Source organism: Echinops telfairi, unplaced genomic scaffold, assembly GCF_000313985.2.
Source record: "Echinops telfairi isolate 266 unplaced genomic scaffold, ASM31398v2 ScPeMD7_15;HRSCAF=58, whole genome shotgun sequence".
NCBI classification, from domain to species: Eukaryota; Metazoa; Chordata; class Mammalia; order Afrosoricida; family Tenrecidae; genus Echinops; species Echinops telfairi.
The window spans coordinates 8,386,419-8,458,507 of NW_022103912.1; the positions used below are offsets into that span (position 1 = coordinate 8,386,419).

The 72,089-nt window shown below is 38.9% G+C and overlaps 1 protein-coding gene and 1 pseudogene across 1 annotated transcript; one reads left to right on the top strand and one right to left on the bottom strand.

Annotated features, from left to right (window-relative positions):
- Positions 1-15,994: 15,994 nt before the first annotated feature.
- Positions 15,995-59,010, bottom strand: ACTR3 (actin related protein 3). Its single transcript, XM_004711894.2, has 11 exons — positions 58,960-59,010; positions 52,437-52,561; positions 45,439-45,549; positions 38,292-38,387; positions 35,625-35,732; positions 31,455-31,598; positions 30,039-30,212; positions 21,599-21,691; positions 20,937-21,062; positions 18,276-18,359; positions 15,995-17,245 (listed from the first exon to the last, which is right to left on the bottom strand). The coding sequence occupies exons 2-11, from the start codon at positions 52,506-52,508 to the stop codon at positions 17,150-17,152; spliced, it is 1,104 nt and encodes a 367-aa protein (XP_004711951.1). The 5' UTR covers positions 52,509-52,561; positions 58,960-59,010; the 3' UTR covers positions 15,995-17,149.
- Positions 55,241-55,561, top strand: LOC101658387 (annotated as a pseudogene).
- Positions 59,011-72,089: the final 13,079 nt, after the last annotated feature.

Genomic DNA, 72,089 nt, shown 5'->3' on the forward strand with positions numbered 1-72,089 from the left:
TACGAGAGAAAAATGAGGCTGTGTCTCCCATAAATATTTAGTCTCAGAAACCCAAAAGGGCCGTTCTTTCCTTTCCTATAAGGTCTCTAAGTTGGAAACGCCCTATAGCAGTTTTGTTTTGAGGGGGCTGTGCTGACTGTCCAGGTTGCAGTATTATCTACATGTACTATGTTTGGTTTCTCTGGGTAGCCTATCTACCTAATGAACCATCTTGCCAGAATCTGCTAGATTTCAGGATGCCTGGTGCTGAGACGTGCTGGGAACTACAATGGTCAATTACAATCACGGGGGGAGGCAGCCTAGGCACAGAGCCTTCGTGCTGAGAATAGTCAGGCAGAAAGGTGTAAAAATCAGATTCTCAACCATTGCAGTTGGCCTCCAGATTACCAGTCCTGGAGTTATTTAGGGGCCCTGATGGCCACTGGTTTAAATTGGTTTTTTCTTTTAGGGGGGAAGCAGGGTGGTTGATTGGTTGGAGCATTTTACTTGTAGGCTGCTTTAATGTGAGATGATGTTATGATTTAATTAGTTCATTTGAACGGGATCTTTGTTACTTGCATCTGAAAGGCTCTTAACACAGCTTGGTTGGTCAAGACTTTCACCTTTACTGAACTTGAATTTTCTTCTGTAAACGAGGTCGTTGTTACTTTCATGGACTTGACCACTGCTCATGGCAACCTGTGTGCAGAACAAAATGCCGCTGGTCCGGCATCCTCCTCACAATGGCTGGCAGGCTCTAATCCACCCTGGCATGGATTTTGCCAGGCTATCCCACAGAGGGTCCCCACACATCCCGTGGCTCCGATTGACCAATCCCAGCGTTCTCCTTCAGTGACCCAATCCCTCGGTTTTGATTGATGACCTGGACAAAGAAAGCATGCTGGGGAACCTTTGGGTAAATAAACACCTTATGAACTCAGGACTGCCATCGTGAGGAAGGGTTCTGAACTAACAGTCTTTCAAAGACTCAAAAGGCTTTCTCTTCCATTTCCGCTTTCCACTCATGTCGTGAACAGGCGAACTGATGAGTCAGGGACGTGATACTGTTGGCACAGGTAGAGCCATGGCATAGATCCCCTCCCGGTAGTTGGCAGGCAAGGATTTTTTCTTTTCTTTTCTACCTATCCTATGAAGGTCATGGCTCCCAAGGATGACACAATTAGCAAATTGAGGTTACTTTTTTTATGCTGTCTATTCAGATCTATTAATTCCTTCAGTGGTCGTCCTGGGGTATTTTTAATGAATGGTTTATTCTACGGTGTGTTGACCCAGGTGGCAGATAAATAAATGTGAGCAGCAAATGTTTGAGAAGCCAATCAGGTTGAGATGAGAAATTGTGCATTTACTTCTGCACATTTTCCGCTGTAAATGGCATTCTGCATTTTCATGGAGTGGCCTCTGATAGCTAATCGCCTCTTCTCGCTCCTGTGCAACTATTTCATTGCTAATGGCACTGCCACCTGGGGGCTCGTTTGCACTAACCACACATTATGACAAACACGTTTACCCATTGACATTTCAGTGACTGCAGACAAATGGAGCTATAAAGACCTTCAATTGCAGGACGCCTCGTTGCATAATGGTAATTTGTGCTTTATTAGGCAGAGGTGGAATTGTAATAAATAGGCATATCACGCATAATCTGTTACGTTTCACACTCAGAGACAGTCTCTGGAAAAATCAAGACAAGAAACTTCTGTGATTCAATGTGGAAAGCATTTATTGAATGTCTACTGTGGGCCCAAACCAAACTCACTGCCACTGAGTTGATGGTGACTCATGGTGACCCTTGGACTTTTCTTCGGGTGCTGTGTGCCCAATACTGGCACTTAAGAAAACAAAAAACCCCAAACCCCACTGCCATTGAGTTGATTCTGACTCACAGCGCCCTGGACAGAATTCCCAAGGCTATATACATCTTTACAGGCAGACGGCCTCCTCTCTCTCCCCAGGAACACCTGGCAGCCTGGAACGACCAGCCTTGCAGGGGGCAGTCCAACCTTCTCTGATGGAGCCCCATGGCTCCACCAGGGGCAACGTGGCCATGGAGAAAAGACGGGGAATTTTAAGCATGGATTCAAGTTTCCAGGAAAAAATATCACTTTGTGGAAGATGAGGCATTTGAGTACAAAACCATTTAACGTGAAAAAAGAGGGTGCTGTGGTGTATGCCAGGTGAATAGGTAAACATACTGACAGGCTGTTTATTCTACTCGTTTATTAGTTACATATATGATGTTAGATATTTACACAGTAGACACATAGTTATTCCTAAACCCCAAACCAAACCCACTGCCATCAAGTCGATTCCAACTCCCAAAAGACGCTCCGTACAGCTTCGGGGACGGAGACGCAGGAGGCACCTGATGGCATATGAGGTGAAGCACTGGGCGACTGCAAGGTAAGCAGCTCAAAACCACCAGGCCTTCCTTGGGAGAAAAAATGAGGCTTTTACCACTATAAAGTGTGGTAGTCTTGGAAACCCACAAAGACAGCTCTACCTGGTCCAGAACAGAGTCAGCATCAACTCAATGGCAGTGAGTTGGGCTTGGTTTCTGTTGCTAAGGTTTTGAGACTGTAGCTTCTATGAGAACACGGACAGCCTCACCTTTCATGTATTAACTGATAGGTTTGAACCACCGACCCTGCAGCCTGACATCTAACCCACAGTACCACCAGGGCTCCTTACACAACTAAACCAACATCCAAACTCATTGCTGACTCAGTGGCCCCCTGTGGGTTTTCTGAGACTGTGACTGTTTACAGGAGTGGAAAGCCCAGTCTTTCTTGCACAGAGCTGCTGGTCGGTGGTGTAGCACTGCCAACCACGCAGCTAGCAGCCCCGTGTAACCAGGGCTCCTCTACGGAACACTACTCTTAGTTGTTGGTTGGTTGGTTCCAAATTCTAAATTGAGTTTTCTGAAGTGCCTTCATATAGCTTACTTAATCTGCTAACCACAATATCAAAATAAGCTAGCAAAAACATTGATACCTTGTAAATTATTCATGCAATTGCCTCTTGAGATATTCCTGAACACCGTTTGTACGTGTGCCCTTCTGTTCTCACCCAATCACCTGAGAGACTGAGTCCTACAGACTGCGTTGACGGAGGCTGTGCAGTAAGGGACTGACTGCACAGTGACAGGGGTAACCGTGTGCTGGGGGGAAGGAGGGCGTTTAGGTGAAGCTGGCATGAATCCGCCCAGTGATGCACTCAGGACAAAGCAGGGCTGAGTGTCAGGGACCGAGCTTCAGGTTTGGGCTGTAATGGGAACCTACAGTCAGCAGTTCAACACCACCAGCCAATCTACTGGAGAATGATGGGCTTTCTACTCCCCTTATAGGGTGACAGTCTCAGAAACCCAGAGGCAGTTTTGCCCAGTCCCATGGAGTCACCAACTAGATGGCAGGGAGCTGCGTTTTCATCTCTGTGAAGGGCGGGGAAGAGTTCTACTTTTTCAGCGGAGCTGGTCTCACCTCTACGACAGGAAGCATGCATTTTGGTCAATCATACTCAAGACTGTCTCGGTGCTGACCTATGAATACATAAATACAGAATAATCTGTAGCCCCATCAAGGTAAAGCACAGCATCTCACCTGTGAGCTGATGCTCAAAACTTGTGTTTTTCACTGAATCTGACTACCCAGAAATTATAGTATTTCAGGTTCATCGAAGAAGGCTCATCAAGACAGGAAAAAAACAACAGAGAAATTCACCGCCATCAAGTCGATTCTGGCTCACACTGACCCTAAGGGACAGAGTAGAACTGCCATTGTGGGATACCAAGACTGTTTAAGTTTTCCTGGGAGTGGGGTCAATTGGTTGGCTAGGCAACTCTGGTCCCTCAGCCAAGAGTTCACTACGTGCTATGCTGGAGTTCGCTACGTGCTATGCTGAAGTCTGGCCACTCTTCCTCGGGAAGGGAAGCTATCCTTTCCACAGACCTTCCACAAGAATCCGTTCAACAAGGTGGCACCTACAAGGAGCATGACTAAGGAAGCAGCTGTGCACAGGACACAAGGTCACCTTGTGTATACACCCTGCTGATGTGCACAGTACGGACATTTCAAAGCAGTGAGCACTCTTTTAGCTCATGCTCTTTGGGGAATGGAGGGAGACAGCCACCGGCCTTCTCTTCTGCCTTAGCCCCTCTAAACACACACGACTTGTTCAAACAGTCTACTGAGTTTTTATTGCCCAAGCAATCTCTGTTCACTGGCCTCAGTTCTACTACGTCATCGATAAACAATAATAACCATTCTGACCCATTTTGAGTGGGAAACTTCTTACCCCTCAGTGGCCTGGAAGTCGGGGGCCTTTGTGTCCCGGAACACTCTGCACTTCATCTCATCAGGAAAGGTTAGCACACTGTAAGGGGCTGTTTGTAAAGTGGGTGTGAGTCAGAGGGCACAGAGTACAAGGCGCAGTTGTTCACAGCACTGCAAGACAGAATCTCTCTATGTAGTTCCTAATTTTCAAATAAGCTCTCAGGGAGGAAAAAAAAAAAAAACTCTCAGGGAATTGGGCACATGAGAATGAGACAAAACTCCCCACCTCACCAAAAGTTCTGCTTTGTAATAAAATACAAGCAAAATTTTATCAGTCAACAATAAGGTAACTATACGAAAAAGATCCTCTTAAACAAACCCATTTCGCCGAGTGCTGTCCATCAGCCGCATCCCGGTCCGCTGACCTGCTGCTTGGTGCCAGCACATACAACACATGGAGTAGTCAGGACAAACACCAGCAAACCCACGGGATATAAAAACCAAACTCAGCCACCAGGACGATTCCGGGTCACAGAGCCCCTTTATCGACCTGGTGGCATGGTGGCTACGCATTAGGCTGCGCACTGAAAGGACAGCGATTCGAAACCGCCAGCTGCCTGCTGGAGAGGCTGAAGCCTTTCTCAGACCCCAGCGAGGGTGCTCGCAGGGCGTTCGGGCAGGTGCGCTCACCTTGAGTCCGGGTCTACACAGCCAGCCCTAGTGGCTGGAGCGCCCTCTGGTGGCAGGACTACAGAGCACAAGCACTGCCACTATTGCCGCCAGGCTAGGCTTTGCCAAGTTGAAGGCAGTCTCCCCTTACTGGGGGAAATCTGTTAGATGCTGTCAAGTCTACTTGAGCCCATATGTAGAATTGCCTCATAGGGTTTTTTCCTAGGCTGCCGTCTTTAAGTAGATTTCCAGAGTAAGTAGTTGATGGCTTTAAATTGCCAACCTTTGGTTAACAGCCGAACACACCTTTTAAACTGGCAGGGTTCCTCAGTATCTCTAAACTGCCAACCCACCATCGACCTGCTATTGAGTCGAATTCCCATTCATAGCAAGCCCATAGGGCAGAGCAGAACTGCTCCATAGGATTTCCACAGGGTGTCCAAGGTTAAATTATGCAAGAGCAGCCAACCACATCTTCCTTCTTCAGAACCGCTAGTGGGTTTGAACCACCAACCTTGCAGTTGGCTGCCATTGTGTCATCAGGCTAAGCTATAGGCCATGCTATAAAATGCTTTTACCCCACTGACAACACAAGACATCGATTGCATTTCACAAACTCGTAGGCAGGTTTACCTCAGTCTGCGCTGCCTTCTCCCAAACTCACGGCAGCCTTGGAGGGAGATGTTCTTGAAGAGTTGGTTTTAGGCTTAGGCCATTTGAGTTCATTTTGTCGATTTTATGAGGACACTCTGGGAAAATGAGTCTAACAGAACATATTCACTGTCAGCGAGTCGATGCTGACTTATAGCGACCATATAGGGGAGGGTAGAACTGCCCGTTGGGTTTCCAAAACTCTTTATAGGAGTAGAAAGCCCTGGCTTTCACACACAGACCAACTGCTGGTTTCGAACCTTGCAGTTAGCAGCCGTGTAACCACTACACCACCCCAGGTCCAAAAAAAAAAAGTTACAATCTCAGAAACTCAACCAATAGAGTTGGCAGTGAGTTTAGTTTTTTGTTTTGTTTTTTAAATTACCATTAGAATGCAAAAAAGGGCATATCTCGGGTAAATGCATTATGGAATCTAAATCTGAAGTCACAATCCTCTCGCACATTAAGGCTCACCTTACAAGTGCCTCTGGATCTGTAAAGTAAGCGCAACCCAGCTAAGAGCAATCCGCGCCTTCACCGAGGAACTCTGTTGGATACATGTTGGATACTCAATGGCAGAAATACGGAGTTCTGATTGACATGCTCCAAGTCTGGAAATGCTTTTTGGAACTTTCTTTTCTGGGTAAAAAACTAATAGTAAATCTTCACTTGAGCTAGAAACATGCACAATTAAGAATGCTATTGTATGTCAAGAAGAAAATACTAAGCAACAACAAGGAATGTAGACACAATAAGGATGAAGCTCAAACTGCACACAAAAAGAGCACATATGAAATGATTCCTTTATATGAAATAAACTTTGGGGAACTAAAATTTGCATGATTGGTTAAAGGCAATTAACATGTTTATAAAATTGGGTCCATGACAGCAGACCTCTTGATCTAGCTTCATCATGGGAAAGAGCAAGAATCAAGATAATCAGCCAAGACAGATTCCTTTAAGGTGAAGCTCAGACCAATTTTCATGATTCAACACCAGCAAGTATCCATCCACTTTATTTACACTGTTAGTAAGCACGGTGGTTAAAACACTCACCTGCTAACCGAAAGGTTGGTAGTTCAAACCCATGAACTGCTGCTTCGGAAAAAGATTTGGTAGTTGATTTCTATACTGATTCATAGCCCTGAAGTCCTGTGCCATAGTTCTCTGTCGTATAGGATTGTGGCTGCAATACTGGCTCGACAGTAGGTTATGGTTTGCAATTAACTTTACACCAGTTCATCTGTATCATGGGAGGTGTGCAGTCTAATGCTGGCTAGCACTTGTAGTACTTGCCAAAGCATAATCTGTAACACTACAAAAACAAATTTTGAAGGATGTACAAGAACTGTGTTGCCCAGTCTCCCTTTCTGAGCTTCCCTAATGCAGAAATGTTAACAATGTTTGGTTCTGATTTTAAAATCCTAATCTATGGGTGGCTTGAGAATTATCTTTTAAAGTGCCAAGAGGGAAGGCCCACGTCTGTTCTGGTCACTCATACACTCACAGCACCTTGAACAAGGTTTAGCTAATAAAAAAATACCACTGTGAATACTTATCACATTCTAAGGAAGATTTTTTTTTTTTTAACTGAAGCCATGGGTATGTTGCTGAAAATGTAATCCTTTAAATAAGAAAGTGCAATGTGTTATTTTTACAACCTAACTTCATTTTTTATAGCAGCAAACCTAAAAGAATTCTATTATTATGGATGAGGATATATCTAGCAATTGATTACAGAACTAAACTGAAAAGTTGTGACCTGCCACTTCTATCTCTTGCTGTCTTGAAATAATTACTATGTCGAATGCCATGATCTTCTCTGTCAAACAGTACTATGTCGAATGCCATGGTCTTCTGTCAAGCAGTACGATGTCGAATGCCATGGTCTTCTATGTCGAATGCCATGGTCTTCTGTCAAAAGCAAGTGGCTGTGCTAGGTGACACTGAATCAGTTCCAAGTAGTGGAAGGGAACACGACCTGGTCTTGCGCCATTCTGGCAATCCTTGCTGTGTTCGGTCCCACCGCTACCGTAACTACCAGTCATTTCCATGTGGCTCTCGCTCTTTACTGATCCCTTTACGTTACCAAGGTGGATGTACTGCCCCAAGGACTGGTCTCCTGACAACATCTCCAAAGCACAAGGCAAGGTCTCACCATCCTCACTTAAGGTGCCTTCTGGCTGGACTTCCAAGATAGACTTGTGTCTCAAGAATACTAAAATGTTGTTAGATGATGTCTCCTATTTGAGACTTTAAGAAGACACTTCCTTCTTCCCAAGGAAAAGTGCTCAGAACCACTCCGTTCATGCTTCTTGTACCCTGAAGAATAACAGTGTAACGGCTTTCCCTTTATAAAGGTGAAGCCAGTAGGGAACGAGTACCGAGTACCGTTTAGACCAGCCAGTCATACTTTGAGACATGCCAGGGCTCAGGTGAATGCAACAAACGAGGGCGAGTCAAACTTATTGGTCGTAGGGTTCCAGTTCATAACGCACTACTTTACTTCAAACATGGTTTAACGTGTCTCTGCAATCAGCCGTCGATGGCTGCAGACCCATTTTCTCAGAACTGTATGTCTAACTCTTCTTAGAGCATCTTCAGAAAAAAACTGCAAACAATACAGTGAATTCCACGGTGGTCTAAACAAGGTGGAGAGGTTAGCTTAGAAAGTTATGATTTTAGAGGGGAGAGGGGAGTGTCCCTAAATTAAGTTTTGATAGATTTTCTTGAAAGACACATGCCGTGGTAGTTATATAATCTGTTGTCAATTTGGATTCTGGGAACTCTGGTATTTCCTCCGTGGAGGTGGAGACACACTCTCACTGCTCACTCCCTGGGAGACACTGCAGCTGACAAGGCACACGGAACCAAGCTAGTTTCCCTGAGCTGGAGGACCCACATGGAGACCCCTGCCAGTGCTGAGATGTTTACAATGCCACTGGATCCACAAGACTTTCCACCCACTGGCCTGTGACCGGCCTGCATTCAGCATCATTGCGTGTGTTCCATGAGTCTGAAGAGGACTTTATAAATTGATATCGGACATATGGGCTAATACCAGACTTATGGACTTGATGTGGACTGGGATGTTTTCTCAATATTTACTTGCTCTTGTATATAAAGCTCTTTCTTATACACATATGAGTGGTGTCTACGAATTTGTTTCTCTAGTCAACCCAGACTAATAACTGGGTTAGTTACTTCCTAATTCACAGAAGACCCACTGTATCACTGGAAAGTCTTCCAGAATCACTGGAATCTGAATCAAAAACCTCGCCAATTTCATTGACAGGCCATGGTTAGAGGGTGAAAGAACTAATGTGCTTGTTGGCCTGGAAGAATCACAAATTCAAATGCTTGCTCTGTGTACTCTTTTTGAAGAAAAAAAAAAGTAAACATTGCCTCGGGAAAGTTCAATCCAATACCAAAGAGTTGCTGGTGGGGGTTAAAGTTCTTGCTACAAGCTCAGCAGAAGCCTGTAAATTATGAGCATCGTCTAGCATAATAATGTCCCAATAGGATAAGAGAGAGACGAGAAAACAGTACCAAGTCATTTAGAAAAAATACACCACATACCATTCAACACAGTCTAAGAAAAAAAATGCTAAAATATCCAAATCTGTTCTGGCTGCAAAATGTGCATTAAACTACACCAAACTGAACATTTCTGCTGCCTATTATGCTTGCATTTCAACCTTAGCTACATCATCTAAGTTTTTCAGCAAATACTTTTTTAAAGACAGCAGCCTGTCCCCAATATGTTTCCAAACGTCATCAACATGATCATCATCAGTAAATTTTATAGTTTGTTTCCTCCATCCTTACATTTTTCCCCATCGAATCTCCATGTACCTACCACAAGTATACTATTTCAAGGTCTTGAGGAAGACCAGTAGCAACTGCTATGTCAAGTGCTGTAAGCCTCACATAAACGTATACAGCACTCCACCTAAGCACTAGAAAACCAGAAAACAAGCCTTCCCAAAAAAACCACTGCCATCCAGTCAACTCCAACTCACAGCAAACTTTAGGGCCCTTGTGGGTTTCCAAGACTGTAAATATTTCAGGGAGTAGAAAGCTTCAATCGAAGAGCTGACTGTATAACCCACTATGTCATCTAACAAGTCTTAGATTTTATAATTGGATTGGTAAAGGTTTAAGAATGGTTTATCAGGCTGAATCAGGCTGAACATGATAATGGGAAAAGAGGAAAGTAAAAGAAAACAAAGGGAAGAACTGGGAGGCAAAGGGCATTTATAGAGGTCTAAATACAGACATGTGCATATGTGAATACGTTTATATATGACAATGGGGAAATAGATTCATGTGCATACATTTATAGGTTTAGTACTAAAGTAGCAGAACACTTTGTTCTATTAAACTGGCATTCCATGATGCTCACCTTCCCGACACAATCACTGAAGACAAAGCGGGTGCATAAGTAAATGTGGTGAAGAAAGCTGATGGTGTCGGGCTATCAAAAGATATAGCGTCTGGAGTCTTAAAGGCTTGAAGAAAAACAAGTGGCCATCTAGCTGTAAAGCAACAAAGCCCACATGGAAGAAGCACACCAGCCTGTGTGATCATGAGGTATCGATAGGATCAGGTATCAGGGATCAAAGAACAAAAAAAATTGTATCATTGTGAATGAGGGGGAGTGTGGAGTGGACACCCAAAGCCCATCTGTAGGCAACTGGAGATCCCTTTACGGAAGAGTCGCGGGGAGGAGACCTGGGTGCAGTGTAGGACCAATAAAACATACAACTTTCCTCTAGTTCTTTAATGCTTCCTGCCCCACTATCATGATCCCAATTCTACCTTACAAGTCCGGCTAGACCAGAGCAGGTAGACTGGTACACATAAGAGCTGGAAACACAGGGAATCCAGGACAGATAAACCCCTCGGAACCAATACTGAGAGTAGTGACACTAGCAGGGCAAGGGAATGGGTGGAGGAGAAGAAACAAACAATGATCTACACATTAATTATCAAGGGCTCATGAAGGAGGGAGGGAGGGGGAAAATGAGTTGATACCAAGGGCTCAAATAAAAAGAAAATGTTTTGAGAATGATGATGGCAACAAATATACAAATGTGCTTGACACAATGGATGGATGTATGGATTGTGATGAGTTGTACGAGCCCCCAGTAAAATGGTTACAAAAAAAAAGAATGGTTATCATGCTCTAATTAAAATAAGGGGTGTATAGCTACAATTACAGTATTAAGTGTCTAATACTTTTCCAAAGAATGTTAACATTCAGCTAGATACTCATCAAAAACTCTTTGAGATGAAACAGGTAATACAAGGTTCAGAAGGGTTAGGAAAGGAGTAGAAATAGGAAAAGCAAAGGAAGGAGTTGCAATCAAAGATATCAAACAAAATGCACATGAATTGTCTAACAGAAAATTGATCTGCTCTGTAAACCTTCATGCAATTCACAAATTTTTTAAAAATGAAAAATTTGTCTCTAACTCTAAATTCATTTTAAAATGGACTTTGCAAAATAAACACCCATCAATAAAAACTAAGACCAAACATGAAGCATACTTCTTCAGTTGACCTTGAAATTTATTAAACATTCCTAGGCCTTTCAAGGACCACTGTAAACCCCCAAGAGAGCATGGCGCTAGAGCTTTCAAGACGGCCAGAGATCTAGTCAAATCCCACTTCAGAAAATTCCTCATCCGGAATTAAGTCTCTGGTGTTCTGGGTAGAATGTCAGTGTTTTATTTTTTTAGGCACAAACTTAATGTGACGTTACCTACATGAATTCAGTATTATTTTGGCAAACTGTTTAAGGGAGCAAAGGCAGTACCACCTGATTCCCACTGTTTGTAGACTTTGAGGAGTCCCCTCCTCACTAATATGCAACTGCAACAGAAATAATCGCAACTGCAAAGGAGCAACAACTTTAGTCTTGTAGTGTGTTTGGGGTTTGAACCCACCACGGAGCTTCTTAGGGGAAAGACTTACCCAGCAATTTAATTCCATAAAGATCACAGCCAAGGAAACTCTCCGCGCAGTTCAGCTCCGAACTGCCAGGGGGAACCCCAATGAAATGGAGGGCACCGAACAAGGCACAGAGGCTGATTCAGAAACCGCTGACTGGGTGTCCACGGGGATTCCACAAAGAATGTAACTACTGCAAACACGGAGAACCAAATCTGTACTCTAGTTTCAAAATGAAAAACAAAAATGAATCAGCCATCAAATTCAATTCCTGAACCACAACTGCTATGTGTCATGCAGCACACAGAAAGACACTGGAATTAGCACATGGAAATAGATTTCATTCTTCAACTGTTACTGGATGTTAAGGAAGACCTTCTGGAGCATGCAAAATGCTAACCTGAAACCATACTACCACTTTTTAACAACTTCCACCATCTATCACTGGAGTTTTCCCTCAGAGCAATACCCATCTTCCCAATGGAAGTTCTAAGACCTCTCATCATTTCTGGAGCAAATATCCACCATTCCTCTTTTCAGCATCTCATTAGCTTCTAGGCTCAGACAGAAAAAGGACTCCTCTTCACATGGCTTGGCACCGTGGCTCAAACAACGGGCTCAAGTATAGCAACAAGTGCAGTGCAGGCCCCGCCAAGCGGGCAGCATTGCTCACTCGCTCTTGTCCAGGGCCCCAGAGTCGGAATGACTTGTCAGCACCAGACCAGTGCTACCAGGGTGCGTGCAGAACACGTGCACCAGGAGGCAGTCAGGAGCTGACTCTAGGATCCCATCTGACAATGTACAGGAATCGGGGGTTAGGTTCCGAACCACCACCAGGGAGTTTTGTGGTAAAGCAAGTTACATGAGTTTTTGTTTCCTTCCCAGTGCACCCAAAAGTTAAGCTTCCACGAACTAGACTGTAGGCTGCGATGCAGTGAGCAGCATTATGAAAAAGTCTGGCAAACTGGGGAAAGTATCGCAGACACCCAGCGTGAGCACGTGCTGTTGAAAACCCAGGCCAGTAGGGTTGCCTGCCATAAGCCTTCAGTTTCTAGAAAGCAAGGCATTCCCCACACAGGTCATGTAAGTCAGCCTTAGTGTTCCCAGGAAGTAAAACGGGAGTTCTGACTCCGGTCCTGAGTTGCAGTGTAACATGAAAAAGGTAGGTCATCTAAAGTGATCTAAAAGGTAAAGAGGCACTCAGGAATAATCACATGACTCAACCAATACTTCAAATTGTTTTTTCAATTGCTACTTTTTCTAAATCATTCCGTTTTGTCTTGTCTTTCTTTGTATTGCTCATGTGACCAAGGGGGCATTAATAAAATCCTTAACGCTGCCAAATTTAATTTCAGCTTCTCTGTGACCTGTGCATCAGTTGAGCTGGGGCATGGCATGAAGGAGAGCAAGACAACCAGAGATTGTGTACTTCTTAAAATCCTGTGAAGACCAAGCCCTCACCATTGTCACCGAGTTAATCTCAACTCCAGGAACCTCCATATGCCACCAAGTGGGCCCGCCCCACAGGGTTTTCTGGGCTGTGCTCGGTATGAAGGCAGAGCGCGCCAGTCCCATCTTCCTCAGAGCTGGCGAGGGAGTTGACCCTGCCAACCTGTGGGTTAGCAGCAATTTGTCACCCACTTGCCCCGCTCAGACTACTTGGTTTGGACAAAGAACTTCCTCTCAGCGTAGCATGTGTTGTGCCAGCTTCACACAGCTCCTTGATGATAACGGTACAAGTCAACTGCACGTTCTACATAAACACCGTCTCGCTGAAATACTCTAAGACACAGGATTCCTTAGTTGAATGGGAGGATGTTTCACTCCGCATTTTGCTTCTATCTCAGTATACATGTCTTCTAGTTAGTATACTTAGTAGCCATTAGCTTGATTTGGGAACCTGGGCACTACAGAAGGCTACAAGAGGTGCCTAGGCCAGATAATTATGAACCAGAAAAGGCCAGGGAATAGCGATGACCAGAGTCCAGAAAATAAGGAGCCTGCTGGCCTTTATTACTGACAGCACAACACGCACAGGATCAGCAGTGCTCCACTCACAGTGGCAGGATTAAGCTCTTAAACTATAAACTATCTCTTCAATGTTACAAATAATCTGGTACTATCCTTAGGCTTACCTGAGAGAAGAAAGTTCTATTTAGATATATTTGCTAAAACCATTCTCTTGAAAATAAGTATAGCATAAAGATCAAGATAGCCTATTATCTCCTATTATCTAAAAGTATTTTTTAGAAATATCTCTAAGAACCATTAAGATCTTCCATAAGTTTCTGTCTGTTGAAGCACTTTGAGAAACAAACCCAAAACTTGTATTTGGGCCCTTGAATAGATAACTACCTACCTAGTCTCTTATCAGAGAGAACGGTAGATCAGAAGGGGTGATTGCTTGTAGGGCATGCCACGTATTAATGCTTAAGAGTTAAGTTGTGAAAGCTTGCTTCTTAAAGAGAAGGCATCAAGTTGGATGACAATCAATTATTTTAACTGTGTCCATTAATCTTCAACAGATCAAACCTTGCCTATTAAGAGAGAGAGGATTAGCCCAGGGGTCCTCAAACTTTTTAAACGGCGCCGGTTCATTGTCCCTCAGACCACTGGAGGGCCGGACTATAGTTTTTAAAAAAAAAAAAACTATGAACAAATTCCTGTGCACACTGCACATATCTTATTTTGAAGTAAAAAAACAAAACAGGCAAAAACACCCAGCAGGCCAGATAAATGTCCTCGGTGGGCCGCATGTGGCCCGCAGGCCGTAGTTTGAGGACCCCCGTTAGATGCATCTTTCCTATTACAAATTAATCAATAGAAATGGTTAGATTAGATACATAACTCATAGAAACGGCACTGTTAATCTAGTGTAACACCTCTACCTTATATATAAACTGAATCCAGGGTCAGAGAAGTAAAATAACTTTTCCAAGATTACATAAATAGACCTCTCATGTTTTAAAAACAACAACCAAACTAAAGTCAAAGTTGAGGGCCTTACCAATGATTAAAACCAGAATGAAAACGTAATCGCTGGTCTCAGCTTGGCGCTTTCCCAATGCACCGCAAATACCTCATCTTGAATGTGTATTTGATTCATCTGGGCCCCCCTATAACCAAATGTATAGTATACATACAACCAAAATTGCTCTAAACTGAAGAAATAGCATAGAAATCGCAGGATCCATGTAAGGAAACAAGAGCGATATTTCTATTACACTGCAACTCCCTTTTCTAAAAGTAGACTCACAGGACATCAGGAGCCACACAAGAAAGGTCAAAACTTATTTCCCCAGATAATAAGCTTAAGCTTTCGCTTTTGACACCCTCGTGCTCATATTCACCGGTTAAGAACATCTTTATATAAACATGTGTGAGACTGTAAACACGCGAGAGTATTCATTTGCTACTCAATCATCCTTGGTGGAAACACATTTTAACAATACAGGTAACACTTGACAGGGCTAGGAGAGGAAAAAAAATCTTCAATGTTATCAATTCAGTTTTGTATCAAAAGCTATTTGAAAAAGCAAAGTGCAGAAGAGTATAAACAGTAAGCCTCCATTTTGACACAAGAAGGAAGCAATATACATTTCTAAATACACAGATTGTTACAAAAACATGTAAGACATTGCTAATAAAAGGAAACAGTCAACAATGATGAGAAAATCCTGGGGTAGTGAAAAAAACCTACGTTTCCCTAGTCTTTGGTACTGTTTGCTTTGCTGACGATGTGCATGGAATTTAAGTATCAGAAGGAGACTCTGATACTACAACTACTGCTATAGGAGAGGCTTCAGTCAGCTCAAACCCAATTCAGAGTCATGCCACTGTTTAGTAAAAACTCAATATCCAGATTCACTCTAAGTGAAACCCAAAGTTTACACCCAGATTTCTATCTTTACAGAAAACAAAAGCATTCCAACTGGTCCTGAAGTATTCTAATCTCGTAACTTTAAGGGATAATGGAGTTCAGGTGTTCACAGATACTGCTATATAAGTTCTAAGACACTAAGAAAATCAAATAGTCAACAATTCTTTTAGAATAAAGATGAAAATGTAAAGGGGCAAAGAAACTAGGTTAATGAAAAGTGAAAAATCAGATTGGAAATGATAACATTCATTCACTGTAAAGAATGTAACCAATGTAAATGAACAATTTGTGTAGAAATTGCTGACTGGGAGCATAAACTGCTATGTAAACATTTACCCAAAATATAATGAAATGTTACAAAACCACAGTAAAACATTATTTTTTAAACCTATAAATCTCTCCCATTGTAGTCTTCTATAAATAAGGGGCAACAATTTCAATCCACAAGAAATTTTCTACTAAACACATTAGAGAGGTCTGAAAGGATCCCACTATTCCAACAAGAAAGAAATCACATCAAATATACAAACACAAAGTAGAATTACATTGTTTAAAAAAAAAAAACATTAGAAAAGGTAATTCAGTTTTAATTTATTTTCACTTTTTCTTCATGATCCAGATATTTTAAAAATGCAAAGAAAATCAACTTTCCATGATATGTCAGGGACTGGCACTAAAAAAAAAAAAACCAAAAAACTCAAACTGCAAATGAGTTATACAAATGAAAATATCAAATGGAGATCCAGTTATCAAAATGAAAGCACTCAACATATTAAAAGTTCACAATTATTTGTATAGAGTACATTAAAAATTCAACTTGCTAACCAACTGTTGTGATTTTAAAGAACTATTGCAGAAGTTTGAAGAAAAGAGACTTATTAGTTAACTTATAAAGAGATTGAAGAGCTTGAAACAAGTATTAAAAAGAAATTTGTGCCTTTATTAGAGCAGTGTTAGGCTTTAAATATACCGATTTTGATCACCAAATTATCGTTTGTTTGTTTGTTTTAATAAGAAATGATACTACAGAACTGCAATACTGGTCCAACAACAGTCTTGTTTTTTCGTGTAAAGGAAGAGAGAGAATCTGAGTAATCAGAAAGCACTAGCAGGCATCAGTTAATCCAAGAGACTAGCTTCTTAGTTCCCAAGCACTTGCCAAGAAAACCACGGGGCGAGGGTGGAGGGAAGTGGAAGCAATTCATAGTAACTGGAATCCCATGAGTATGTGTGCCAAGTCTCATGAGGTTATTATTTTCTTAATTTATCCTTTTCTTGGTCACTTTTATTTCCTCAAATACTACAGTTTTTCTTTGACTTTTTTCCTCAAAGTATAAAAAGTATGAAATATAAACAAGCTCTTGCACTGTACACTTAGAAGTGTACAATTCAAACATTATAGAGCTATCTACATACTGATAAATCCCATCAAATCTTGGATAATTCAATAATATACAAAATATCAGGGCACAGAAAGAACTAAAACCCACTTCTTTTGTGACACATAAATTCAAATATTCAATCTAAAGAAAAACACTTAATCATTTTGGCTTTCCTCTACGTTCGCATGATGATACACTTATTAAAATATTCCTGTATAATTACGTTTGGTCTTATTATTTCAAGTCAGGTTTAAAACCTCAAAACCAGTCCTCCAGACAAAACAGGCAATCAGAAAGATGATCTCTTCCCCACCTCCCTAGCCCCAGTAACGCTGACGTCAGCTTTACGACATGACTCCAAACACTGGATTGTGACGGCAAATGCTGGGCCCGATCTCCTCATAATCCTTTTTGGTGTGGCACACTTGGTAGAACTCGGGCTGAGGGGTAAGAGAGAAGTCAGAAGCCTGCTCCTTTCCAATACGTTTTTAAAATCAATGCTTTTCTTAGGCTAAATCTAAAGTGTTTTTTTAGTAGCCCATACTCATTGAAGGCAGATAAGCTTAAGAAATTCCAGTAACCAAGAGTTAAGTTCAGCTATAAATCCCTATCAGAACTGAAATGATCACATTCTCATGTCCCTCTTACATACGCCCCCAAACCACCTGCTCCTCTGCCCTGGGCCTATGACAGTTTGAGGTATGGAAGGTGATTCTTAAGTCTTAAAAGGCTATTCTGCTGGGGCTTTCTCATAATGTGCATCAGAGCAATAACCTATAGAGGAGTAACCCAAAGTCCAAGAAACCATTCCCAGTCATGGGTAACTTTCCTCTGTACCCAGACGATTCTGTGTCTACTTTATCACCTCATTTCTCTAAAGGCAAAAGTACAAACCCACCTAAGCTATGCAGCACAACTGAAGATGACTACAATTACTAAAGAGTATCCTTTCCACCTTCTGATTTTAGATTGTTTAAAGCTCAAGGTTACACAGTTAGTCAATAAACCGGATAAAAGCTCCTTCCTTTGAATACTGTGTGCATTACCAGAACAAAGTACCAATGATGGTAGAACATCTTTTAAAGAAGCTGTTAAGTTGTTCTGATTTGAGGAGATTTAGAATATTCACACTCTGCAAAAAGTTAACTTTTAGCTTTAATGCCTTTAAATATTTACACAGAAAACAGGGCTTGCTCACGCCTGTACTACAAGGTTAAAATAATTTTCTCTGCAAGTAAACTTAAACACAGTATAAAATGCTCAACTTGAAAAATGTCTAGAAAACTAAAAATAGGATCATCAACTGATTGCTACTTTTTAATTTTTTATGTGTACAATCTTAAAACATTTCTACTCTTAATATTTAGGTGGAATTTAGAAGAAACTTCCTGTTCTAAATTCCCTAAGTACTGAAGGAATTTCTTCTATATTAAAATAAAAAGTCCAACTTTAAAGTTTCATCCCACTTACCGTGGAAGCCAACATTGACCCTCCAAACCAGACTGCATATCGCTGCATGTGATGTGTAATGACTTGTACATCGATAGGCTTTGGCTAAAAAAGGAATACAATGTGAATAGTAAATTCAAATAACTGTGTATTATCATTTCACATTAAATTAACTCCAAAAACCAAACTTCCGGCCACTGAGTAGGTCAGCCTAGAATTGTCCCTATGGGTTTTGGGACTCTTTTTCTCATGGAATAGCAGGTGGTTTCAAACTGCTGACCGTGTTGTTAGAAATACATAAAAATACTTACACTAAATTAAAAGATAAAACTGAGACCTAACCGAGATGGGAGAGGGAAGGAACACTGTGGAGAGGTGAGAACAGAATAGCATGGCCACAGGGGACTAACACCAAGTACACAGAGTGTACATTTTGAATTTTAGAACCATGTTAATAGTTCACTCTAAAATTTAAAAAAATAAACAAAAATGTAAAAGAAGGGAGTGGATGGTACAAAATGGATTACTACAGAAACAGATCATACTAGTTCTTTTTTTAATGAGCACAAGTACAAGTAGGGGACTTGTAAACACAGAATCTTGATCATATTGTCTTCCTACTAAAGATAAAACCTAAGCAAATATTATAATCAAGGTAGTAGTACTATTTCAAAGTAGTATTAATAATTCTGAAACATATACTCTGGAATTGAACAAAACATAAAAAGATACAATGAGTCATGAAACTCAGTTTACTTGCTGTCAGACAAGAGAGTGACATATATGTAAGGAAGACTAAGAATGGAACTTTGCTGGTGTGGAACTAGAGGCATCGGATAATTCGTAATTGTTCACCCATACGGTAGAGAACGATATACAGTTGTGCGCACACACCGTCTATTTTCTAGCTGTGTGCTGAGAAGAGTAATGAGAGTAAAGAGTAACGAGCGGCAGCAATGAGAATACCTACTATCCACAACCTGGTTTCTTAAGAGCATTCTCCACTGAAAGAACAAAGAGGCTCTGAGGAAAAGTAGCTGATTCCAGAGGCTGAGCAGAGAAGATGCAAGAAAACCATGGGATGCAGTGGGGCCAATCACAGCGTGTATCTACCGAGAGCAGTGCACTCAACAGGACACGGCTCTGTGGTATTGCGCCCCAAAGTGCTTAATGCGATCTAATCACGAGGAACCACCAAGCAACCCCAAGTGTGGAACATTTAATAAAATCAATGTCCTGTGGACCTTTCAAAAATGTTAATGACATGAAAGTTTTAAAAAGTACCGATTTCTCTAAACTGAAGTAGCCTAACAAGTGAAACATATAACAAGCCTATCGCTTTTGCTATAAACGGACGAAAATGAAACAGATTGAATTGGGTCTACAGTTATAAAACAGTATTGTACAGAAATTAATTTCATGATAATTATAATGTTTTTTGAAGAAATCACAGGCTAAAATATTTATGGGTAATGGAGCATATTTAAATTTTACTTTCAAATAGCTAATTAAAATTTTTTATGGTTATGTGTGTGCATGTACTTACAAAGTTAGAATGAAAAGGCAAACATTATATTAATATTTTGCCTTGCAACAAAAACATGCACTTTTTGACTAGAATGATTTATTATCTACTTAACATATTTACAAACTATTAAGATAATCAATTTACGTCAATCTAAGTGTTCTAGTAAAAACCTAATTATAGCATGCACTACTTAATTTCCTATCATCAAAAAACAGGTTTACTTGATCACAGTTTAGGTCAGCTGTCATGCAATTCCTTAAAAAAGCAGCAAACGCTTATACTTTTCAAATTGAAACCAAGGTGATTCTTGAGCAACATCTTCTGAATGAATGATTTGCTTTAATATTCCACATTTAGCAAGGGTAAGAGATCACATTTATTTAAAATTTGTCTCATAAATATAGAAAACAGATTATTTGAGAGCTAAAATGAATAATTTTGATTTTTTTGGATAGCAAGCCCCAAGGTCTAAGACATATCGCATATACTCGAGTATAAGCCAACCTGAATATCAGCCGAGGCACCTAATTTTACCACAAAAACTGCATTAGGAATGTGCTGAAAAACTCGGCTTATACACGAGTCCATACACAGTAATGCAAAGGTCACTTGGTGAGCCACTGATCTGACTTCGTAACTTGAGGCTGCGGTATGGGAGCTAGGAGTCCATGAAAGCATGCTTAACCCCGTCACATCAGCATCGCCCCGCTCTGCTTTCTCTTGCTATCGTGATACTTACACTTTTGGAGATTCACAAAGAATATACACCGGAAGCATTGTAAAGAATCTACTATACACAAATTATCGGTGAGAAAGAAATTAAGAAAAACAAACAAAAATTCTGATAGCAATAACTAAGCAGATTTTCCCAAAATGTAGCCAATAGAAGAATCAAAAAAATCACAAATACCATGGACAAGAACCGATTAGAATAAATAAGCAAGATAATTACCATATACACTCAAGTAAAAACCTACCCAAATATCAGCTGAGGGATCTAATTTTACCACAAAAACTGCATTAGGAATGTGCTGAAAAACTCGGCTTATACACGCGTATACACGGTAGTATGAAAAACTGGAAGTCATTTCCCATCCCTACGACAAGGAACAAGGCACTCTTCAACCTCCTCAGCAATAATGAAGAAAACCAACCTTCAATCTACCGCCACTCAATTCTTCACTTAATTTCAGCCTGGCATCTACAGTTCTTTTCAAATCTCTTTGCAAGCGACGTCCAAAGTCCCTGAACATGGTGGAACCTCCAGAGAGGACAATATTCTATAGATTTGTGGAGAAAAACAAAAGTGTGGTTTTCATTTAAAAAGGTATTTTGTTGTTGTTGTTTAATTTAAAATATAACAGTACTCCCCCTCCCTGGGGGATGGACAACAGAAAAGTGGGTGAAGGGCGACATCAGACAGTGTAAGATATGACAAAATAATAATAATATAAATTATCAAGGGGGGGGGCGTGAGGGAAGGGAGGGAAAAATAAGGAGCTGATACCAAGGGCTTAAGTAGAAAGCAAATGTTTTGAGAATGATGATGGCAACAAATGTACAAATGTACTTGACACAATGGATGGGTGGATGGATGGATTGTGACAAGATGTGTACGCATCCCCAATAAAATGATTAAAAATTATATTTATATATATATATATATATATATATATATATATAAAACAGTACTACAATCCTATTATATACTTTTAAGAGAGGTATTTATTTTGTTTTGTTCTTTAACTTCACTGATGGATAGAAGAGATTTTTTAAAAGTCTGACGCTGAATAAAAACTGCATTATAAATACTGACCTTGTAGAGAGGGCGTCTAACATCAATAGGACAATTCTGAATGACTTCATCTACAACTTCTGAGATAGGCTGTGTGAAGTCTGGATTAGCAAACTAAGAGAGAGAGAGACTGAATCAGCATTGACTTACATGTCATGATACAGGCTGACAACTTTTTCAATTCAACACCAAAAGGACTTTTAGAAGCTATCCATTCTAGTCCCGCTTTCTAATTAAATTAGTAAAAATTGAGAAGAGTACAGTAAAATACTGATGACATACACCAGTTTGCATCATCACAGTAACAAGAATGTAAAGGCATGCACGGCGTCTAGGTAAGTGAGAAAAGAGCTCTTGTACACAATGCAGTCACTTTGGAGAGTAATTTGGCAGAATCTCATCAAGTTAAAATTATATACACTATTAACTTCATTTCTTAAAAGAACTTCAAAAGAACTGAGACGTGAACTGAGCTTTGTAAAAAGCGTTTTCACCGCAGCCTTGTTTCTAAAAACAAAAACTAACACTAAGTTTATTAACAGAGAATAAATGTTCACATGTTAGGCCATTTATATATCAGTTAAAGTAGAATATTTGCAAGTAGTTGACATTTGAAAACAAAATTTTAAAAGACAAGAACCACATTTACACCAAATTCGGGGCAGCAGAGATCTCAGAAGATTAAAGGAAAACAATTTTAAAAATGAAACTATTTCTTTCCAAAAACAAAAAACCAATGTGCTAAATGTTAAAACAGTAACATTTATTTGAGGTAGTAGTTATATTTGTGCTATACAGCATTCTCTTCAGATTTTTTTTTTTCCCTTCAAATCAGATTGCCTACCTTTGGCAGATGAGAAATGAAAAGTTGTTTCATTCAAAACAACAAAAAACAAAATATGAATGGAAAAGGAAATTTGAAAATAAGTTATCAAAATTTAAATGAATTATACTATTATATACAACAAAGTGGTTGGAAAGAGGGAACCGATTACAAGGATCTATATGTGACCTCCTCCCTGGGGGACAGACAACAGAAAAGTGGGTGAAGGGAGACGTCGGACAACAAAGAAAATACAAAATAATAAAGGGTTTTGTTCATTGATTTTTATATGCATGTCTGAACTATACTATATGAGCTTCAAAAAGTTCATAGGGAAATTCTATTATCTTTTAATCAATTTTCAACAAAATTTTTGAAGCCCACTCACATATTTTCTAAAAAACGAAAAGAAAAACCCAGAAAATTTGCCATTACTATCTATCACTTTAGTGTTCAATACTGTAGAGTTCAGATGTCCACTTTCATCCAACCAAAGCAATAAACAGAGGAACTGCGACACAGAAGTGTCTAAAATTATGAGGGGGGGGGAATATTTTAAGTATTTTCCTCTCATTTGGGAAGTAACACAATCACAAAACATATAGACCTATGCTATGGAAACATGGTCAACTGACCACACCTGTTTTTTGCACTTCCTAAAAAACTTTACTAAAAACAATGGTAAAGAGAACTTGTTTAAAAAAATGCATAATCCCCAAAGTATAGCGAAAACAGCACAGGAAGCAATGGTAACAGAATGTGTTAGAGGGGAAGCTGGGCAGCAGATGGACGACATTTAAATCGGGAGCAGGAAAAGCCAAGAAACAGCTCTTTCTTATCACAAATTGCCCCCGCCCTGCCCTAAGAGCACACGGTAGCTCTGAAATTGAGGTGGAAGGTGAGCAAGAAGCAAGACTGGTTCAAAGTCTGTCTTTCAAAGGCTGTTAAAGTTCCGGGTTCCCTCTACAATGTCAAACAGCTGCTTCCTTCTCACCACATGAGAAAGAGAAGAAGGTTCCTGGATGTTGAGCTGCAGCAGGAAAGCACTAAAAGGGGTGGGGGGCAGCAAAGGTAATGCTACTGACACACGCCAGGCCTCTCTTTTTGGCGTTCAGCCTTTAGCCTCTCAGTCTTCTGTGGGAAGTGGACTGCCTGAAAAGACCTAATGAACTTCCCCCGAGAAAAAGATCCGTCAACAAGCCCCACCCACTAGATTCAGATTTCCAATTAGGTTCTCAGTGCTCCCTTCATAAAGTGGGAGGAGCCCTGGTGGCACAGTGGGTTGTGCCCTGCTAACCACAAAGCACCCTCCATGGGAGAAAGCTGGGGTTTTCTCCTCTTCTAAGAGTTCAGAAACACACAGGGGGTGTTCTACTCTGTCTCATAGATGAGTTGGAATTGACTCAATGGCCATGAATTTGTTTTCAAAAAGTGGACCTGTAAGAAATGTCAGGTCATTGAGTGTCCACCATGAAAAATATAGGTATAACAAGCAGAGAAAGCACAACTTGTTGAAAAAACTATGCATAGGAAGCAAATTTTAGAAACAAAACAAAAGCATGAAAACCACATCTCGGATATTTCAGTGGTCCCTCAAAAAGTTAAGCACAGAATTCTCACATGATCTTGGACTCCACATCAAGGAATTTTCATAAAAGAAGTAAAAGCAGAGAAAGACACATATCAAAGTTCACTTCAGTAATACAACAGCCAAACCGTGGAAGTAGCTCAAGTGTCTGTCAATAGATGAATGAACAACAACAAAAAAATGCAGTATACAAATACCATGAAATATTATAATTCTACCATAAAAACAAAGTCCTAAATAATGAACAACATGGATGAACATTATGCTAAATGAAATAAGCCAGGGGGCAAATACTACATAATTCCAATTATATGAATTATCAAGAAAAAAAAGCATAAGCATAAAGTACATCAGTTACCAGAAAGATTACTGAAAAGTGAATGAATGGGGAATTTCTGCTTATGAAGGCATTTGTGTAGTGTGATGAAGATTTTTGGAAATAAATGAAAACGGTAATACAACATTTATGGATGTAATTAACACCACTGAATTATATACCTGAAGTCGTTTGGAAGACAAATTTCATTTTATGTATATTTTACCACAAAAACACATATAGACAAAGGGGGCTTCAAGAAATTTCGGGAAAAATGGAATGAAAAGTTAATGGAAATTTTTAAACAAATTTTTGAAGCCGACTCATATACAAAGGTAAGTCAAGAAGTATTAATGGCCCGGTGCCATTTCAAACACGCACAAAAGCATGTTTAAACATGTCTCTGCAATCAACAGGTGGCTGCAGACAAGTATTCTCAGTAATACACTCGTCTTACTCTTGTTAGGACGCCTTCAAAAACAGGGTCCAACCAAAAGAGTAGCTTCAGAAAGGATCTGGATTCAAGACAACTGAGAATGTCATGCTGACTGTATTTTAGAATCCCAAAGGATGATTTCCAAGGGCTTCCTAATGAGGAAGACAATTTTCAAAGATTGGCAAGTGCCAAGGTGAAAATAAAGGCCAAGAGAACCAAAGGGCAGCCCGATTATCTGTGCAAAAACCCCACCTTTTTTTCCTAGCACAATGCACCTCTTTCTTTGAGGACAGAAAGGGATGTCCTACAAAAATTGCTTTAGAAAATATGACCCCATCGGCACTGATCTTGCCCCTTTAGACACCTCTTTCCCAAACTCAAAGAGCATTTAAAAGAAACAAGATTTAAGTCCCCTGAGGATATCAAAAGTGCCATTTGACATGGTTTATGGGGGCTAAGTTAAAAAGTCGTATTACAAAATTATAGAAGCCTTTAACCAAGCAAAATCCAAGATTCACCACCATCGGATCAATTTCAACTACACTGTTTCTCATTATAGCCTTCTTTTAGGCCTACATACTCCGGAAGGCAGTATTTGCATATTTCTAACCCTTTCCCAAAGAATTCTGCACTCACTGATTTACATCACATCAAAGCAGCATCTTTGAATTTCTAAAATTTTACCCATACTATGAAAACTCCATCCAATTAGCATTTGCTAAAATTTACTATGCAATATTTTAAATAGGCACCCTCAATACTGAATAAGCAGAAAGGCATTGTATGTTAATAGCTCTGCTAACAGCAGTGTGCCTGGTCCATGTGGCTGTCAACTGGCTACTCATCTAGAAGCTGAACTTCCACTCCACCCGGCAGAGCTCTCCAACTGGTTCCATAAAAATTCATGACACGTGGAGTTTCCATGAGTCAAAACTGATTCAACAGTGGGTTAATTCTATTAATATACATTTCTGCTACATACACAGCAGCTAAAATAACTGTGCAACAATAAATGTCCCATTTCTTCAACTTAAGTTTTCATGTGTCTAAGACAACATACCACTAGGTAAGTATTATGTTAAGTTCAAGTCCATGCAGAAGTACTTCAGAAGAAAGGCTTAGTGATGTACCTCTGAAAAATCAGCCACTGAAAAACCGATGGAACTTAAGATGGGCGAAGAGGACATTCAAATGGCCACCAACATTCAAATGTCACTACCAGGACACATCAAAACTACAATGAGATACTGCTTCACTCCAACTCGGCTCTCACTGCCATTGACACCAACTCCCAGTGACTCTATAGGGAAGTGTAGAACTACCCCTGTGAGTTTCTGAGACTGAAACTCTTTATGGGAGTAGAAAGAAGTCTTCCAAGGAGCGGCTGGTGGTTGTGAAATGACTTTGCAGTAAGCAGCCCAGTGCATAACCACTATGTTACCAGGGCGCAAGGACAATTACTAAAAAAAAAATTTTAAGTAGGAAATATTGGTAAGGATGTTGCAAAAGAGTACATTGGATAATATGGTAGTAATTCTAAAAATTGAGCAACTATAGAACCCAGCAATTACACACCTAGGAATAAACACAAAAAACTCCAACAGAGATTCAAATGGAGACCTGTAGACCAATATTCACTGCTCCATCATTCACAACAGGTAAAAGGTGGACATGACATCAATGCCTATACCACATGAAAGAATAAAGGAAATATACGTGTAGCACACTACTCAGCCAGTAAGGTAAATTAAGACCTGACACATACTACAATATGGGTACTAAGTGATACAACTGAACCACAAAAGGGCAAATATTACTTAGCCTCACTTCTATGAAAAGGAAAGGCAAACGCATAATGCAGTGAAGTGGATCACTTAACCCTTCTGCCCATATCATTGCTATTGTTAAGTGCCATCAGTCAGTTCTAACTCAGTGACCCTGTGTACACTAGACACAAACAACATCAGGTGGCCTGCATCTTCACCAATGTCTTATGTTGAAGCTCAGGGTTGCCATCGTTACCTCTAAGGACTACTCTGGCTGTACTTCTTCCAAGACAGATTTGTTTGTTCTTTTGGCAGTCCATGGTATTTCCAATATACTTTATCCGCACCACCACCACCATCATTCAAATGCATCAATTCTGCTTCTGTCTTCCTTAATCAATGTCCAACTTTCATATGCATATAAGGCAACTGAAAATACTATGGCTTGGGTCAGGCACACCTTTCTCCATTTATCATGATGTTACCTATTGATCTAGTTGTTAGAATTTTTTGTTTTCTTTATAGGTTGAGTTGTAATCCAGATAGAAGGCTGAAATCCTTCCAGTTTTTATAAATCCTACCCATGCTATTATTGTGCCTATGCATTATCAACTTAGTTGCGACCCATAGTAACCTTGTGCACAACAGAATGAAACAGGCCCTGTCCCATACCATCTTCACAATTGTTCTTATGTGTGAGCCCATTGATGCAGCCACTGTGTCATCGATCTCCTTGAGGGTCTTCCTCTTTGTTGTTGCCCCTTTACTTTTCCAAACATGATGTCCTTCTCCAGGGAGTGGTCTCTCCTGACACATCTAAAGTATGTCACATGAAGTTTCGCCATCCTTGCCTCTAAGGAGCACTCTGCCCGTCCGTCTTCCAAGACAGATTTGTTATCCACAGGTTTTGTAAATCCCACCACATAACTGGGCAGGGCTATACAAATGTTGAAATGCTTTTGGTCCACCAAGATATTAGTATTTGGCACCCTTATGCTAGTGGGACTATGCAAATGGGTTGTGTTGACTGTCGAGGTGGAGATTGGTTAGTTTTAACATCCTGATAGACTTAAAATGGGCAATCCCAGAAAGGGGGAACTCACTGCTATCATGGAAGATGAGCAAGGACTGGAGTGCCAGCCTTGCACCCCAGCTCCCTATGCTGAATTGCCTCAATTCCAGAAACAGCTGTACCACCAGAGAGAGTGAAAGACAGTGAAAAGCAAGCAGCAGAAGAGTCCTAAGTGAGTGGTGGGCTCTCTCAGTCCATGGGAAAGAAAGCTCATTATCTCCAGGCAGAAAGCTTTCTACCCGGGAATAGCGTCAGGTGCCTTAGGTTTGCTAAACTACAAATCTAGAGCTGAGTACCCTGAGGCCAAGACTAGCTGGCAGAGTGTGATGATGCCTCTGGACATCTGTCAGCAGAACCAAAACCTAACACTTGCCTCAGCAGGGTGGAGATCAAAGGGACATAAGGCACTGAGGAATGCTGAGAATCAGAGAGGCACATATGTCAAGAGGCTATTCTGGAAGAACTGTATCCCAAGTAATGTCTGATTCTGAATTGCACCCTGGTACTTTCCTAGTAAATCTTATAATGACAGGTGTGGTCTATCAGTTTTGTATGGCCATTGCAACAAATTATCAAACCCAGCATGAATGGTTGGCATCAGAATTGGTAGTTGGAGAGTGGAGGCTTGTCTGGCCTCCACCTCATGGTATTAAGACTTGGGTGGTTAACGCTTATGATTCTTTCTCCTCCAAGTCCCTTGTAACATTAGAGTAGGTCAGACGCCACTTGAACCCCAGTTCTATGTATAGACAACAAAGTTTATTTGTGGTTAGTAGAGGCCAGAAAGAGGGAAAGGGGGGGTTAATAGTTCTGTAGATACTGTAATGATTGAAGGTAGGGTTGCATAATTACTGTAATTACTGTCACTACGTGGTGTACTGAAGAGGGTTGAACACTCAAAAATTGTTGATACATTTAAAACAATGACCCAAAACAAACATCTCATGAAATGTGCTTTCTTGGTTTAGAGGTTTAGGGTCATGGTTCTTGCGACATTAGAAAATTGGCCTAATAACATGTTGACTACTTCCGTTCTACCTCTAGTTCACCTACTGGTCTGCGGGGTCTGAAAAGACTGCCATCAGCCATCCAGAGCACAATCATTAGCCTCTATTCCACTGAAGCCACAGAGGAAGAAGAGTCAAGAATAGGAGGCAGATCGAATGTGTGGCTGACTGCCTCCTTCAACAACCAGCTCCTCAGCCAAGAGAACAAAAGAACTGGATGGTGCCCGGCTGCTACTCCTAAGTATCATGATCCAAGAGTTCACAGAAGGATCCCAGTCGAAAGGGGGAAATATAGTTCCCGAAGTCTCACACTCCAGACTTCCTGGAGCCCCAAAGTTTGGATGAACCCCTGAAAAATACTGACCTGAGATAATCTCTAAACCTGAAAGCACAAATATTCCATGAACTATTCTTAAAACCATATAGTAATTTAGCTTAAAAATATATGCCTTGGAGAACATTACAAAATTTGGGGAACTATCTATGGCCAACTGACAACAGTACCTCGAACGATTAGACAGGAACCTCAGAGGGCAGTGAATTTACGTAACAGGAGAGAACACGTCAGAAAAGTGGAGGGAGGTCATCAAAGTTACTTGGCACATATAGAAATGGCTGCGTGGGTGTACGTTTTGCTGTGTATACTTCCAACAACAAAATAAATGAACGCCCTCTGAAGCACAATCCTTCTCCGGCACACAAGAGTTGAGCACAACTAGATGGCAACTCATCCCACCGGCGTAAGCCAAAGTCTGAGGAGTGAGAAAAGCTCCATTTTCTAAAAATGCATGGAAGTAGTATGTGTCTACCTGTTGTAACAAAGGCCTTTTTTTCCCGTGAAAAAGATGGTTTTGTGGTGGAATGAGTTCCTTGTTGTTGTGTTGGTGGCAGGGGTGAGATCCCTACAAGGCTCAGAGGAACGTGGTCTTGAGGGCACTAAGAGGAGCCTGTGCTGAGGGGTGGAAGGAAGACTTGTACAGAGGAAAGGGTGCGTGCGTGTGGAGAAAGGAGCTTGTGCTCTTGCGCAGCCAAGCGTGGACAGGCTGTCCTGCACTGAAGAAGGGTGCGATGTGCTTCCCACTTTGGGCAGATTTCCAGACTCTGCCTTAATCAGCCACTAGCTGTAAGTATGATCTGAGTTCTTTGGGTCACTGCAACAGATCACTCAGCCCAGCCACCGGTGGTGTGGGGAAGACAACTGGTCAATGGTGAAAGGTTGGAATGGAGCTCTGTCTGCTCTCCGCCACAAAGGCATCAGCTTTGTGCTGACGATGGTCTTCATTGTTCCCGCCGTGAATTTAGACAAGTTCTGATACTACTACCACCATTGCATAGACTCACCATACTGTTCTAGTCTATTAAAGAAAATCTTTGCGATTAATTCTATCTGAATACCTTCTACTTGATATTCTCTGTTGAATATTTCAAAACAATTCCATGTAGGAAAACTTACCTCTGGATGAAAAAAGATTTCTGGTCCCAAGAATCTCTCATAACCCACATCAATGGAAAATTCTTTCTTTGAAATAGCATTGATTCCAGTATATTGTTTAATCCACTTTGATCCATCTGTGTCATACTTGTTAAATTCTTTTACTAAATCTGGGCAGACATAACTATAACGCTCCTTGGGAGAGGAAAAAAAAAGGCAATTTTCCCCTCATTTTAGGAAATGTCAAAAAGGTTTACATATTTTCAGTAATCTTGAATGAAATGTTAACATATCAATAGAAAACGAATCAAGAAATTAGCGAAGATAACTTTATGTTAGAATATTATCATGACAAACAAAATAAAAAACTAAAAAACCTTGCTGTTACCGAGTCAATTCTGACTCATAGTGACCCCATAGGACAGGGTAGAACTGCCCTGTGGTTTCTGAGACTGAACTTTAGGGGAGTAGAAAGCCTTCCCTTTCTCCTGCAGAGAAGCTCATGATTTTGAACTGCTGACTTTGCCGTTAGCAGCCCAACGCATAACCCCACTACACCACCAAAGTTCCTTCATCATTATATATGTAAGATACATAAAATGATTAAACAGCTGGTTCCTACGTATTACATGTTTCATAAAAACATTCATCTAATGTCCTCCAACATTTTAATGTTTAATAATGAAGCTTTGTATTTTTTTAGAGAAAAATCACAAAACACAGAGACCTAAAGAACAAATAATAGTACAACCATACAAATTAATATTTGTATAGATCATTAATACCTATTTTAAATAATATCAATTATGTTATAATTCTGTTTTCTCCAAACCTTGTGAAGAGAAATTCCAAAGAGAGGATGAGCATTAAAGACATTAAATAAAATGAATTTATCAGTCCACTCATCTGCTTGAAACAGATTTTGTTGTCTCGTGTGTTTGATTTTAAACTTCAGCAATTTCCCAAGGGCACTGCAACAGTAATCTTCACTGTTCATAATTTATGTGCAAACACACTGAGAGCTGTTAAGTTGGGAAGTAATGCAAAGTGTTTTGACAGACTTTGATCATTTATAATTAAAGTATCTTACATAGTGTTTACATTTTTCTTTAGTGTATTGCTTGACTATGCGAAGAAATAGTTATATTCACTAAAAAAATATTTTGAAGTCATATGGTATAAATGTTTAAAATTAGTATAAAATTTAAAATTAGTATATTAGTTTAAAATTAGTATAAAAATACTAATGTACTCTGAAATGTGAAATGAGGAAATAAGCAAATAATAATTTACTCACAAACATACAGAAAAAAAAAACTAGTTAAAAGTAATGATTTTTAGGTGGCCAACATAAAATATGCTTTAAGTGTTTGTTTTGCTCTGTTGATACTATGTGACTTCAATGAGTACAGTTGATGAACTACAGTTCCAGTTTACCTTTACTGCCTTAGCAGTTTCCAAGGATTGTTCTGGAGGGATTCCTACTTCTCGATCTCTCAGCAGTTGCTGAATAAAATATGTTATATCTCGTCCTGCTATTGGAATGTGCTTAATACAACTGCCAATCACATATCCTTCCGCCTACATAAAAAAAAACTAAATTCAGTACTTTGAAAATTAATATTACCTGAAAACTGCAATTATGAAAGATCAATTTTGAAGGTTAATGTAGGAATAATCCTAGGAGAATTTTAGTCTTTATCCTTCTGCATTACTCACACTTATTGTTATAATACAGAACAAAAATGAACAATGGAACAACTTAAGATTTAATCATATTGGTAAGTGCTTATAACAATGACTGAAATGACTAGACAGTATATACATACCGACCTTTAAGAGTATGAAATCTTTTATAATAGCTGACTCATGAAGGGAGACATTGGTCAGTGTAAGTTATGAAAAAAATATAATAATTTATAAATTATCAAGGGTGCAGGGGAAAGAGGGAAAATGAGCTGATATTAAGGGTTCAAGTAGAAAGAAAATGTTTTGAAAATGATGATAGCAACAAATGTACAAATGTGCTTGACACAATGGATGTAAGTATCGATTGTGATAAGAGTTGTACAAGCCCCTACGAAAATGTAAAAAAGAAATAGCTGACTCAATCAGAGAAGGTGTTCCATGTGCCGTCACTGTATCAAAAAGTTCCATAGAACTGGTTCATCAATTTATTGACACCAGACAGAAATGCAATAAATAGAGAAAAATTGAACTTCATTAATAAAGACTATCTGGAACTTCATCCATCTATACACAACAAATTATTAGGGATAAATTTGCTCTCTTCCCTTAGAGAGAAATCTGAACAAACATGATGCATGGTGTAGAGTCCTTAGAAAAGTGCTGCTTCGAGAATGGTTTTAAACACTGCCGTTGAGTTGATTCTGACTCATAGTCACTGAAAGATGGTCTGGAACTGCTTCATTACACTTAGAGGAAGTCCTTCTAAGAATCAAGCTGATGACTATAATGTAACTATGCCCAAGTAAAGGCCTAAAATATTTAAACCAAATCCAAGATCCACTACCATCGAGTTGATTCAAACTCATAGCGGCAACCCTTTGTAGGGTTTCTGACACCGTAAATCTGTATAAGCAGATAGCTTCTTTCTTCCGTTGGAAGCAAAGTACTTAACTCTGCACCACCAGGACTCCTCTCCAAAACGACATCTAGAGAAAACAGTGGGGGGAGAGGTTGGGAGGAGGTGGCGAATAAACAGACCATGAATTAACTTAAGCAACCTCCAGCAGGCCATTATAGCTGCAAGTGGAGTCCTCAGAGAACTAGACACCAAAAATACTGAAGAAATAACTGACTAAAACTTTCCAGATACCATGAAAATGACAGATCCGTTCATCAAAAAATCTCAATGAAACCCAAGGAGAGGAAATATAAAGAAAACCAATTTGTATTCCCAAAAAAACATTGTATAAATCCTAACCTATAACCTGTGGGAAATGGGGTTCCTTAATTATGTTAATTTGGTGGCGGGGATATCAAAAGAGCAGACTGAGCAAAGATGGGGGGAGAGCAGGGGCATCACATGAAGATCACCAAGGAACCATGCAGAACCTGAAGAGAGACAGGTCCTCCCCCAGAGCTCACAGTCACAGAGAGCCTTCTCCAAGAGTGGTGCCTGCCGTGTGAGACAATGAATTTGTTTGAGCCACTGACCTGTGATAAGCACTAGATAATTATGCCAGAATGTGGTGCTTTCCAGAGTGAAGTGTTACTCGAACACAATATCCAAAATGTGGAAGTGGTTTTGCAATTGGGAAGAAATCCTAATATGCTTCATAATAAGGGCCCTAGATTATCTAGAAAGAAACATCAAAAGCTATTCTGGGGAGGACTCAAAAGTGAAGAACACTATAAAATGTCTCCGTCATTTGGGGCAATGATAACAAAAGAATGCTGTTAGAAATATGGATATTAAATGTGCTTCTTGTGAGACTTCAAATGCAAAGAATGAACCTATGGCTAGCCAATGAAGAAAAAGCAGTGTTTTTTTGGCGTAGTAGCAAAAAAATGTGTCGAAATTATGTTCAAATGTTCAATGGAAGACAGAATTTTTAAGTGAGGAGCTTGGTTATTTGGCTGAGACTTTTAAGTAAGGTCTTAAGAGGGAAGCATGGTTTCTCCTTGCTACATAGTCGAATGCGTAAGGAAGAGATGGAGTTAAAAATAAATAACCAAAAAAGAAACCAGAATTTTAAAATTTTAGAAAGTTCTGCTATGTAAACTAAAGGTATAACTAAAACGCTCACCAAGGACTTGGTGACCAAATCTTTTGCTAAAGAGATTAATTGTTATGAGTAATACTATAGCAAAAAAAAAAAAAAAAATCACCTTAGCCAAAGGGGACCAAAGGACAGAGAACTGCCTGCTTCTGGGAATTCCGTAAGCAACAGGCCTAAAATGCTGCATCTGTTGTCCTCCAATAAAAGAAACGGGCCATCCTGGGAGCACCAGAGATCAGCAGAACTGCTGACTAGCCTTCAGTCGGTTTTAAGAGTATTCTAATGAGTCGTCAAAATTCTGGTATTTAATTGTAAAGTTAAATGTTAAGAAAGACTAGAAATAGTCTGGCCTAATCAAGTTCTAATCCTAGCCCCATCGTCTTCTATCTGGTGACATGAGGCAAGTAGTAAGTCTACATTTTGTAAATAAGTAAACAGAGAGATATGAAACAACAGTAAATATAGTTCATACACTGGCTAAAATGAGAAGATTCAGTATTCCATTAAACCCCAAAATGTTAAGCAAGAACAATTAGTTGGTGATTGACCAGGGGAAAAAAATATGTTGTCAATCAATTATAAAAAGCCATCAAATGTGGGGCACATCCTAATTTCCAAAATATTAAAATACCAAACTCAGTGGATAATGAAATATATATTAACAAAGTGGAATAGTATTTGGTCACAAAAGAAACTAAATACCGATGGCAAGCTACAACACGATGAAACATAAAAACATTGTGTTAGCAAACGAGTCATAAAAGATGATGTATTGTATAATTCCAGTTACATGAAATGTCCAAAAGAGGTAACTCTAGAGAGATACAAAGCAGCTAAGTGGTTGATGGAGGCTAAAATAATTATGAACAATAGAGAGTGACTGCTAATGTATACAGGGCTTCTTTTTTAAATGGAGACAAAATTAGTTTTGGTAATTAGTATACTCTAAATATAAAAACATGGGCTGCATATTTCAATGAATGAATTGCAGCATATGTGAATTTTATCTCAATAAAGCTGTTATTTTAAAATGCCACCTATTATTATTACTACTAATATATCAGGAGAGTGTTGGGTGACCATGATTCTAATTGAAAACCGAGATTCTAATCCAAAAGTCATCACTCTGAAAATGCAATTCTTTGGCCGATACTTTAAAAATAAGAGAATAGTGGGAAAAACTAAAAGGTCAAAATAATTTCATTTGTTTAATGATACTCAATATAAAAATTATCTTAAAAGGTAAAGTATAGATCTATATATACCTTTTTAATCAGTATGAGTTTTTTTAATCATTCTGAATCCACTAAATGTATACAATAAAACACCAATTTGTCAATAACAACTGAAAGCACAGATCAGCAAAAAATGCTGGCAAATAATTGCATTTTCAAATATGTTCCACTAAATACAAACCATGAAGTACAATCATAATTAAAGCTTTCAAACTAGTAAAATACTCAAGTCATTAAATTCCTTTTGCTTAAAACTAACTGCCATGTAGTTAACCTCTGTGCCAGTCTGACACCGATTATAGATAAGGCTGTCAACTGGTTAACACACACCCTAACCAGAAAACAGAATTACATGGTAAGAATGCCACAATATTGTTCCATTTCAGACACTGCAATTTGTTCCCTTTCCTAAGTGCAGTGTAAACCTATAGCAAGTGAGAAAAAAATTTTTGGCATTGTTTATTATATTAAAATCAAGTGAATAAGAAAGATAGAGCTATATAAAACAAAATTATAGCTATACAAATTAAACAGTATTCGGGTTTTTTTTTCTTTGTAAGTGGTATATTTGTAAAATTTAGTTGTATTGCTTGATGTTGTACTCAGGAACTCTTAAACATCCTTACCACGGGAATGACATGAGTGACGCCATCTCCACTGTCTATTACCGTACCAGTCAACGTTCGCTCTCCTACTTGTCTAGAGGTCCAGGATGCAGCTAAGGCGAGAACAGCCTGGAACAAAGAGAAATAAGACGGGCAAACAACACAACAAATCCAAAACATGCTAGGAAAAGTAGTTTACTCAGTTGTAAATGTTTTATCTGTGGACAGAAAATACACAATTTCTAGCACACAAATAGTCACTGCTGACTCACACCCACCTTCCGTGGGTTTCTGTAACTGTGGACGAGTAACACAGTCCAGTCTTCCTCCCATGAGCCGCTGGTGGTTCCCAACTGCCAACCATGTGGACCACAGCCAACCCATAACTGCTACACCACCGGGGTTCCTGAAATTGTCTTCATTTATCCTAAAATGTATTCTACATTTTACTAAGAAAACTGTGGTAGTTACATAATTTCGTGTTAACATGGAGATAAATAAAAGTGTAGGGGTGGAGTTTAGCCTGTCAATCAGGTCACAACCTGATGGTGACTCCTTGTGGGCCTGGGCTTCTCATAAAGAGGGCCCTGGGAATATCCCACTCCCTCTCTCCCTTCAACCTCCTACTGACAGCCTGGTTGCTGTCAGAGGCCTGGAGACGCCTCCCCTGCCATTGGATCCACGGGACTTTGCATCCGCCCAGCCTGTGATCTTCCTCCATTCTGCATCATTGTATGTGGCTTTGTGAGTCTGAAGAGGGATGTATGGACTAGTATCATATTTATGAACTTGAGTTGGGCTGGGCTGAGATGTCTTGATATATTATTATTATTACTTGATATAAAGCTCTGTCTTACATATATATGAGGTTCACTGGATTTGTTTCTCTAGTCAACTGACCTAACAGAGATTTACAATTTTCTTGTTAAGGACATATTTTTAAATATTTTAGCTAGAGTCATTTTTCTCCTACAACAACAACAAAAATATAATAGTAATATGAAATAACACAAGACTTAATCTAGATTTACACAGGCTGACCTGTCACAAACCAGAAAGTAAGGTGAAATAAAGCAGCGAGGTACATAATCACACTAATTACTCAATTCCTAGAGGGTCCTAAGCAATTGCTACTCTTATTGTGCTTCAAATTTTAAAAATACAATATGCATTTTGTAATGTATAACAAAAGAATTTTCTTCAACCACAGAAAAAGTGAGTGCCTAGTTTAAAGTTAAGAAATTAACAGAACTAGCTCATTTATTAAAAATGTAGATTTCTTAAAACCTAAACATCAAATATGATTTATTACTAATAATTATCAACAGAGCTGCACCAGCTTTATTTTACTTACTTGCAATGGGATAGCTTTAAGGGACCTGGAAAGATTATCTAGGCCATTCCATTCTAACTCAGGATCACATCATAAATAGATGTGCTAGAACTACAGACAATGTCTTGAAGGTCTTACAATGAAAACCTCCATAGTTATCCGCAAATTTTAATGTATAGCCTTCATCGTGGGAAATGGTCCTTCCTTTTTAGCTAACTCCAAAACTTATTTACAACCAGAAATTGTGTTTTGGTTCTTTTTAATAGTGTTTTTTAAATAGCTATAATCCCAAGTTAGAAAAGGTATCTATCATATACAAGTTCAGAGTACTGAGCCACAAAACCAACCGGTAACTTAAAACACTCCTCATCCCTAAATCACTGAGTTACCAAAAGTTAAACAAGCTCTCACTGCTGTGGTTTTAAAGTAAGCTATACCTGACAATATTGTTAACCCTAAATCTGTTTTGTATCAAGATAAAAGCAGAGCTCACATAACACCTCAGTTTATTCAGGTTCTAAGATCTAACAAAGGCCTCCAGCCCAAGCCTAAGTACGCCCTCTATAAAGTTCCTAATACACAGCTTGTTACATATTTTCAACAGTAGAAAACTCAAACGGCAGCAAATGTATGGACTGTATGAACCATTCAGAAGTTCTTCGCTATTCTAAGTCAAAATACTCCTCCTAGGAATTATCAATTGTTAGTCCTGTATACCCTATAGAACTCAGCTTACATCACAGCTCACCATTTAACTCTGAATAAAGTTGCCTTCAAAATTTAGTTTTTCCTTTTATAAACATATACATATAAACCCTCTAATTAATAGTCAATAACTCATAACTCATTAAGCACTTCAAATATGCTAAGTGGTAACAGTAAGAGTTAAGCTTTGACACTGAGGTGGGAGAGAAGTTATTTCATACCAATCTTTACATAACTGAAGTGCAATAAAATATTAAAGTGATTTATGATTTATAATATAAGATACAGGCATATCGAATATACCTGCCTTCACAGGAGTGGGACAAAGTTCACATTAATTATGAGGATAAATGAACATGTATGTAAAGCTCTTTACACAAAGTAATCATTCAATAATTAAGTTCCTGTCTGTCTGCCATAAATAAGTAGGGCCTTGAACTATCTTAAGACTACCAACTTACTTTCTTTAAAATTTTCACTTTGCTGTGTATCTCCATTTTCCACAATATGTTATTAAATTATTGATATAAGGAGAGAATTATGAGATGCTCTAAAAGTTACATTTAAAACTGTCAGAAAAAAAGGAAATTTTCTTTCTAAATATCAGATTAAGTTGTAAGGCTCGTTTAAATAAATAGGAATGTGTTTACCTGCACAGCAATGTACAAGCCTGGAACATTGAATGACTCAAACATTATTTCAGCAGTATATTCCCTGTTTTCTGGAGTGTTCAGTGGAGGTTCAGTCTGTTGAATTGAGTGGGTTACATCAGATTATTCTGATAACGTCAGAGATAATTTTTAAATGAAATGTAACTTATTTAAAATAATTAAAAGGCATTACACTTAAAGATACCACAAAGAGACACACAGATCACAGGAAGTTGACTGAGAATTCAAACAGACATATATATAATATGTACATGTACATATTACACACATGATTAAATATGGTTTTATTCACAATAACCAAACTAAAACCTTGTATCACATCACCCACAATGGATTAAACATTGAGAAGGAAAGGGTCACCAACAGAATGTCCCAGTGGAGTCAAGAAAGGTAACAAAGAAATGTTAAACTTTATAAATACAATAATGACAAGTCTTCGGGCAAACACACCAATGGTATTTGCTAGTGGGAGAATACAGAGCTATTGAATGACTTTAGCAGAGGTCTGTCAAGGATTAGATAAATAAGCCAAGATTCTACAGATTTATGGCATGGTTTACTAGAAAATGTTGCATAAGCTACCTAACTGTTAAGAGTATAAAATGAAGATGTTTATACACTCTCTTCTACGCAAATGATGAGACCACAAACATACATTACTTAGAAACCACACAAGTTAAATCTAGCCGGACCCAATGGACATCCCCTTGCAGAGGGGTATCGGAGAGGAGAAGTGCCATTCAGGGTGCAATGTAGCACGATGAAATATACAACTTTCCTTTGGTTCCTAAATGCTTCCTCCCTGCCCCCACTATCATGATCCGAATTCTACCTTGCAAGTCTGGCTAGACCAGAGGATGTACACTGGTACAGATAGGAACTGGAAACACAGGGAATCCAGGGCGGATGATCCCTTCAGGAGCAGTGGTGTGAGTGGCGATACTGGGAGGGTGGAGGGAGGATGGCTTGGAAAGGGGGAACCAATTACAAGGATCTACATGTGACCTCCTCCCTGGGGGACGGACAACAGAAAAGTGGGTGAAGGGAGATGTCAGACAGGGCAAGATATGACAAAATAATAATTTGTAAATTAACAAGGGTTCATGAGGGAAGGGGGAGCGGGGAGGGAGGAGAAAAAATGAGGAGCTGATGCCAGGGGCTTGGGTGGAGAGTGGATATTTAAGAATGATGAGGGTAATGAATGTACAAATGTGCTTTACCCAACTGATGTATGTATGGATTGTGATAAGAGTTGTATGAGCCCCTAATAAAACGATAAATGAATGAATGAATGAATGAATAAATAGATCTATCCAGACATACAATAATCAGTCGAGGAAAGAACCTGGCAATTATTCTGGACTTCATACTGCACCTATGTCTCATGTTTATGTGAATCATTTCAATTATTAAAGCTTGAAACTGAGGAAGATCTTGAATTCTTCTGACCTTTTGATGTACTAATATGACCCTTTAGCTTATCTTAAATATTTAACTGAGAAAGGCAAAGCTGTTAAACTTTTGAAAAACACAGAGAAATTATTTTTGATCTCAGAAAAACAAATGATTCCCTGAATTTTAAAAGCAAAATCAGAATGACTGACACAATGCTAATTAACTTCAAATTAAGCAATTTTAACTCTAGTTTCAGAAGAAATCATAAAGGAAAAACCCTAAAACTCAGAGTTATCCCATAAATAAAATCCTAATAGCTAAACCACTTTTTCCAATACATAAGATATTTAATAACTAATCTAATTAGAAGAGCTTTAACGATAGATAGATAAAAATGTAGCACAATTAAAAAAACCTAAATTAAAAACTCCAAGCAAAACAAAATTTTACATAAAATAAAATCGGAGAGCTTACAGAAATGTATGCAAGTAGGTAAGAAACACATTTTTCAAGAAGCACTCAGCATCTTTAATCATTAAGAAAAGACACTTTATACAACTGATGTATGTATGGATTGAGATAAGAGTTGTATGAACCTCTAATAAAACAATTTTTTAAAAAGGCAAATTAAAGCCTAAATGAGAAGCATTTGGTTAAACTTACAGACTAATTCCAAATAACAGATAGAATGAAAAGTTTTCAGATATTTCACATTTTATTGGTATATGAATAAAAAGTACAACCTCTTGGAAAAAGCTAATGTTTCTGATAAAGTCAATCATGTCCATGAAACAGACACTTACACAAGAGGGTATGCATGCTACAAAAGCACTTGGACAATAGTCACAAGAGCTCAAATATCCATTCATAATAATAGAAAACTACCAACAGCTCAGTTAACCGTGAACAGGTAAAGTGAGATACAGTCATACAATGAAAGATTACTACGAGCATAAATTACTAATATACCTGAAAATACGGATAAACCTCAGGACTATGTTCAGAGATAAACAAAACGTACTACCAACAACAAGACAATATACATTATTTTCCAGCATACATGAGCATTCTCCAAATACACCATTCACAAAACCAAGAAGAAAGCTTCAATGAATTTAAAAACCATCAAAATACTACAAAGCATTTTCTCAGGTAACAATGCTATAAAATTAAAAATTAATGACAGGATGTGATTGAGGGAAAATATATATATAGGGAGAAAAACTAAATAACCCACTACTTAAAAACAGCCACAGGAGAAAAATGAGGCTTTCTGGTCCCACAAAAGTTTACATGATCAGAATTGACTCAATGACAGGGTTTGGCTATGGTAAAAAGTACACAATTTTTACCACAATAGAAGAAATTACAAGTTAAATTTAAAATTCCTTGAATAAAATAAGAAAAACGTAATTTAAAACAAAACCTATAGGAGAGTACAACACAGTACTCAGGACAATTTATAGCAATAAAACCATCAAAAAACCATCAGTCTACCCCTTAAGCCAGTATTCGGCAATTAGAAAACGCACAGCAATATGAGTACAGTCACTAGAAAAAAGAAAGTAACAAGGGCTGACTCAGAAATAAGTGGAAAAGAAAACAACCGAAAGAACTCACAGACTAGAAAAGGGCTCTTTGCAATGATGACTAAAACGAACAAACCACTGGCAGATCTAAGCAGAGATAAAGAACACCCACAAACAGCAACTGGTGACATCGCACAGAACCAACCAAAAGACAGCGGGTGCTGGCGAAGCAGTGTGGGGAATGCACAGCAAGAAACTGGAAAACCTCGACGATACGGATCCATTTTTGAAGCACACTCCCTATACAAAACAGCCAATACCTATGCTTTCCAAATTAATCCAAGATACAGAAAAGGACCCATCCTAAAACTCCAAAGATCATTAAATAAATAAATAAGGATGAACTTTAGGACCTAATTAATATATTACATAAGTGCACCATCAAACAGCAGAAGGCATCGGGATGATTGGGACTTCCTAAAACTGGACATTTGAGCACATCTAAAGACTCCACCAAAGAGTGAACAGAAATTAGGGAGGAAATGGCAAGGAAATATGAGATAAGGAATTAATTAACTTCTAAATGTATAGTCAATGACGACTTAGAAAGACCATATAGAGCAGGAAAGAACTCCCCTGTGAGTTTCCAAGCCTACAACTGCTTACGGGAGTAGAAATCCTCATCTTTCTCCCTCAACAACAAAAGACAAACAATCCAATTAAAAACAGGCAGAGGACATGAACAGACGCCTACCAAAGAAGACACTCCGGCAACCAACAAATCTTAGCCACTTAAAACCAAAACCAAAACCTCTGAATCAATTCCACCTCAGAGCGACCCGGCTGGGCAAGAGCAGAACCGCACCCTACGGTTTTCTACACCCTAGTGTTTTCTAGACAGCGGCTCTCTACAGGAGCAGAACACCTGTGTCTCCTGCAGGGAGACTGAGGGTTTCCAACTGCGGGCCCCCACAGTTAGCAGCCCAACAGGTAACCTACTCCACCACCAGGGCTCCTTAAGAAAACACAAATCAAAACAATGAGATATAATCTCACCTCAGCATTAACTAAAAATTTAAATACACACACAGAAAACATCAAATGTTGGCAAGGGTGTTAAGAAACTGCAACCATCACACATTGTTGGTCAGTGGGAAACAGCACAGCCACTGTGGAAAACTATGAGGTTTTCTTTGTAAGGTGGAAATAGTAACAATCCCATTACTAGAAAAAGAAGTGGTAGCGTGAGTCCCAACACAATTCCCAGTAGCAAAAGGACAGAAACAACCTAACTACTCATCAAATGGATAAACAGACTATGGTGTATATACATACATAAAATGAAATACTACACAATATTGACTCAGATATAACAGGTAACATGGATGAACCTAAAGGACAGTGTGCTGAGTAAAATAAATCCATTACAAAAGGACAAATATTACAGAAGACCACTATTATAAAAAGAATACATTTTCACATCAAACAAAACATGCTTTGATGATGACCAGAGATGGAGGGGAAGAAAGAGTGAATCACTAACCACAGGGTAGACACATTAATTTCAGGGAAGGGGTAGGCAGTATATATTTAGAGGGGTCAGCAAAAAACAAAAACAACAATGAAGGCAAAGGAAGCACACCAAGAAGACTACAAGAATTCCAGGCTACATGGGTTAACACTACTACATATTCAATCCTGCCATACAATCATTTACGAGCAGATGCACAGACACACAAGCTGAATAAACACAGGAACTAACAAGGAATGAGAAGGGTTTATATATTTCTACAGAAGATATTGCTGCACGTCATGACATTCAGTCATATGACAAATGTAAACACAAATTCAGTAGAGCATAAAGGGCATCGTTTTGAAACCTTCTCGCCATAACTAAATACCTTGAGGGGATCAGTCGCTAGGCACACCAAGGTCAATTGGTATAAAACAGTCCCATAAAGACAATGTTCTACATCTTATTTCGCTGAGTACCAAGTGGAGTCTTAAAAGCTTGTGAATAGCTTCGTACAGTATAACTACTGGTGTCTCCCTGCCCAAAGCAACAAAGAATGCAGAAAATCGAAGACAAGGAAATATCAGTCCAACAGACTAACAGAGCACCTTAGCCTCCAGGACCCTGATACCAGAACTAGACTGTGGTGCCTGGCTACCACTACTGACTTCCCGCAAAGGCATCACATTAAAAAGTCCTTTGTAAAGTAGGTGGAAAATACAAAACAAGACACAAAATGATTTTTTTTTTTTTTAAAAAAGAGGGAGTCTAGGCTTACTGGTTGGATTAAGACTTGTAAAACTCCCACGAACATATAGCACTTAATCATCCTCCAGGCCTGGAAATGAACTCACCCCTTTGGCTCAGACAAGCTTATAAAATGGACAACACCATGAGGGATGTATACATTTCTTAGAAAAATTTGAAATTATTTGAAATCAATAGGGTAGACTCTGCCAAAGGTAAAGCTTGGATGGCAGAGGGTTAGGAGAGGAGGAGGAATGGAAACCGGAAACAGAGACAAAGTGAGATAAACAGGGAGTGGAGAGTGCAACCAGACAATGAAACAAAATGTACGTGAATTTTTAAGCGGACAACAGATTTACGCTGTAAAACTTCACTTAATTTACACTAAAAGTAGAAGTATCGGGAAAAACCTCTTTTAAAACATTAATTAATTATATGTGGAGTTTATCAATTACAGATTGGGAAAGAAAAGAGTGTGCTATTATTTTTATCACAGATCTTGTAGCACTGGATAGTTTAAGTCATGAATATGTGCTGTTTTGATAAAAATTAAAAAGGTATAAGATTAAGTATTTTTGTTATTGAGAATTACAAAAGGAATTACAATCACGCTAGCTTAAAAATGTCTCATTATAAAGATCATATGTTAATTATCAGATACACCTAACTGGTTACCTTGTGCTTTACTGCAGTTGATCCTTAAACAATACAGACATCAGGAGTGTTGAAAATTCAGCACAGTTAAAAATTCACCTGTCAAATATCCTCCATTTATGCTTCGACACATCTAGATGTTTCCATCTAACTCTTTCAAGAAGAATTCTATACTCTTCAATTTATAACACAGGGAATTTTGGCATCCTCAAGAGACACAAATTGTGTTCTACTTATATGTTACTTGAATTTAGGAAGCAAAAAGAAGCCTAAAGGAGATGGATGAGGGCTGCAGGTCCTTGGGGTAGTTTCCCAATTAATTGCTCATAGGACACCCCTCCTAACCTCGGGGAAAATAAACGGAAAACGTCCTAATTTACTAAAAACAAACAGATCAGCACTGATGGAAAAAAATTTCTGAGCAACTTTCCTTGGGTCTTTCTCACCAATGCAGTCCTCAATTTTCTTAACACTTCTTTATAAGCCCCCATGATTGCCCCACATCTTTCACGGAAAATTATCTCTAGGTTGTCCCAAAAGGGGGTAATCTCGACAGATGATTGGACCATGCTTTCTTGTTTGCATTGGTAAATCCAAAACTAGACTAAATTGTAATTTGTTCCATAAAATATCCTTATTAATGTCAATATTCCTCAAAGACTGATAGATTCGCTCTTTGAGCTAGCTTATCTTCACACCATCTTTTTGACACCCACTGAGTCAAAAGGTGGCTGAGGTCAAAATACTTAGTTAAAACAATCCTTGTAAAATTCCAGCTTCAGTAGTTACTGCATAAACAGCAATTCTATGGCTTTTTCCACCAGTTTCTGCACACTGGCTATAGCTTCTTCGCTTGTTGAGATCAGCAGTACTACCTCTCTTGGCTAAGAAAAGTCTTTCCAATCTTCCAATCTTAAAATATTTAATCCATCTAAAAACAGTTTGTTTATGTGAGGTAGCACTCCTATAAGCTTGCTGTAAAGCTTCAATGATCTGTGAAGATGTTCACTTGAAATGACTTCAAAATCATTTTTTCCATGGCACAAAAAAGGACTCCCCACCCCACCTCCCAACCCCACTCCAGGCACCACTGAAAGCCTAAAACAAGTAAGGAAATGCAGCCACCATTGATCAGAGAGATGTCTAAGTGTATTCTGTACCAACTGGTACTCTCATAGCAATGTTTCTGACTTTTACTCATATAGTCTACTAAAAACAAGGTGAGATTCAAATGCTCTCATTAAGTTTCTTCAAAAATGTCCTCTATAAAGTGGTAAATTTTACTTACCAAAAGAAAATAATGGTCTTCAGGTTCTGCCCTCAAGTATTTAAAAATCACTTGCTCCATAAACCTTTCCATCAAGTCCCAATCTTCAACTATACCATGGCGAATTGGCCACTATAAACACAAAACAAAAAGCAAACAATTAAATCTTAATATTTAAATTTTTTTAAAATAAAACTACCTGACTCGTTTTGAGAAGATGTGTAATAACCAACAGGCATACAAATCCTAATTAGTAGGTAGCTATACGTATGTAAAATTTAAATTAAAATGTCCTTTTGATATAACTGTCTTATTTTTATAAACAGCCAGTAGTTTGGATTTAACTATTTAATAAACAGAACTGTCTAGATCAGGGGTCCTCAAACTGCAGCCCGCCGAGGACATTTATCCAGCCCACCGGGTGTTTTTGCCCCGTTTGTTTTTTTACTTCAAAATTCGATATGTGCAGTGTGCATAGGAATTTGTTCATAGCTTTTTTTCTTTTTTATAAACTATAGTCCGGCCTTCCAACGGTTCTGAGGGACAGGCCCCCTGTTTAAAAAGTTTGAGGACCCCTGGTCTAGATAGAACTGTGGGACCAGTCTTTAGACACTAAGAACAATGGGAATGGGAATGGGGGGGGTGGAGGCCATGATGCAGATGGTACACATCCAACACCTAAGGATGAGAGAAAGAGTAAATGAGCAAATAAACAGCCTACAGTCACTTAATTAGTAATTAAATCACGTATCTATTAATACCTAACATCTACTCCTCATCCTACCCTTCTACAGACGTTTTAAGGTATTATACTTACAAAGATGCCAGTATAGTAGTTAAGTGTTCAAATATAGGGTCAGTAATTTGATCTACCAACTGCTCCATGGGAGAGATGTATCAATCAACTTCTAAAAAGATTTCCAGCCTTTGAAATCCTATGGATCAGTTCTATTCTGCCCTACAGGGTTGCTATGAGTTGGAATTAACTCCACAAAACAGGTTTTCAGTTTTTAATTATCGTACATACTCAAGTATAAGCCGACCCGAATATCAGCTGAGGCACCTAATTTTACCACAAAAACTGCATTAAAAAAGTGCTGAAAAACTCGGCTTATACATAAATATATATGGTATAAAATCTCTTCTACTCCCTGATTTACTTGAGCAAAGTAAAAAAAAAAAAATTTACTTGCCATTCCTTTTGTGCATTAGTGATAGTTTATAAATACACATTTGTAATGTACGATTTATTCATCGATTATTACTGTGTGGGTGTATCCCTTGGAGGTATAGTTGGTTATGCACTGGCAAGGTCAGCAGTTCCAACCTAGCACCTACTCCTCAGAAAAAAGATGAAGATTTCTGCTTCCACAAAGATTTCCCACCTCAGAAACTCACAAAGGCAACTCTACTCTGTCCTACAGTCACTGGAAGTTGAAAATAACTTATTAGCAGTAAGTTTTGTTTTTACGCCATGATATAATGGAACAAGTGCTAAGGACATTGTATCGACCCATTCCCGTAAGAAGCTCAGTCTAGTCAAAGATAGAAATTGAATAAAACAAATATTACATGGTAAATCATTAATTCAAAGAAATGAAGTTCCTGGGGTCACCTCAGCCTGTTTTCCCTTTCCTCCCCTTTTTGTCCAAAGCCTTCCCCTTCTTTCCTGCTGCCCTTTTGCAAGCACAGGTTTCACTGACAGCCTTGCCAATCTCCTCTAGGCTCCTCCTTCACTGACCCTTCAGCCAAGCAGACCTTCCTATTGGGCAACTTGGCTGGGGGGGTTTGGAGCATTTGCCGGATGCCTGCGAGCTTTCTCTAAGCTGGGTTGTCTCGCTGCTGCTCTTCGCCGGAGCTGCTGGACCCACGGTGGGTGGGGGGTAGTGGGAGAACTGGCTCATCTATGCTTTGCAAACCATCCTACTTTAATCCTGTCCTACTATTCCAAAACTACTTAGTTACAAAATAACTACCTTGCAGCTAAACAGTAAATAACCCATAGGCTCTAGCTTACATATTTTCATAGCATTACACCATTTATTACTCCCCCCTGCATTTGAACCATGCATACTCTATCAAAGGATATAGTGTGCTGATTAGGGTTTGTCTGAGGTCTTGTCTCATTCCACACATTTCCCTAGGTCACTTCATCTCCTCCAGAGGTCATAGGTATCTTCCAAACCTCCAGCTCTGTTCTTGCTTGGGAGTGCCAAAAGCCATATATTTGACTGTTAACAGTATCTCTGATATGTCTGGTATTTCAAATGCCTCGTGTTCCAAACTGAACTTACCCCCTCCCTCCCTCAACCACTCCAAGCAAAAGTGCTTGTCATTTACAGTTCTAAATCTCAGTATGGGAATTATGCTCCATTACTATTTCTGGATTAATCACTTCCTGTTTCTTATTAAAACCCACTTTCTTATGCTCTTTAAAAAGTAATCTTATATCAAATCAAACCTGTAGCTTTAACTGCCATTTTACAATTTAAAAACAAATATAAGGAATAGAAGACCACATTAAATGACACCTTAAAGATGCAATCATTAGAGTCCAGATTACGGGAAATTTTACAAGACAACCATTTATTTTAATAAATAAATGTCAAGAGGAAAAAAAGGGACACACACACGGAGAAGAATCTATAGCTAAGGGCCCTAAGAGACTTATCAACTAAATGAAATGAGTCATCTGGTTTGGATCTTGATACTAGCAGAATATCCAATACAGGAAGTAATCAGAGCACTGGTTAGATGATATTACTGTATCTGTATACTATTTCTAAGTGTGATGTTTATCTTTTTAAAAGTTCCTATCTTTAAAAGACAAATGTTTGTAGATGACATTTTCTACGATTTACTTTAAAATAATGGTGGAGGGTAGAGGGGAGTACAGATAAAACAAATTGGCCATTAGGTTGACAATTGTTGAAATACAGGGAAAATTACTTCTCTACTTCGGTATACAAAAATTTTCCATAATAAACATTAAATGTGTGTGTACATACATACACGTCTGCTTGTCCTCCCCTACTGTTAACACTGTAGAACAAATCAGAGAGCCCCTGGCCTTAGCTACTGCATGAATGATGTGGGTTTCATAGAATCGTGCTTGCCTCCACCAAGTAATTGCTCTTCACTGGTCAATGCACACTAAGTGAGATTGTAAATTATTAAAAATAATAATAATAAAAACTGAACTTCCATTATGTTCAAAGCACTGTTAAAATGTCTTTATATGTTATTACCTCAGAAAGCTTCACCAACAATCCTAAAGTAGTAACTCCATTTTACAAATAAAAAATAATAAGACCCTGAGAGATTAAGTCATTTGACTAATAATCACACAAGTAGGAAGTAGAACTAGAATTCAAGCTTACACAGTCAGATTCCAATATTTGTACTTGTAATCAATGAAAGTACTCAAGTTAATGTTGATAATGTGACCGGGTTCAAATATTTCGGTAGAGTAAAACCATTTTGATGAATTCATCTTATCTTACCAGCTTCCTCACCTTTTCTCATCTCATTTTCTACATATGTTGGCCTTGCTTGCAGGCTCCCTCATATTTTCAATTAAGCTTCAACCTTAAAGACGTTGCCCTCAAGTATTTTCTGAAATCTCCTGACCTGTTAACTACCCCAGTAGCTTCTAGAAACAGAAAGAAAGGACTTTTGCCATAACTTTCCGATTCCCCCACATGACCCCAGAGGACCATTTTTCTAAGCGCCATCACACTTGTAATTATCTCTTCAATGTCTTCCTTTCCATCACATTGTAAGTCTTGAAGTGGCAAGGAAGCCACCTCACTTATTTAGTACTGTGCTATCCGAACTTAAGGGTTTTTATACAAGGAAGAGAAATAAGAGGTACAGAAGAACAAAGCTTTCAAAATAGAAAAAAACAATCTCTAAAAGTAAAATGATCATGGTCAGAATAATGTTTACCTTTTGAAGGAAAGTGTGACTAAAATAGCAAATATACAAAGTCTCTGGGTGATAAGATTTGTTCTTTATCTTGAACTTTTACAATTAGCATAACAATTCGTCACTGTCTACTTAGGGCCTCCATACTACCCTGTACAGGTATTACCCTGAAGTACAAAAAAGATCCCTTCCTAAATAGGTCTTTAAGAATTCATATGTAGGACAGAACAGGTGCAGATAATTTTTAATCTTACTATCATTTCAGAAAAGCCTCAAAACAGTATGGGAAACAGAATGAGGAAGAGTGTAAGCGGACAAACTCTCAATAGTATACATTAAGGAGTCTAGGAGGCCAAGGCTCCTGTGAAGGGAACTTTCATGTTTGTAAGTTGGAGATGTGTCCCACTCACATTCTAAGTAGAAGTTGTTCCCCATGACCCCCTAATAACAATGCCAATTTTTAGGTGTTTGCAAATACATGGTCACTTACTACAATTTGAAGGTCAACTGCTTGAAAGCTGTATGCCATGAAAAGCAATCAGACCCTATGGTTTGTCCCACCAAAGTAGGGCCTACTCCTTTCTGATAAGGATCATAGACTGTTCCCCTGGAGAAGGGCTCAAAGACTTCTAAGGTCAAGTCAGCTCAGAGACTACCAAGGCGAGGCTGCCATCTTGACTCTACAGCCCGCCCATCTTACTACGTATGTGCCTTCCTGTTACATGTCTGCCTCTAGTGCCTCCCCTTCCTACTACGTGTATACCCCTAGTTTGCCCCCCCTCCTGTTACGTGTATGCCTGTGTACAACCCCTTCCTGTTACCGTGGCTTGTGCGTCCGAGTTGGCGAGAATATATTACACCAAGGGTCCTCAAACTTTTTAAACAAGGGGCCATTTCACTGTCCCTCAGACCGTTGGAGGGCCGGGCTATAGTTTAAAAAATGAAAAACTATCAACAAATTCCTATGCACACTGCATATATCTTATTTTGAAGTAAAAAAACAAAATGGGCAAAAACACTCGGCGGGCCAGATAAATGTCCTTGGCGGGCCATAGTTTGAGGACCCCTGCATTACACTCTCTCAGCTTGGACCTAGTTCAGGTCAACATGAGAGGTGAGCCCTTGCATGCTTCATCTTGTCTGATGTCTCTTTAATTACCTCTCAATTACAAAACCACCCCCTTGGGTGGTGGAGGCTGCTCCCCAACAACTGTGCAGTACATGAAAGTAACTGTTAAAGAATCTGTTATGAGTAGGGGCTGGTTCAAGTCTTCGTAGTGAGAGTTAATTTATTTAACACTGAACGGCAATTAGGAGATGTCCATAACTCAGACATTTGTAACTCAGGGACTGCCTGTATTTGTAATGCCCTGATTAAAAGGGAAATAGATTTTGTCTAAACTGAATCAACATCTTTACCCAAATGCTAGATAATATGAGGATCTTAGACTCCTTGTATGAGGGAGCACCCCCCCCCCCAAAAAAATGGAAAAAAGCTCTGATGGGCGAAGCTTTCATAGTAAGCATGTTTCCTGCTAGGCGAACATTGAGCAAAAAACTCACTCTGAGTTAATATGCACCCAGTAGCATCACCTGGGAAGGATTTCTCTGGTCACGGTGAGTTTTTTGGTAAAAGCAGTTTCACTTAAACCTTAGTTTAGAACAGCATGCAGCTGTAAAATGTCGTTTCCTGCTCTGGAAAACTGCTACAGAAACTGTTGTGATGTTCAACACCACTTATACAGCGCTATGGGAAAAAGGCAAATATATGAGTGGTTTTGTCATTTCAAAAAGGTGAAATGTCAAGTGATGACAAACCTCGTTTTGGACTTCCATCAACTTCCTGAACTGACAAAAAATGTTGACTCAGTGCATTTGGAGTTCGTAGCACCAGGTCAGACTGTTAAGCAAACTTTCTATTTAGAGGTTCTGAAAAGATTGCTTTTAAACAGTGTGCAACCAAAAACAAGGCCTGATTTGTGACAGACAGGGGACTGGTTTTGCCACCACACAATGCACCTGCTCACGCAGCCATCTCAGTGTGCCAGTTTTGGGCACACACAAAAAACACGCCTCTCTTGCCCCACGAGCTTTACTCACCTGACCTCTCTCTGTGCAACTTTTTTGTTTCCGTGAATGAAGTGGGACATAAAAGGACAGCGATTTGAGGGCGTAGAAGAGGTGAAGAAAAAAAACAAGGGAGGTGCTGTCAGCCATCCAACAGAGGAGTTTGAATAATGCTTCCAAGAACGGAACCACAGATTTGACAAATGTATTAAGTGTAATAGAGAGTAGTTTGAAGGTTATATGGTTGTTTTATTAAAAAAATTAAAATACATAGCTTTGGGAAAAAATTCAGGGTCTTGGGGGGTACCCCCTTCATTCTCTCTTTAACATCATATAGTCTTCTAAATGTATGTATTAGTTCCATTATTGATCAAATTATGTTTCTTTTTAAACTTGACCAGATATTATTATTACCTTGTACAGTAGATGTATTTTTTAATGGCTTACACATTTCCACTGTTTTCTAATAGTTTTATTGGCATCTACTTCACATATCATACAATTTAATCATTCAATCATCTTAAGAAAAGTTGTGCAATCATAACCACAATCAAGCTCCAGTTTCTTCTCACTCTCAGTTGTTAGCTCCCCATTTCCCCCCACCTTTCAATTAGGTCATAGTTCAGAAGGATTAGGAAAAGAGGAGTGGAAACAGCAAACACAAGGAGTAAGTGACAATACATTGTAGGAACTGGAAAACTCATCTGCTCTGCAAACTTTCATTCAACTCACCACTACTAGTATGGTGTGGCCTAAACAAGAGCAGGAGACATGGTCTAAGTGTGACAATCCGCAGGTTAAGAGAAAGGCGATCCTATCATGGGTTCGAATGGAAAAGTTGTACCGCTCACTTGTACAGGTAAAGAACGAGCAGAACGTTAAAACAAGGCAGGGATAGGACCAAAAGAGACAAATTTCTATTGTTGACAGAGTTGAGGGTACTAAGTCCTTAGTGAAATTCCAGAGGTCACATGATGCATTTTTTAAGAAGACACGTATGTACTGACACAGATTGTGAGACATACCTTTGTAGCATACGTAGGTTTTTCTATTGCTTCATCACCAATGAAGAAGTCTAGGTCATCAACACCTTTCATCACCCTCCTTTGCGCTTGGTCACCCACTTTTGCAGACTCCTTAATAGCAATACCTTTAAAACAAGTTATTTAGACAAAAATTATCTTCAAATGAGATAAACATTTAACTTATTCTTCTTTAATCCTAAAGTGTTATGAAATAAAACATGACCTACAAATGCAAATGGTCACACAAATACACGAAACTCTTAAGAAAGCTTAAGAAACCTCACTAAAACAATGAAATCCCCGCTTCCACTGACAGCACTTCAACTGTGGGTTACTGACTCACCATCAACTCATCTTGAGGGTGATTAAAATTACAGACACTCAAATGGAAAAGTGAAAAATACTAATAAACATAGAAAACAAAAGATGTTAAACTGCCTTCACACTGCCTATCTTATTTGCACTATTAAGGCTTGAGTGTTGCTGGAAACTACACCACTATTATGTCAATGATGACAGGGTTCAGCAGAGCTGCCAGGCTAAGGCAGATTCGAAAGAAGAGATGCTCCACTTCTGAGCAATTAGCCACGGAAAACCATGAGTAGAGGCAGAACACTGTCTGATACAGTACCATCAGATGAGATCTTCATGTTGGAAGGCACTTAAAATACACCTGAAAAAGCTGCCTCCTCACAGTAAAGTCAACCTTAATGACATGGATGGAAGAAAGCTTTCAGAAAATGCATTTGCTGATAAGGCAGAACTCAAAATGAGAATGAACTGGTTAACATTCATTAATAATCAGACAATGGAATATAGGAAGTATGAATGTTGGAAAATTGGAGGTTGTTAAAAAAATAAAATTTAACATGTAAAGATCAATATCCTAGGCATTACAGTTATCTGAAAGGGACTGGTATCTGCCATTTTGAACAGAGCAATCATAATGATTTACTAATGATAAAATTTTTTAATTACATGCCATTGTCAAAAAGAACATTTCAAGAGCTATCTTGAAATACAGTGCAATCTGTGATGTAATAACATCCAAATACCTACAAGAAAATTAACACAATTATTACTCAAATTTGTGTATCAACCAGTAAAGCCATGATGAAGAAATTGAAAGATTTTACCAAGTTCCTCAGTCTGAAATTAATCAAAGATGCATCAATAATTAATGGCGCCTGGAATGTGAAAGTTGTAAACAAAGAGGAAGGATCCATAGTTGGAAAACATGATCTTGGTAATAGAAACGAGGCAGAAATCACATGATACAATTTTGTAAGACTGATGACTTTTCAGGGCAGCCACCTTTTTCAACAACTGTACATGGAATACCCAGGAATCACAAATAAAATGACCTATATGTGTGGAAAGGTACAGGGAAGGGAGAGATTAAATTACATCTGTCAAAACAAGCCCACGCATAGACTGTGGAATGATGAAACTTCAGGTTGAAGCTGAAGAAAATTCAAACAAACCCAGGAGGGTCAAAATACAACCTTGAGTATATCTCACTTGAATTTAGAGAATATCTCAAGAACATATTGGAAGCACTGAACACTAATGACTGAAGACTAGACACATTATAGGATGACCTCAAGAACATCATAACTGAACAAAGCCAAAGGTTCTAAAAAGAGAGACAAGAAAGAAAAGACCAAAGCGGATGTCAAAAGACAACTCTAAAACTTGCTCTGGAATATAGAAAATTGAAAGCAACTGGAATTAACGATAAACTAAAAAAACTGAACAGAAAATCTCAAATAAGTTGCTCAAGAAGACAAAGAATTATAATGAGATGTGCAATAACCCGGAATTAAAAGAAACCCAAAGAACTCATTTGGCATTTCTCAAGCTGAAAGCACTGAAGAAAAACTTCAAGCCTTCAGTTGTCATACTGATGGATTCGACAGGCAAAATATTGAATGATGCATGAAGCGCCATAAGAAGAGAGAAGGAAAAGAGGCAATATACCAATGCTGGGTAAGCACTGTACTGCTAACTGCAGTTGCCAGTTCAACCGACTAGCCACTCCTTGAGGGGAAAAGATGAGGTTGTCTGCTCCTGTAAAGATTTACAAAGCCTCGGAAACCGCATACAGGGTTGCTAGTTCTTGATACCAAAAATAACTGCTCAGCTTTCAATCTTCGACCGCTTCAAGAGGAAACATATGATCAAGAATTGATGGTATTGAAAACGGCAAAATTGCACTGAGACACTGGTGAGACACAAGGTTACAGAAATTAACAAAATATCAATCAAAATGTCATACAAACTGATGCACTCACAGACTATACCAATTTCAAAAAGTTACCTAGCCAATCAACCAGAAGACATCCATGTTTGTGCTCCAACAGAATATCTTTAACATCACATGCAAGTACAATTTTGCTGGAATACATCAGTGTATCAACAGGCAGCTGCCAAAAACCCAAGCAGGATACAGAAGAGGCATGAACCAGCATCAGCTTTATCCTGGCTGAAAGCAGAGGATACCAGAAAGATACCTATTTGTGTCTTGACACAAAGGCGTTCAACTGCATACGTTAAAACAAACTGCAGCTTATATTGCTAACAATTACAACTCCACACTACTTCATTGTGCTCAAGTAGAACTTGTCCATAGATCAAGATACAGCTGTTTAGATATAACAAGGGGATATTGAATAATATAAAATCAGCAAAGGTGTGCATCAGGGTGGTTTTTTCACCATAGTATTCTATATGTAGGCTGAGCAAAGAACCTAAGCTGAGCTGTAAGAAGAACGTGTCTCTTGGGTCTCAGCTGCAGAAGCGAGATGACGAAAGGAATGTCAACCTTCAGAAAGCGTCGCAGTAAGATGCACACCTTGTGCCGCCGCTGTGGCTCCAAGGCCTACCATCTCCTGGAGTCAACCTGTGGCAAATGCGGCTGCCCAGCCAAGCGCAAGAGAAAATATAACTGGAGTGCCACGGCTAAAAGACGAAATACCACCGATACTGGACAAATGAGACACCTAAAAATTGTACACCGCAGACTCAGGCATGGATTCGTGAAGGAACAACTCCTAAACCCAAGAGGGCAGCTGTTACAGCAGTCAAGTTCATCTTAAGGATTTCAACATTTAGTTGTGCAATAAATGTGCTCGTATTAAAAAAAGAAGAAGAATGTGGCATGAGGATTGGAGGAAGGCTCCCTAACAACCCGCTATATGCAGATGACACAGGACGTGAAGCACTTGCTAATGAAAAACCAAGACGATAGCCTTCAGTATGGATTCAACTGCAACGTAAAGAAACAAAATCCTCACAACTAGGCCAAAAGGCAACATCATGCCATTAAGTAAAAGAATCGACCTTCTCAAGGACTCCATCTACTTGGATCCACCACAAGCAGTAATCTAGGAACAGCAGTCAGGAAATCCAACACCGTATCACACTAGCCACCTCTACCGTAAAAAATCATTTTAAAGTTTTAAAAAGTTAAAGATGTTACTATGAAGACTGATACATGCCATGGAATTTTTAATAAATTCGTATGCATGTGAAAACTGGACGGTAAGTAAGGAAGATTGAAGAGAGCTGATGCATATGAATTATGGTGTTGGCAGCGGAATTACCATGCATTTCAAGAAGAGTAAAAATCTGTCTTGAAAGAACTACAATCAGAATACTTCTTAGAAGCAAGTATGGAGAGATTTAGTCTCTTATACTTTAGACATGTTATCAAGAGGGACTGGTCCCTGGAAAATGACATCATGCTTGGTAAAGTAAAGAGCCAATGAGAAAGAAGATGGCTCTCAAGAAGATAGGTTAACATGCTTGCTGTAACAGCTGTGAGGATGGTACAGCACCAGGCACTACTTGGTTCTGCTGTTCATAAGGTCACGGTGAGCTGGAACTGACTCAATGGCACCTAGCAACAATAACAACATTATAGATCAGGGATCCAAATAATGGGTCAGCACAGAGGCTTGTTAAACCTTAATCACATATACATGATACATCAAAACATATAGGTAAAACACACATCTCTTTAAATTTCAGAAAGTCAACATACAGTTCTAGAGCTAATATTAACTTTTTATATTTTTCATTACTAAGCTTTACATTTTTAAGTATTGCAAATGAAGCAGACCTTCATTCCAAATAAATTTTATCTAAATGCCCATAAGCTGCCCTGAACTGTAAGGATAACGGCTATATCCTTAGTGAAGGAGCCCTAGTAGCACTAAGCACTGGGCTGCTAACAGCAACGCCATCAGGTGAAGCCCACAATCCAAGGGAGAAAGGTAAGCTGTCTGCTCCCATTAAGATTTAAAGCCTATGAGTCAGAACTGACTTGACAGCATTGGGTTCGGTTTTAAATCCGTAATGAGGTAAGCAGAGGATACTAAAAGAAAGAAGGGGGGGAAAAAATCCTACTTCCAGTCAACTTCTTCTAAATTTGATGGGATAGGGGATGAGTTGATAGTGGAGAGATTACACACACATATAGAGGACAAACGCACATAAATATATAGATTCTCCCCAACCCCCGTGGTTCCCCAGATCAAATATCCATTAAGAAATGGTAAATGATATCTCTAGTGATTCAAAACACTATGCCTGAAGCATTAAAAGACTGGATGAAAAATTCTAATATCAAAAACTTGCTTTCATTAAGTAGGAAAATAGATTTTTTTATTTTTAATTTACTGTAATTTCTTATAACACAATGAAAATTAAATCTGCATAATTTGGAAGAGATGAAGTACACAATGATGAGGAGATCCTAAATTTCAAAAGATTATATGGGTCTAGAACACCAACACATAAGAACATAAACAAAACCAAATTTTGCCATAATGGCAGCAACGTTTGGGTAATCTCCTAGAATAAACAATCACAACGTACTATTTTATGCAAAAAAGACAGGTGTTATAATTTTGCAAACCACTTAACCTTTTACATTTTTTGTGCCCATCATGTGTGTATGCATCATATGCAAAAATAGGCAATAGTGCCTATATAAGATACATTAAGAATTTCAAAAATCAAATTTAAGTAATCTAACTCTAAAATCAAGCATAATGAAAGTCAAGTACTAGCCGCCCATGAAGTACCTCTACACTCATCAGCAATAGAGCCATCAACTGTCACCTAATTAAGAAGTAGACAAACTATCCATCCATTGATATATTAATGTGTGCATATGTGGGGTGGGGGGAGTAGGGGGCACAATCTTTCTGCATAGACAACAAATAAGCAATAAACTTGGTATAAGGAAAATGAAAATACCAAGCTAAGACTACCACAGCAATATGCATACTGTATTTGAGTAGCATCACCTGAAATCCATTGTAGGTATTAAGGTATAAAAATTTAAGTAGCAATCTAAGTTCTTATATAATCTATTACTAAAAAGGCCAAAAAAAATTAGAAATGCAAAATTAAATAAACTCATTTCCAAAGATCAAAAAGGTTGCGAAATCTCTAAATACGCTTCTCCTTTTAGGTACAATTTTGACAGTATACTTCTTCACATTTCACACAATTTAATTTTATTCTTCCTATACAGCAAACCAAACAATTGGCCTGCACTATGGTCCAATGAATGGCCACTGCAGTTTGGCCATGCTTAATCGTTTTCCACCTCATTCTCAACTTCACTGATTTGGGGACCAAAGCTGCTTGCACTATTCTCGACTGTCTGTTGTCCATTCTGAAGAATATACTCAATACATAAAAGTATCCAAGTCATTGCATAAGTACAGTAGTGCAAAATTGGCAACACTTCCAAGATTTACGCTTGAAATTAGCACCAGCAATCAATGGTTCAAAGGGTTTGTTATATGATGGAGAAAGTTCTTAATTTGGTATTGCCAAGACTACAGGTAGTGTTATATGTGTTGCAAATTTTTTTGAAAGTGAAGTATAAAAGTATGCCCATAAAGGACCAAACATACAACCTATGCTAACAAACTCAACATGAGAGCAATTTTTTTTCATAGTAAAGGATGGCTGATGATCATTTAAGTGAAGTTAACCAAAAATAGGAGAAAACACTCTTTAGACCTAATGTACGAACAGTGTAGTTACGGGTTATTACAAAGTGGCTGAGGTCAACACCTCTAGAGGTGAGATTCCATCCTAATTTTGGAATATGGGTACTCATCAAGGAATTCGACAAGCACTGGCCCTGCAAACAATAATCATGTCCACAAATCAAAGGGCAGTCTTTGCTGGTGTACAGCAAGAAATGAACAAAGCTAGTTACAGCGATGCACTGTCAGCAAGCTATGTCCTCAAAGCATAAACTTGCTTTGTTAATTATCAGGGCACTCACTTTTTTCTTAACAGAGGTTAACTGGAAGATCTCTCAAACAAAAGCTGAAAAAATGGTCAGGAGTCTGGAGATGGGGCCACACTTAGAACTCAAAGCTACATTTTTAAAGGTCTTCATTTTGCAGTGTCGGAACTGATTATCTTTTTTTAATCTATTAAGAAGAAAACTTTTTAATTAGGTTATTTGTGGTTAAAGTACATAATTACTTACAGGAAGGGATGATGAACTGCGGTTCTGTGTTTCCAGCATATCCTAGTTTTGTATACCTAAAAAACAAACAAAAATGTATAAAGACCTTACTAATATCTTAACAATTATGAATTTAACTTCTAAACTTCCATTCTCAAACTCTGTTATAGAGATCCTAGTGTGAGTAATACAGAAAATTCTAGTGTCAGTATATTTAATACCTCTACCTTCAAAAATTATATCAACATGTTAAGTGTCCATATCTTTTGATCTAGATATTCTACTTAAAGAAACTGATTACATAAGAATATTCACACATGGGTATACAATCACATATACATGCTATTGGCTATTATGTTGCTAAATCTACCCCAAAAGAAAAATTTTCTAACACTAAATTCATACTATAGTACTGCTAATTAAATAAAATAGAGAAATACAAAAGAAAGGTAAGAATATAAATTATTAGATTGTTGAAGCAAAAAAATTTTTGGAAGTGTAATGAAACAGGCAACTGGGACTGTGTCCATGAAGAGGGGCTAGGTATCATAGACAGAGATGAAAGGAAAACTTGTAGTACACATCACCAAATGCTTTACTATTTTAAAATAAATATAACTTTACCATTTTTACTACAGTGGATTTTAGGCTCTAGTCATAGAATAACCAAATAATTAATAGTGACGATTAGAAACTATAAAAGCTGAGATTTCACATACAGCATGCTGGGACCTACTTCAAAGACTACTAAACATTTATTTATTAATTACATAAAGATTTTATTTACATGTACCTTCTGAAATAAAATAACAGTGTGACTCAAATTCTTTAAACTGTATCTCTGGCATACTTTTTTTTAAAAAAGGCAAAACAAACCTTAAATAGTCTGTCACTTCTTTGCATCAAATGTATCCCACTTTGCAAAATATTCCCTAATCCCAAAACTACCTGTTATACCTGTCCTTACAAAAAAAAAAAAGAAAAACCCGTATTATTCTTATCATCATCCATTATTTTTTAAAGAGAAAAGAAATGTTTATCTTTCAGGTGTTTGGATTTAACTCTATGAGAAATCAGAATTTTGCATTTTTGGAAAAGATTTGTTCATTCAATCCACTAGTTAGTAATGGGATCAAGCCATTTTCAGGTTAAATTAAGGACTTTTAGACAACATACAACTCTATCCTCATATTTTCCAGTGTTGTTAGGTGATATTGAGTCATTCGAGAAACTCTGGTGGCAGGCATAGTGGATTATGAATTGGCTGCTAAAGGCAAGGTCATCAGTTCAAAACTACCAGCCAGAGGCTCTGCAGGAGGAGGAAACCTACATGGGCCCTTCTACCCTGTCACTCAGCATGCATCAAAATCAATGTGATGGCAGTAAGTTTGAGTGTGGTTTATTGAGTCAATCACTGCTACATCCTACGCCACCCTGACAATTGTTATGTTTGAGCCCACTATTGCAGCCACTGTGTCAATCCACCTAGTTGGGAGTCTCCTTTTCTCCTGGCCCTCTACTAAGCCTGATGCCATGCCCTTTTCCAGGGACTGGTCTCTCCTGGTAACATGTTCATAGTATGTAAAGCTAAGTCTCACCATGCTTGTTCCTGAGAAGCATTCTGGCTATACTTTCAAAACAGATCATTCTTCTGGCAATCCGTGTTACTTGCATAGTCTTTGCAATCACTATAATTCAAATGCATCAATTCCTCGGCAGTCATCCTTACTGTTCAAGTTCCACATGCTTAGGAAGCAAACTGAAAACACTACAGCGTGGATCAGGCAAGTCTTAGCCCTCAAAGTGGCATCTTGGCTCTGCAACACTTGAAATAGTTGCACTTCGACAATTTTAATATGATAGATTTGTCCAACGTGATATGATGTCTGCTCTTGACTGCTGCTTCCATGAGTGTTGGTTGAGGATCCAAGTACAATGAAATCCTTGGCAGTTTTTTCCTCGTTATGAAGATGTTGTCTTTTGGTGTAGTGGTAAGGATTTTTGCTTTCTTTACATTGAGTCACAATACATACTGCTGCCATTTAAGGTTGCAGTTTTATTTTCATTAGACAAGTGTGCTATGTCTCCTTCATTTCAACAAGCAAGGCTGTGCCGCCTGCATATCACAAGTTGTTAATGAACCTTCCTCCAATCCTGATGCTGCCGAGCTTCATACACGTTGTTTCTCATATTACTTACTCAGCATACAGATGGAATAAATATGATAAAAGGATGCAACTCTGATACACATCTTTCCTGGTTTTAAAACATGCCATAGTGTTGGTTTATGGATGGGTCCCATATAAGCACAATTATTTGTTCAGAATTCTCATTCTTTGCAATAATCTACATTCTTTGCAATAATCTAGTTTGTTATCATCTACACAGCTGAATGAAGTAGACACTATCAATTTTTTTTTCTTACTATAATCTAATCCACACTCTAATTTGGAGGAACTACTACTGATTAGATCTTGTTAAGAGGCAAAAATCCCCACATTCTATTATAGGAGGAAGAAAATGACACTCATTCCACTCCTGTCAGCTAGAATACAACACATGATCTGTGTGCGGCCAAAGTGAGATAAGGTCAGATCTATGACTACTGACTCATTAATTATTAAAATTAAAAGTTTAGAAATAATATTACTAAGGTCGAGTTGTAGTAAGTATAGCCAGACTTCGGTAACATAATTTTGGACTCTTTCTCAATTTGGTTCTTTCCTGTCCATTCTGTGATCTGTGATCTCTATCAGATCCTTCCAATAATTCCTCTGTTGTTTAGGTTAATCAAATTAAAGCGAAGTTAATCAAAGTCCCCGTGTAATGCTCAGGCACTAAATGAAAGGCTGGCAGCTCAAATCCAGAGGCAGTCGTAATAAAAGTCTGACATAGCAGTCTGCTTCCAAAATTCCAGCCGAAGAAAACCCTACTGTGAAACACATAAGGGGCTATAAATTGGAATCCACTAGAGAACAACTGGCCCTTCAACAAGATGGACAAACACAGTGCTGCATCGATGGGCTCCAGCATCACTGTGAGTATGGCACAGGGCTGTGCAGTATTTCTCCCACTGTGTACAGGGTTGCTATGAGTCAACAGCACCCAACAACAGAGGGCAACTGGTTCCTGTTACCCAGCATTAATTTGTTTGCATTCTCACAAACACAGGTTCGATTACTCATCTCTACTTCTTACGGTCTTCTTGTCAAGCAATTTTTAACACTATTTCACTTTTTAAATAATCAAAGTTTTGTTTTGAAAAACTCTCAGATACCAAGGCAACCTGGATCAAGTAAGGAAGGCCATTTATACATCTAAAAACCACACCAAACAACTCACTGCCTGCGGGCATTCCACAGGGCAAAGGAGAACCCCTTTTTGGGTTTGGGAGGTTAATCTGTATGAGATCCGAAAGCCAATGGCAATCTAGGAATGTCTTACACACACACATTCACTACCATGTTAGTCTATTCCAATTCACAGTGACCGTATAGGAAAACTGCCTCATAGGGCTTTGTTTGTAAGGCTTACAAGCTGACTGCTACGTTTTCCTCTCGTGGAAAGGGCTGGTAGATTCAAACCACCAGCTTTCCCATTTGCAGCTACGTGCTTAAGTCATTGTGCCAGCAAGGTTCTTTGGGAATGCCTTTATCCAGTTATAAAAGCAAAAGCTAGGGAAATAACTCATTCTTTAAAATAAACTAATTTCCAAAATCTATGATCAACCTATATCCCCCTTTGACAGGCATTCAGGAAAGCAATTAAATCCTCAGCTAGCCTTAGCTTATAAGGAACAAGTAACTAAGACAAGGGGGAAGGGGAGAAGAGTATGAAAGTAATTTTTCCTGTCATCTACAAAGTGCATCTTTTTTATCCGAAAGGTTTAAAATGTCATGTGGGAGGCACATGAAGGTAAATTAGTGTTTCATTGGCCATGAGCTTCTATATTACGTTAGTGAATTATGACACATGTACCAAGCCTCACACCAGATGCCTACAGAGTCCACATGACCTGAGAAGAAACGATTGCTACTACATGGAGCTCTGGTGGTATGGCCGTTAAGGGGTTCTAGTTATTCCACAGTGGGAAAATGTGGCAATGTGCTTCTGTGAGGTGGGACAGCCTTGGAAACTCTATGCAACAGTTCTACCCAGTCTCAGAGGGCCTCTGAGTCCAAATGTATGGCAGTATGCGTGTGTGCCCCTTTAATAACTCACAACTGTGAACACAAAAGAAAACCTGAGAATTCAACAATGCTGTCAATAATTAGAAATACCCCTGAAAGTGTCACGTGAAATTAAGAATGGATTAAATTATCCTCAGTGTCTTTTCCAGCTCTGCAATTCCATGTGAATCAGCAAGCACTTCCCCTGATTCACTAAAGCAAGTTTCATAAATACATACTTGCTATTTTTATAATCTCAAAGTAACTTAAGTTTCAAAATGCATGGAATAGAAAAGCACACTGTAATTATAATAAACTCCAAAACTCTAAAAAAGCATGGACCAATACCAAGAATATAGCTTCTATTTTTACACAGTTTCAAACCCTATCCTAGACTGTTAAGTCTTGTGTACCTTTAATTCTCCTTGAGGATTTTTAACTTCATGATAGCAACTCCTCAGTCACACTACATACTGTTAACTATAAAGGCTTAAAGGGCATCTTTCTCAAAAAGTACCATATTTTCACAAAGGGCAAGAAGCCCTACACCCAAGGAGAGAATGTCTAAATATAGAATGCTCAGAGCTTCAGAATAGATGAAGAAAATAATCCTTAAAAATAAAAAGTTGTTCTACACCAAAATTTCAAGCCTAAGGATTCTCACAAAATATATTACAAATGTCAGCATAAAAAACACCTTCAACAACAACACAAAATTCAGCTCTACAGTGTGCCTTTAACCTGGCAGGCCACTGGTATCTTGACTCGTCTGAAATTTATAAATAAATGATTACAAACTAGCTATCTATTCTTGTCCAGGAATCACAAAACGAATTTAGGGCCTAATGAACACATTAAAAAACTAACTCTTGAAACTTATCTGATTCTACACTAATTGGGCAGCTTCTACACACTCTGAAGATTTAAGCTGGATTTTTTTAAACCTCTAACTTAATTTAATGGTGTAGCTTTTGCTTATATCTGCTGGTTTTTAAAAACTGCTTAGTTAACTACAGCTGCACTCTATTTCTCAGGTAATGGCAAAACTAAATTTCTTAAAGATAAAATTTCCCCACTTTTGTTGTCATTGCTATTGAAATTAATAAAAGATATTCTTTTGAGGTGAGTGTTATGGGTGAGTCAGAGAGAAGCAGTAAAAAGGAAAGGTGACACTTCTGACCATACACAGTCAACTGTCACTTTCCTCACTGAAGTGAGGATGTAAGGACACTTAAATTGAAATCAACAATTCAGAAGTGATTTTGAAATCTAGTTACCGCATATACTTGAGTATAAACCAACCCAAACATCAGCCGAGGCACCTAATTTTACCACAAAAACTGTATTAAAAATGTGCTGGAAAAACTCAGCTTATACACGAGTATATATGGTACTAAAATTCTACAGAGTAGCCCTTTGGGGGAAAAAAAGCAGGCTGTTTCTCTTTTTTGTTGCTGTTCTGGTTTTAGTTTATTATGCATATGTCTTCATATGTTTTGTGCTTATGACACACATAAAAGCCTACATAAAGTTTTAAGACAACCAGCACACAAAGTAATAATCACTATCCTATTTTCAGCATGTTATCAAAGACTCCAGTCCCTGGAGAAAGGACTTAATAAAGTAGAGGGGCAGTAAAAACGAGGAAAACCTCAACAAGACATACTGGCACAGTGGCTGCAACAATGCACAAAACAGCGTGCTCAAAGAATTGTGAGGCCGGCACAAGACCAGGTGGTGTTTCGTTCTGTTGTGCACAGGGTCGCTAGGAGTCGGAACAAACTCAACAGCACCTAACAAGACAACGACGATTTGGAAGAACTAAGTTTAAAGCATTGACTCAATAACATCACCTTGCCTCAAAACGTTGTCTTTGGTAAGCTATAAAGCTGTAAATAAAGTAGTGTTGCTATTATTTAACCGCTTTGCTCCTGCTTCTCCGGGTTATAACAGACAAGAGTGTGTCAAGAAGGGGCTACAAATTCCAACAGAATTACAAAGCAGTCAAATACTTTCATTATAATAGAATTTTGTTATAGAAAATATACTGTTTTAGGCAACAATTTAACCATTCCACACATTTCTGCTCCCAGTCTAAGAATTCCCCAGTTTACACAGGTGTAGACAAAGACTGTTAGGTAGGCGGGAGCATGATGGAAGGAGACTGAGCCCTACTTTGAACTAAGCTCTCCTCCAGAGAAAGGATCTTTGCCTTTTCAGTGGGATGTGCTAGGGCAGATGTCAGCATAATTGACCACTTAGTCGCCAATCACAAATGTTCACAAGTACTTACTCATTCTTTTCACAGTGATGCTAAAAAAGCCAGGTCATATACTTTTTGAGAGAAGGAACCTTCTTTCCTAATTGTTTCTCTTTGGATTCTTGGTTTTTAATAGGTTCAACTTTTAAATTGCAACGATAATTCCCAACTCCACCTTCATCCCTGAAGCGCTAGTGTTTTTTATCTTCCCACAGGGCATGTCTAGTTATAAATTACCATCCTAACTCAACAACAAATTCCAATTTTATCCAGAGCCTCAAAATCAACTTTCTCATGTCACAATGATCCAATCTTAAAATCTTCATTGATGCCTACTTACCACCCACTTGGATCAATCAATTGCCTTGGTTGCATAGTGGATTACAATTTGGGCTGCTAACCGCAAGATAAACAGTTTGAAACCAACCACTGGCAGCTGTTCATAAGAAAGATGAGGCTTCCTCTAGTTCCTAAATGCTCCCTCCCCGCTCCCACTACCATGACTCGAATTCGACCTTGCAAAGTCTGGCTAGACCAGAGGAGGTACACTGGTACAGATAGGAACTGAAAGTACAGGGAATCCAGGGCGGATGAGCCCTATAGGACCAGTGGTGTGAGTGGTGAAACAGGGAGGGTAAAGGGAGAATGGGTAGGAAAGAGGGAACCGATTACAAGGAACTATATGTGACCTCCTCCCTGGGGGACAGACAACCGAAAAGTGGGTGAAGGGAGACGTCGGACAGGGCAAGATATGACAAAATACCCATTTATAAGCTATCAAGGGCTCATGAGGGAGGGGGGAGCGGGGAGTGAGGGGAAAAATGAGGATTTAAATGGAGAGAAAATGTTTTGAGAATGATGTACAAATGCGCTTTACATAATTGATGTATGTATGGATTGCGATGATAACAGTTGTATGAGCCCCTAATAAAATGTTAAAAAAAAAAAACAACTGAGAAAACCAAGAAATCTAAAAAGATCATTGAAAGTACCTCCAATTCCACCAGTCAGACTGACCCATGGTCAATATTTTGGTGCCTTACTTTGCCATTATCGTTGTCTACTTGCCTGTAACTAAATATTTAAAATAAAACTTTTAAAAAGCCAAAAAAAAAAAAAGAAAAGATGAGGCTTTCTGCTCCTGCAAAGCCTCACAGTTCTCCCCTGTCCTACAGAACGGCTGTACTGGAATCCACTCCAATCAGGAAATTTGGTTTAGAAACATTCTGACTGCAAAAAAAATGGGAATATAAGCATAAGCTACTTTGTTTCTCTCCATCAAGAACTTCAATTCAGTTCACTGTTAACTTTAATAAATTACAAAGTCATACTCTATTACTATGTACCCGGCACAGTATTGGGTCCTTTAGCGGCATTAGCTCAGGTAGAGACTATTATCTCAATCGGACAGACAGAATTAAAGGAGAACTACAGTGTTTGAAATAAACAGTTATTCAAGCTGGTAGGGCTTGAACTCAAAAGCAGACCTACAAAAGTCTTGCTAACTATACGCAAATAAAAGAATTGCCACAAGGAAGGTACAAACAAAAGCAGCAATTTTTCTCAAACTCTTCGGTTCCATTCTCACAGCTACTACCCTCTATTTCAGAATTTCTGCAAAGCTGGTGCTGAATGGGCCACTTAAGAATCATCTAAGACTTTAACTAAGTGTTCCTCAACCCCGCCCTAAGACACCCTGGGGGTGCCATGGGTGATGCATTGGGCTGCTAACCAAAAGGTCACCAATTCAAAGACAGCAGCAGCTCTGTGAAAGATAGGCAAGCTACTTCCATAAATATTGACACACTCAATAAACCTGAACAGAGCAGTTTTATTCAGTTGTCTTCAAAGGTTACCTATGAACCAGAATTGACTCAACAGCAGTAGGTTTAGTTTATCAAACAGCATGCCTTAATAATCAAAACTTATTGACAACATAATACATACCTAGCAGACAGCTGAGGAGCCCTGGTGGTGTAATGGTTATTTATACATTAGGTTGCTAACGACAAGGTCAGCAGCTCAAATCCACCAGCTGCTCCAACGGAGAAAGATGAGGCTTTCTATTCTCATAAAAACTGACAATCTCAGAAACCCAGAGGCAGTTCTACCTTGTCAGAATAAACTTGATGGCAGTGTGTGTTTTTGTTTCTGTTTTGCATAGACAGCAGCAGGTGATCAAGAAATATTTGTTAGTTCTTGTGTTGCTACTTGCTGTCCACTAGGCCACTGACTCTAAATGAAAATGCCCAATCCTGTACGGTGCCATTCCCATGATTGGTGCCAAAACATGCATTGTGATCCCTAGGATTCATGGGCTGATTTTTTTTCTTTTTCTGATTTTTTCACTAAGTACATCACCAGGCCTTTCTTTTAAGTCTACCTTCATCTGGAAGCTCTGTTTAAACCTTTTCGGCATCACAGCCACATGTAAACCACCAATGACCCAGCAGGTACACTGGATTAGTTCCCTTGAACCTTACATAACCTGACCCACACACTCTGACACAGATCTCAAGTCCCAGGGAAGGAGAGTAGCAGAGCCCATCAGCTGCAGGGCTACGCAGGCAGCAGCCACTCTACACAACAGTTCCTAATGTCTGAAGAATGCAAATCCTAATATTTGATGAAATACAATCTTCTATTTTCTTTCAAGTTAAAAAAACGATTTAGCTCTTTTCATGAAGATTTTTAAGAACAAGCTATCATGCTATCATGCATTTTGATTATAACTTCAGGAGTGGTTGGGCAGTACAGAGCTTCTATTTGACAATACCAATTTTTCTATTTCTGCAAACCCAATCCAAACCAAACCCACTGCCGCCACGACGTCAATTCTGACTGACGGCAATCCTACAGGACAGGGTAGAACTGCTCCCCAGGATCTCTGAGGCTGAGAATCTTTACAGGGATCACCTCATCTTTCTCTCAAGGATTAGCTGGTAAGTTCAAACTACCCACCTGATATTACCAGCCCAATGAGTAACACACTACACCAACCTGGCCTTCTCTATGTGTGCAAGTCAAGTTTACATTAATCCTATTGCTTTCTGTCTTGAAGACATCAGGAATAAATTTCCTCAAAAATACCTAAATGAAAAATACCCATTCATAAACTATCAAGGGCTCATGAGGGAGGGGGGAGGCGGGGAGGGAGGGGGAAAATGAGGACCTAATGCCGGGGGTTTAAGTGGAGAGAAAATGTTTTGAGAAATGATGTACAAATGCGCTTTACACAATTGATGTGGGTATGGATTGGGATAACAGTTGTATGAGCCCCTAATAAAATGTTAAAAAAAAAAAAAACCTAAATGATTCAAAATTGCCAATGGTTCTTCCTCTACATAAAAAGACTACACAATTTAGTGGCTTTGCCACACTCATTTTCTATGATATTTTGGGCAAGTAGCTTAATCTTCCCAAACTAAGTTTCCTTGCTAATAAAACAGAAGTAATACTTCTTCTCAGGTTGATAGGGTAAGGAAAAGAGGCAATACAAAGTATTCAGCACAGAGTCTGGCACATAATTAGGCTTGCTAAATACATGCTATTATCACAGTTACTGATAAAGCCTAAAGAGTACACTTTTTTCTAGACAGTCAATGTAAGCATCATGACAAGGAAAAGTCAAGTGTCCAGAAGGAGAGAGAAAACACACACACAGTCAGGTAGCAAAAAAGACTTTCCAAATTAATTAAACTATCCTTCCTCTTCATCCTGAAACTATGTTTTAAATGTTTACTTGAAACAGAGATAAGAGCAAATTTTACTAGTAAAAGTATAACAATGTTCTGGAAACATAAAAAAAAAAAACAACCCACAGGTCTTAACTATAGAAAAACCTAAGTCCAAACAGCAATCCACACCCCAAGTTAAAACTACATGGCATTTACAAAGTAATTTAAACTCTCTACTCCCATTTTTTCATTTGTAAATGAAGTCAGAATAGCTGCCACAAGATGAAATAAGATGACATAAATAAAAGGCCTAGTTATAAGTTCAATCAAGAATCTTTCCCTTCTGTGGTTAAAAACAAGTCTAAACTGTATTTTACAAGAAGGCTGGAAAGTGCATTAGTTACCGTATACGCACAATCCAGAGTCAATATTTCAACACAAAACTGGCAAGCAGGAAAGGCGGGGATTTTAGGTTACGTCTAAGTAAGAAATTGACTCCTCAATAGCAGTATGTCTGCTACACTTCAAACAGCATTAAAAAAATAGCCCAACAAGAATAAAAATCTTAATGAATGTTATTTAGTACAAGTTACTGCGAATGTTTTTGCCATTTGAGTGAGATAGACAGGGAAATAGCTTTACTACTAAACACTAGCTAAAGCATATCTATGTAACAAACATCACGTAAGTCTTCCTCCCCTCACCCGGCTCTTCCTGCTGTTCTTGGGGCAGGATCATCCAAACCCTAAGAGCCAGAATGTGGTCACAGGGTGAATAAAGAAAACTCCTGAGTCACCGATTGCAAGAAAACATGTTTGCCTGACTTTTAAGATTGCTAAGGCGCTGGTGGTGTAGTGGGTTAGGCGCTGGGCTTCAAGTCACAAGAAGGTTAGCAATTTGAAACTACCAGCTTCACAGGAGAACGATGACTCCCATACTCCCATGAAGAGTTTTAGTCTTGGAAACCCAGGGGCAGTTGTACCCTTCCTTTCGGGTGGCTATGAGTCAGAATGGACTCAGCAGTAAGCTGAAACACCAGGGACATGCTTACCGTATATGCTCGAGTATAAGCCGACCCAAATACCAGCTGAGGCACCTAATTTAACCACAAAAACTGCATTAAAAATGTGCTGAAAAACTCGGCTTACATATGGAAGAAGCACACCAGGCTGTGTGATTACGAGGTGGTCCAAGGGATCGGGTATCAAGCATCAAGGAACAAAAATCACATCATCGTGAAAAGCGGGGACCCAAAGGCCATTTGTGGGCAACTGGACATCCCCTTACAGAAGGGTCTCGGGGAGGACACGAGCCGGTCAGGGGACAGTGTAGCAACAATGAAACATACAACTTTCCTCTAGTTCTTAAATGCTTCCTCCCCCCCAACTATCATGATCCCAATTCTACCTTACAAATCCCGCGGAACCGGAGGATGTACACTGGTACAGATGGAAACTGAAAACATAGGGAATACTGTACAGGACAGATGAACCCTTCAGGTCCAGTGGTGAGAGGGGTGATACCGAGAGGGTAGAAAAGGGGAACCGATTACATGGATCTACATATAACCGCCTCTCTGGAGGTCGGTCAACAGAAAAGTGGATGAAGGGAGACGTTGGACAGTATAAGATATGACAAAATAATAATGACTTGTAAATTATCAAGGGTTCATGGGGAGGCGACGGGAAGGGAGGGGAAAAAATGAGGAGCTGATGCCAGGGGCTCAAGTGGAAAGCAGATGTTTTGAGAATGATGATGGCAACAAATGTGCAAATGTGCTTGACACAATGGATGTATGTATGGATTGTGATCAGCATTGTACGAGCCCCCAATAAAATGATTTAAAAAAACCTCAGCTTATACACAAGTATATAAGGTAATTCATTCAGCATATATCAAAGAGTTCTATAATGCTATATATTAACTTCTGCAATCACAATCAGTGGAAATAATTTAGCAATGTAGTACTTATCAGAGGAGATAGGGGGGGAAAGACTTGAGAGAAAAGGAAATTTTACAATTCAAAGCTCTGTAACATAATAAAAGTACAAAGCAAGTTTCCTCATTATGGTTTGTTTGAATGTTAGAGAAATCTGAGTAAAAACATGCAAATGACAATTTAGGATAATTTTACCAATTTTTGTACTCCAAATTTTTGTAAGTTTTTCTCATCACCGGTAGAAGGTCTGAGTTCTAAAATTTAGTTTTAAAGCAGTCAGCTTTTACAATGTAAATTTTTGCTCCCAAGTCTTATCCTACATTTCTTTCACAATATAGACCCAAAAAGTGGCATCAATACTGGGGGCTCTTATAGCTCTTGAGTTTTGCTGCAGAAGGCTTTACTTTGAGTTTGGGGATTAAGTTTCATGTTTCCTAAATTTTACAGCTTTATCTAACACTACACCAAGTCTTGAAGTTGACCGATTTTTACAGCCACTTTTTGTCTATCTTATATAATGAAATGAACCACTTGAGTCACTTAAATTAAGTGGGTAATGGTAATTAGTGACTTTAGAGATGAATGCATTCTCTGAAGCACAAAGGAACACACAAATTACTAGAAACACAATTTGTATTTGGGGACCACAGTATTCGTAGTCTCTATTATGGGGGACCACAAATCTCTATGACGGCCTTACACCTACCACAGGTCCCGTTCTCACAGCTCTCCTCTAAGTGCTAGAGAGAGAGGGAAGGGAAAACAACTGAAGGTATAACTTCCCAGGAGTTACAATTAATACGAAACTGAAAATGCCAAAACATCTTTTGAGGAGCAAAAGAGAAAAATGTCTCTATAGATAGAATATCAGATTCTAAGACAGACAGTAAAGGGCAGTGAAGGGGCAAAAGGACTTCCATTCAGTCCAGAGTCCAGTTAATCATCTCTCATTGTTAGATGAGACCAAGGGCATCGACAAAAACATTAAAGCACATAGCCTAGGTATAGATTAAATAAATCCCTTCCCCCATTCCTCCAGGTCACTCGGCATGTTTTACATTCAAGGTTGCCCTTTCAGACAGAAATGAGGTCGCTAAAGGGCAGTT

Bases quoted from the DNA above. Each gene is read 5' to 3' on its own strand.
- ACTR3 (XM_004711894.2), bottom strand. From the start codon at position 52,508: ATGAAAGGTGTTGATGACCTAGACTTCTTCATTGGTGATGAAGCAATA. The intron at 31,599-35,624 runs GTAAGGATGTTT...TTTTTTATGTAG, and splicing joins TCACTCATGTCATTCCCGTG to GCGGAAGGATATGTGATTGG. The intron at 21,692-30,038 runs GTAAGTTTTCCT...TCTCTCTCTTAG, and splicing joins AAATCTTTTTTCATCCAGAG to TTTGCTAATCCAGACTTCAC.